The 60,948-nt window shown below is 45.2% G+C and overlaps 1 protein-coding gene across 2 annotated transcripts; it reads left to right on the top strand.

The window, feature by feature from the left end:
• The first annotated feature begins 23,188 nt into the window (after positions 1-23,188).
• Positions 23,189-60,282, top strand: FAM76A (family with sequence similarity 76 member A). Of its 2 annotated transcripts, none has more exons than XM_075553015.1 (9): positions 23,189-23,623; positions 34,594-34,658; positions 39,128-39,182; positions 41,178-41,330; positions 45,201-45,358; positions 50,439-50,525; positions 54,827-54,962; positions 57,267-57,368; positions 58,076-60,282. In XM_075553015.1, exons 1-9 carry the CDS (start codon positions 23,444-23,446, stop codon positions 58,160-58,162), a joined length of 1,023 nt encoding a protein of 340 aa, XP_075409130.1. In that variant the 5' UTR covers positions 23,189-23,443; the 3' UTR covers positions 58,163-60,282. The 2 variants fall into 2 exon arrangements, with proteins under 2 accessions (XP_075409130.1, XP_075409134.1); XM_075553019.1 differs by lacking the exon at positions 23,189-23,623 and adding an exon at positions 33,231-33,543.
• The last annotated feature ends 666 nt before the right edge of the window (positions 60,283-60,948 follow it).

The following is a 60,948-nucleotide window of genomic DNA, read 5'->3' on the forward strand; positions in this document are numbered from 1 at the left end:
ATGGAACATGCAGGGACTAATCAGCATCTCTCGCTCGCAGTGCAACATCTCCGCGTGGCTAGCTTATACTTCCTCACAGTGTGGTTGTCTCACAAGGGACTTTGATGTCTTCCATTCTGTTTCTTTCACAAGAGAGGAAATTTCCAGTCTTCTCAAAGACGACACCTGGAACTGGAATGGTGTCGCTTTTTCTGTTGTTAGAAAATGCACTCGATTTCCGGATGCGATGGGTCAGATGTCAGGTCAGGGCAGGAGGAAGTTCATGGTGACCACCTTTAGAAGCCACCACTCATGTCTCAGTTTGCATCCTGTGGGGGCTTGTTTGCTGCTGTGATGTTGGAAGTATACCACTGTTTCTTTCAAATACCGTCATGGTCACCCATGGGGACAGGTTTCAGTGGAGCTTCCAGACTAAGACAAACTAGGAAGGTGGGGTAAAGTGATCTGAAAAGCTGGCCAGGGCCGGCCATCAGCCAGCTGCTGGTGCCCCAGCCTGAGGAGTCTAGGGCCACAGGGTGTCTTCCTGGCAAGGCTTTGTCTACCAGTGTGACAATTTGCAAAGACCCCTGTTCTGATTCTCACTCACCATGTGACTCTCCTCTTACATGCACATTTGAACATAGATGCATTCTCCTGGCCTGGAATCCTGCACAGGCCAATTCCCCCTTTAGCAGCTCTGTCACACCATGATGCTTGCTCAGGGTCATTGACCTTTTACTTAAAAAAAAAAAATAAAGGTTTGCTTGAAAGTAAACAAGCGGCCATCTGGCTCAGAAGCAATAAAGCCCACATGGAAGAACACACCAGCCTGTGTGACCACGAGGAGCTGAAGGGATCAATTATCAGGCATAAAAAAACAAAAAAAAATCATATCATTTTGTGCTCACCTCCCTGATATGACCGCTGAAGACAAATGGGTGCATAAGCAAATGTGGTGACGAAAGCTGATGGTGCCCGGCTATCAAAAGATATGGCGTCTGGGATCTTAAAGGCTTGAAGGTAAGCAAGCGGCCATCTAGCTCAGAAGCAACAAAGCCCACATGGAAGAAGCACACCAGCCTGTGTGATCACAAGGTGTCAAGGGATCAGGCATTATCAGAACAAAAAATCTTACTATAGTGAATGAGCAGGGAGTACGGAGTAGAGACCCAAAGCCCATTTGTAGTCCACTGGACATCCCCCCTACAGAAGGGTCTTGGGGAGGATATGAGACCATCAGGGTGCAATGTAGCAACGATGAAAAATACAACTTTCCTCTAGTTCCTAAATGCTTCCCCCTCTCCCTCCCACTATCATGATCCGAATCCTACCTTGCAAGTCTGACTAGACCAGAGGATGTACACTGGTACAGATGGGAACTGGAAACACAGGGAAGCCAGGGTGGATGATCCCCTCAGGACCAGTGGTGAGAGTGGCGATACCGGGAGGGGATAGGGTGGGTGGGTTGGAAAGGGGGAACCTATTTCGAGGATCTATATGTGACCTCCTCCCTGGGAGACATACAACAGAAAAGTGGGGGAAGGGAGACATGGGACAGAGCAAGATATGACAAAATAATACTTTATAAATTATCAAGGGTTCATGAGGGAGGGGGTAGTGGAGAGGGAGGGGAAAAAAAGAGGACCTGATGCCAGGGGCTTGGGTGGAGAGCAAATGTTTTGAGAATGATGAGGGCAACAAATGTATAAATGTGCTTTACACAATTGATGTATTATGGATTGTGATAGGAGTTGTATGAGCCCCTAATAAAATGATTTTTTAAAAAGAAATAGAAATAAACATCTGTGGTAGTTACATAAAAACAGGAAATAAATTGGTTTATTCAATACAAAAAATAAGTTTTGTATAGAGAATAAGGAACATTGAACTTTTAATTTTGCAATCATGGACCAGATAAACACCAGGAAGGCTTTTCTTCCTCCAGTAGTGACCTTTGGTTATCCATGTACCTCGACATCTGGAAATTAGACTAAGTTTCTCTTGGAAACACACACACCAACTGGCCAGTGAAAACCCTATAGCTGGGAGGAGATGAGCCAGTCAAGGTGCGATGTAGCAACGATAAAAAATACAACTTTCCTCTAGTTCCTAAATGCTTCCCCCCACCCCCACCCCCCGCATCATTATCCAAATCCGAATTCTACCTTGCAAGTCTGACTAGACCAGAGGATGTACACTGGTACAGATAGGAACTGGAAACACAGGGAATCCAGGGCGGATGATCCCTCCAGGACCAGTGGTGTGAGTGGCGATACTGAGAGGGTGGGTTGGAAAGGGGGAACCGATTACAAGGATCTACATGTGACCTCCTCCCTGGGGGATGGACAGCAGAAAAGTGGGTGAAGGGAGATGAACAGGACAAGATATGACAAAATAATAATTTACAAATGATCAAGGGCCCATGAGGGAGGGGGGGAGCGAGGAGGGAGGGAAAAAGAAAAGGAGGACCTGATGCCAAGGGCTTACGTGGAGAGCAAGTGTTTTAAGAATGATGAGGGTAGTGAATGTACAGATGTGTTTTACACATTGATGTATGTATGGATTGTGATAAGAGTTGTATGAGCCCCTAATAAAACAATAAAAAAAGCCTATAGCTAGCAGTGGAACATTGTCTGATATAATGTCACAAGACGAACCCCTCAGATTGGAAGACACGCACAATACAGCTGGGGAAAAACTGCCTCTTCAAGGGAGACTCCACCCAATGAAACAGAATGGGCAAACCTTTCTGGGCCTTCATCTGCTGACGTGGCGTGACTCAAAATGAGAAGAGATAACTGCAGTCATTCATTAGTAATTGGGGCACAGAATGTACAAAGTATGAATCCAGGAGAATTAGAACTTGTCAAAAATGAAGTAGGATGCCTGAAGGTTGATATCCTAGTCAATCCAATCCTAAACCAAACCTACAATCTCAGTCAATTTCCAGTCAACCACTGACCCTGTAGCACAGTGTAAAACTACCCCATAGGGTTTCCAAGCCTGTAAATATTTTTTTCTTCTTCAAATGCATCATTTTAAAATTTATTTTTTATTTTAAGAATCATTTTATTGGGGGCTCTTACAGCTCTTATAACAATCTGCATATCAATTGTATCAAGCGCATTTGTACATATGTTGCCATCATTTTCTTTTTATTCCTTAAATCATCTTATTGGGGTCTCATACAACTCTTATCACAATCCACACATCCATCCATTGTGCCAAGCACATTTGTGTATTCGTTGCCATCATCATTTTCAAAATACTTCTTTCTACTTGAGCCCTTGGTATCAGCTCCTCTTTTTTCCCTCCCTCTCCACTCTCCCACCCTTGTGAACCCTTGATAATTTACAAATTATTATTTTCATATCTTACATCGTTCGTTGTCTCCCTTCACCCATTTTTCTGTTGTTCGTTATACATCAATCATTGTATTCAGTTCACCGTTTCTCCCTCAACTTTTCCCCTCCCCTCATGGTATTGCTACTTCCTGAGGGGTTTCTCTCTCCTGGGTTCTGTGTGTCCATAGTTCTTATCTCTACCAGTGTACATGCTCCGGAGTAGCCATGTTTGTAAGGTAGAACTAGGGTTGTGATGGGGTGGGGGAAGCACTAAAGAACAAGAGGAATGGTATTCTATTGCTCCCTGGCTGACTCGTTCCTTCCTTGTAACCCTTCTATGAGGGGATGTCCAATCGTCTCCACTCCAACACCCATCATTCACAATCCTATAATTGTTTGTTTTAGGTCTTAGGATGCCTCATCCTGTCTGACACCTGGTAATTACACAGACTAGTGTACTTCTTCCATGTGGACTTTGTTGCTTCCCTGCTAAATGGCCGCTTGCTTAACCTCAAGTCTTTAAGACCCCAGATGCCATATCTTCTAATAGCCGGGCACCATCAGCTTTCTTTACCACATTTGCTTATGCACCTTTTTGTTCAGTGATCATGCAGGTTGAGGAGGTGAGCATCACAGAATGCCAGCCTATTAGAACAAAGTGTTCTTGCGTTGTTAAGGGAATGTGGAGTGGAGAACCTATGCCATCTACTACCTTAATACTTAAATTTTACATATATGCACATAAACCTATATCCTTATAATTGTATATTAATATATTCAAAAATGAACCTGCCTATATTTATACCTTTATGTCTTTTGCCTCCTGGTTCTTCTATTTTCGTTTACTTTCCTCTGATCCATCATGTTCGACCATCATTCAGCCCTCAGTAATTCCTCAGTAATTCCTCACTGCACTCGATCAGACCCCACCTGGGCATTCTACACCCTCCTCACCATCAACTTTAGATCTCTTGTTCCTTTCTCCCTGGGTTTATTGGCTCCCCGCTCCCACACACACTCTCCCATGCCCCTCCACCCCGGAGTCTTCAGCCCATTGGTTTCTCCTTAGGATTGTTTATCCTGCCTATCTTATATGGCTAGACATGAGAAAGAAAAAAAGAAACCTATAATAGTTCCAGGTGTGTGTGCCGACCCTTATGTTTTCCAATCCGGTCTGGTAATTGCCAAGCCCTGCCCACCGAGTCCGCAGTCTATGTGGGGGATTCCTCGGGACTTCCTTGCTTTGCTCCCCATGCTGCTCTGTTGTGCTCACTTCGTGCTTTGCCCTCGTAAGCCTGTAAGTCCCATCCCCCGCTCCCACAGTCATCGTGTTTGTAGTTTATTTAATTTGGCGAGTTTCTGCATTATGGGAAATGGGCAGCCTGTGATTTCTTTGACTGATTTTTTGTTCGGCAGGGAGGCGTTTATTAGTTGTATTTAATCATTTTATTGGAGGAACCTGTAAATCTGTTTGGAAGTCAGCTGCCAGAGCATTCTCCTGCAGAGAGTTCCCCTGCTAGTGGATTTGAACTGCTGACCTTTTGGTCAACGGTAGACAATGAAGTCAAAGACCTGAACAGGAAATTTCAAAGGGCAGCTTTAGAAGATACAGTAAAGTAGTATAATGAAATGTACAAAGACCCAGAGTTTGAAAACTAAAAAGGAAGAACACAGCATATCTTAAACTGAAGAAAAAAAGTCAAGTTTTGAGGTATATTATTGAAATATTATATGGGCAAAATATTGAATGGTGCTGTTAGCATCAAAAGAATACACAGAGTCAGTGTACCAAAAAGAACTGGTCAACATATAATCATTCAAAAAGGTAACATATATCAGGGGCTCAAATGGGAAGAGAATGCTTTGAAAATGATGATGGCGGCATATGTGCAAATGTGCTTGACACAATGGATGCATGTATGGATTGTGCTAAGAGATGTAAGAGCCCCCAATAAAAGTATTTAGTAATAATAATAAAAAAGATAACATATGATCAAGAACCAATGGTAATGAAGGAAGGAGTCCAAGTAACATTGAAGGCGTTAGCCAACAACAAGGCTCCAGGGACTGAGGGTAAAGCCATTGACATGTTTCAACAAGCTGATGAAGCACTGGAAGCACTCGCTGATCTTTGGAAGCCAGCTGCCTGGGCAACAGACTGGAAGAGATCTGAATTTGTGCCCATTCCATAGAAAGGTGCCCCATAGAAGGTGGAACTAGAACAACATCATTGACATCACATGGAAGTCAAATTCAGATGCAGAGGCTCCAACGATGGTCGCAGCTGCGTATTGATAGGGAGCTGCTAGAAGTTCAGGTCGAATGCAGAAGAGAAATGAAACCAGGGAGATCAGTGGCTGGAAGCAGAGAATACCAGCAAGATGCTTGCTTCTGTTTCACTGACTATGCAGAGGAATTTGACTGTGTGGATCACAACAAACTACAGCCTTGAGAAGAATGGGAATCCCAGGACACTTGATTATGCTCATGTGGAACCAGTACGTGGATCAGAAGACAGTTGTGGGAACAGAACAAGGTTATGCTGCTGGGTTTAAAATCAGGAAAGGTGTGTGTACGGGTTGTATTCTTTCACCACACTTATTCAATTTATAATCAGAGAAGCTGGATTATATGGAGAATTCAGTACCAGAACAGGAGGAAGCCTTATTGTGGGAGACCAGCTTCCACGACGGATAGGGTCCTGTGGATAATTGAAAGGACTTAATAGACAGACAAAAGTTTAGGGATGTTCACCTCCTCCATGAAGTCAGGTCTGAGAGAGAGAATGCGTGCGAGAGAAAAATCTTCAACAGGTAAAGAGTCAATCACGGCTGTAACAAGGTGGGTGGTGTCTTACCTGGATATCCTGGGCTCAGTGGGGGAGGGAGATGGGGGTTGACTGTCCCCCGAGGGGGGTGAGAACAAAAGAAACTTGTCTGCCCCTAGAAAGTCCTCCAGTTGTGTGATAATCAGCCATGTGCTTGAAAAAGGTGTCATTAAGGTAGCACTGTGATGGAAGCATATTGTGGGGACGATTTTTAATTAGGAGAATGTGACTGGGGACTCCTCTCCAACTCACAAATGTGAAGGCCTCCCTCCACCAGAATCCTGGCCTCCCAGGCTTCTTAATTATAAGCCTAGAGAATTTGTCTGCATACACTCTTTTTCCGGTCCTCAGGCTCCCACAGCTTGTTAGCAACCTTCAATATGCAGTTGACACAATCTTGCTTTCTGAAAGGGAACAGGACTTGAAGCACTTGCCAATGAAGATTAAGGATTGCAGTCTTCCGTCTGGAAGACCCAAATCCTCACATCTGGACCAGTGGAGAAGAAATTGCCAAGGACTGTGTCTTGCTTGGCTCCACACTCAGTTCTCCCGGAAGCAGCAGATCAAATGACATGGAGTGAATCTGCCGCGCCGACCTCTTCAAAGCATTGACAAGCACGGGTGTCCCTTTGAGGACTAAGGCGCGCCTGACCCAAGCCATGGTCATTTCAATGGCCTCATGTGCATACGAAAGTTGGACAGTGAAGTCTAACCCCAAAATCGCACCTTGAAAATCTGTTTTCTGCTACTTCTTTTGGGAGTTCCAAAAGAAGCTTACATTCCTTAGAAAACAGAGCAGGGGTCAAAGGTGGCCTGGTGATGTTCTCTTGGAGGCTCCAGTTCCGAGGAAGCAAAAGTGAGGAGGGGAAAAGAAACCAAACAGAGAAGAAATGAGTATCAGGTGGTACATTTCCTTGTGGCGACCCCTGGCGGCAGAGTGGATCAGTTGAACGCACAAGAATCAAAGGCAGCTTCTCAGGCACACAGAATCTCTTTCAAAGAGGAGGAGCCATTTTGACTTGGAATAGTTTATAGTGAGAAAGGATAAGGGACTTTTCCGTCTGTCCTTTTTTATCACTGGTTGTTCACAAGGTCTTAAGAGTCTATACATTATAATATGAACCATAGGCATGAGGTGGTACCCCTACAGCATCCCCCAAAAATCCCAAATTGTGCTGGGTGGAGCAGAGCTTTTGCAGTACACATTTTCCCCCGCTAGGTGAGCATTGAGCAACTTGCTCTGCGTTAGTGCAACCAGTGGCATTACCTGGAAAGGTTCTCTCTGGTCACAGTGCATTTTTCTGTAAAAACAGTTTTGCTTGAACCTCATTTTGTGTGATGGCTGATGTAAGAGAACAGGGTGCAGCTGTGAAATGTTTCTTGCTCGAGAAAAATTCCACAGAAAGTGTTGTGATGTTGAACACAGCTTCCAGGGACTGCGCTATGGAAAAAACTAAAATGTACAGTGGTTTTCTTGTTTCAAAAAACGTGAAATGTCGGTTGATGACAAACCTCGTTCTGGACATCTGTCAACTTCCTGAACGGATGAAAATGTCGACGCGTGGTGCATTTGGAGTTTATAACACCAGGTCAGACTATTCATCAAGCTTTCTATGTAGACTCTAAATTTTACAGGTTCTGAAAAGATTGCGTAACAGTGTGCAACCAAAAAGGCCTGATTTGTGGCAGTCGGGGACTGGTTTTGACACCACAACAATGCACCTGCTCACACAGCCATCTCAGGGTGCCAGTTTTTGGCAAAAAACAACATGTCTCTCTTGCCCCATGCACCTGATTCACCTGCCCTCATTCCGTGGGACTTTTTTTTGTTTCTGTGTATAGCGGTGGACATAAAAGGACAGCGATTTGATGACATAGAAGAGGTGAAGAAAAAAAACAAGGGAGGTGCTTGTCAGCCATCCAAACAGATGAGTTTAAAATCTGTTTCCAAGAATGGAACCGCAGATTTGATAATGTATTAAGTATAATGGAGAGTACCTTGAAGGCGATAAGGTTGTTTTAGGGGGAAAAAATTAAATACATTGCTTTGGGGAAAAAAATCCACTTTGGGGGGGTACACCCTAGTGTACGAATGAATTTTGGGCTCACACATAATTCTAGCCCCAATCTAAGAACAATTACTGCTTATAACAAGATCCAGCTTGACATTCGCCCACATGAAGAGATCACTGAAGATATGGGTGCTATGGCAAAGTGTGGCGAAGAAACCAGATGGTGTCCAGCTGCCAGAAAGACCAGCAGCTGGGATCTTAAAGGCTTGTCTTCGAACAAGCAGCCATCTAAATGCAGCATCAACGGAGTCTACCTGGAACAAGCACTCCAGCCTGTGTGACCAAGGATGGTGAAGAATCAAATCCAAATCCAAGAGAGGGAATGATATCAGAGCGTAATTTATCATCACCTGGTCTGCAGAAGGCTGTGGATGACAAATCCACTTGCAGGGTCCACAGATGGATTAAGCCTCCGGGAAACCCTCTCTCATCCTAACTGAGGGCTGTGACTGGCCTTATTACTCATAGGTCACTAGCACTAGATAGGGATGAAGGGGGTTGTCTCCAAATGCCTGTCCCAGCAAAAATCGGCTGGCAGGGCCACAATAAAGAGGCCGCAGGGAAACCAAGCCCCCATTAGACCCCCGTGGGAAAATCCAACCAGAGCCCACACACAGTGCTGGGCACCAGCGACATGACGTCACACAGGTGTGCCTAAACGCAGCCCATGAGGTCAACCAATACCGTGAACCACGCCTCCCAGCCCGTGTGGGTGAGAGGGGATAAAAGCTCCCCGCTCTTCAGTTGTGCTCTTCCAGGTGGAGGGGCGGGTCTGCCGCATGCGGGTGCGCATGCACCTGTGTGCCCTCCAGCTGCCCGCTTGCTCTTGGGATCCCCGTTCTTGGCTCCACGTGCAGGCTCCTCGCTCCTGTTCCTGGCTTTCCTTCCGCGTGTTTTCCACGCTCCCTGAAACAGCCATCTTCAGTCATGAGCTCCCGCGCCGTCCTCACTTGACCTTGTCCACCTTCAGGAAACAGCGTGCACTTTGAGACCGTCATACCTGAAACTTCCCTCTCCCTCCTAAAAGTCACTTGGATTTACAAAAGGGCTTCTGCCGCGAGAACTCTTTGAGCTGGGCGAAGCAAGAAGCGAGGTCAACCACCCCCAGAAACCTACCATTATCAACCAGAAAGCATTGTAGGGTCAGTTATGGTGGATGTAGTTAGGTTAAAATGTTATGTCTTATTTGATCTCCCCTTTGACCCATTCTAAAGTTGTTTCAGTTTAAAAAAACACAAACAAAAGTCTTACTATCATGCAGAGTGCGTTGGGAAGTGGATCATTGCAAACGCAGTTAGGTTAAAATGTAACACCTTATCATTTTATCTCACCTTTGATCCATCATAAATTTGTTTTAGTTTTTAATATTTCCTGCTTTTAATTTTTCCCTGTGTATTGTTGTCTATGTATTGTTTTCTATGTATTGTCATTTATTATGTTTTTAAAATGTTTTTGTGCATGTGCAAATCCAGGATAGGTAAATCTGTAGAGACAGTAATTGAATTGATGATGGTTCTTGGGAATGTGGTAGGGGAGGTTAGGGGGAAACAGGGAGTTAATGAATACAACAAGGAAGCAAATATTCTAACACTGATTGTGGTGATGGCTGTACAACTCTTCTTAATATGATTAAACTATTGAATTGTATGATGTGTGAATTATATGACAATAAAACTTTTTTTTACAACCATATTCCATACATTAGGGTTGTGTGAACTGGGGTGGTGAACACCCTAGAAGAGTGTATGCGGACAAACTCAACATTCACATGTTAAGGAGGGGAGCTATCTGTAACAAGAAGCAGAATCTCTAGCAGCACAGAATTTTGTCACACAGAAATAAAATTTTGAGGGCAAAAAAAAAAAGGGGGGAGACCTTCACGTTTGTGGGTTGGAGATGCGTTCCAGTCACATTCTCCAAAGGAAAAGATTCCCCATGGTGTCCCCCTAAAAATGCCGTCAACTGCTTGAAGGCTATCTGCCAAAAGGTTATCTGCCGTCAAAACCAGTCAGACCGTCGAACCCAACTACTGCCCACTCCCTTCTGATGAGGAGGAAAGATTGTTCCCCTGGAGGAGAGCTCAAGACACCTAGGGTCAAGCCAACTCAGAGATGACCAAGGCTAGGCTGTCATCTTGACTCTAGAATCCACCTATCTTGTTACCTTCCTATCACATGTATGCCTCTGGTACCTGCCCTTCCTATTGTGTGTATACTCCTAGCTCGTCCACTCCTGTTCCATGTATGTCCTCCTGTTACTGATATGCTTGCCATGGCTTGAATGCCCAAGATCATATAAGCTCGTGAGAGAATCCACTATGGCCTCATTCTGGTTCTGGTCTCCATCAGAACAGGTGAGCCCTTGCATGCCTCATCTCATGTCTTTAATTCACCCCTCAATTACACAACCCTTGGGATCCATCCAGATGGGGGGCTGGGTCCCACAAACTGGTTTTACTGCGCAATTTCTGGAGAAGCCCCACCTTCCATAGGGGCAGTTGAGTCACACATGAGTGCTCTAGCTGTTCTGGCCCCTTGCAGCAGGCTTGATAGGGGCTGCCCTTGCTTCCAGTGAGACTGAGGAAGGCAGTCATCTGTGAAGATACCACAAGTAGGGTGGCTGCTGGAGACTTCTATGGGAGATCTCTAAATACAGGTGTTAAAAATCAGAGCAAAGACTTCGGCACTATTGGTGGTGATATAGCCCCATGAATATATATGGACTCGACAGAGGATATTTGTATATATGTATTTACCTGTCCTGCAAAAATATCCATGAACACAGTGAAACATATGGCGCAGTTATGAAAACATCTTAGATATAACCAAAGATATCGAAAGAATGGGCCACTGGGCTGGGGTATCAGGTCTTGGGGGACACTAAGGTCAATTGGTCCAACATAGTTCACAGAGATAATGTTCTATGTTCTACTTTGGTGTGTAGTGACTGGAATCTTAAAAAGCTCCTTACTTTGTCCTTACAAATTCCTTCTCCAGGGACTGGGCTCTCCTGATAACATGCCCAAAGTACATGAGATGAAGTCTCTCCATCCTTGCCTCTTTAAGTAGCATTCTAGCTATACTTCTTCCAAGACAGATTCGTTCGCCCTTTTGGCAGTCCATGACACTTTCAATATTCTTTGCCAGCACCATAATTCAAATGCATTGATTCTTCTTTGGGTTTTTTTTTAATTAAGAGAATGTGACTGGAACTCATCTCCAGTTCACAAATGTGCAGGCCTCCATCCACCCAGAATCTTGGCTTCCCAGGCTTCTGAATTATGAGAATAGAGAAATTGTCTGCACACACGCTCTCCCCGCTCCTCAGCTCCCCTCCACACAGGAAGGTGTTGAGTGCGTCTTTCTGTTCTAGGCCAGCGTGTTGTGTGATGCCTGGGCTCTTCAATGCTCTCGAGCAGCTGTTCCAGGCACAACCAGGTCTCTCTTGCCTGGGGAACAGAAGGAGGAGGCTAGTCCGCAGTGGCTGGAGGACATGAACGAACGGTTTGGCAAATACCTCCAAGAACAACCGCACCCTCTGCGAGGAGGCCAGAACTGCCATCACTGAACATTTTCATGAAGGTTCTATTGCAGGATCTGGACCAAGAGGTGGGAAACGTGCACAGGAGTCCGGGGGTTCATGGAATTCACAGTTTTACAGCCACGGAGGCGGATGAACGTTTCAAACTATTGCTCCAACGCAATCTTGCTTCCTTCCGTGTTGACACAATAGAACTGCTCTGGAGTGTTTTCTTTTTCCTTGTTAAGCTTTTTATTGCGATTTGGGTGAAAGCCTACAGAGCAAATTGGCTTTCCATCCCGTGATGCATCCTCATTTTGTTTTGTGATGTGGACTATGGTCCCCACAATGTAACCAGACTCTGCGCACGCCTCTGTTTCCCATCTCCGTTGTCTTGTTTCCCCACTCCGTCCTGTGTACAGGCTGCCCTTTGGATCCGTACCATCCGATTGTTTGGCTAGAGCCCTTGGTGGCCAGTGGCTTACACAAGTTGGCCTGTATGTTTGGCTGGGCTTTCTAGAGAAACAATACCAGTGACACTCATACAGGAAAGGAATTTATATCTAAAAATTAATTTATATCATAAAAACCACCCACACAGCTGAAGAGCGGCAGCCCAGTCCAGCTGAAGTCTGTGAGTCCTACGCTCTTCTTCCTGACTCATGCAGCTGCCAGCGCTGGAGGTGAAGGAGGAGGTGGGAGGACCGGGCTGGTGGAGGCAGTCCACTGGATCTGTTAGGTTGGAGCTCCTGGCCAGGAAGGGGTGGTTCACCTCGGTGGGTGGTACACCTGGATTGGCCCATCTAGGCCAGGTGAATTTGATTCAGCCAATGGGGTCGACCAGTATTGTCGACCACGCCCCCCAACAAGAGGTGGGGCAGGGTGTTGAAAAGTCAGAGGTTTGCTCTGGCTGACACACAGCCCAAAGTCGCTAAGCCCGTCCCCCAAACTATGCGGCGGACTCCGTCTGCCTTGTGTCTCATTGACCGAAACGCCTGAAAACTGCCCCTGACTTTCATAAAACTCACTTGGATCACAAACCAGGCTTCGGCGAGAATTCTTTCTCGCATGGAGCCAAGTACCGAGGTATAGCTCTCCCACGAGAGAGAAAGACACAGAGAGATCTGACAGATCGAAGCCAGGCTCCAGCCCAAGTCCCAGACACAGGATCCAGACCAGCAGGAGGAAGAAGAGAGAGGACACGTTTTCGGGTCTATTTGTAACGTGAAATAGGCCATACTTCCAAGGAAACAATGAAACTATGACCTACACTGCACTGCAGCGGGTCTCAACCTGTGGGTCGCGACCCCTCTGGGGATCGAAGGCCCCTTTCACAGGGGGCTCCCGCTTCATCACTGTAGCTTATGTGATGGCTGGGGGTCCCCACCACATGAGGAACTGTATTAAAGGGTCGCGGCCTGAGGAAGGCTGAGGACCACTGCCTGACTGCGGAGTCCTTACTGCCACCCACTGAGGAGCCTGGCCTAGCCAAGCTGAAAGAAACCGGTCCCAGGCGCTAACGACAGGTGCACAGTCCATGCCTGCCAGGGGCCCCATGGGAGAAAGCAGAGGCTTTCTGTTCATGGACAGATGGACGGACAGCCTTGAAAAGGCTAAGGGGCAGTTCTACTCTAGCTGACAGTCACCAGGGGTTGGTTCATCTACTTAATGGCAGTGAGAATTTTGCTTGACTCAAATTGAGCCTCAGGAGAGTGTGTGTGTGTGTGTGTGTGTGTTGTGCATGGTGTATGTTGTGTGGTGTTGGTTCAGTTCTAGGCTTGAAGAGTGGCTAAGGGCCAGGGTCTTGGGGCCCTCATTAGTCTCTATCAGACCAGAAGCCTCGCCTGTTTTATATTAAGTTTTGGTCCCCATTTTTCTCCCATGCTATCCGGGACTTTCTATTATGATCCTTTCAGAGAGGTTGGTCATGGTTACCGACGACCAGCTGGTTCTTCTGGTCTCAGGGTCATGGTTCTGATGGTCCATTTGTCCTTTAGATAGATTATTCCCATGGGTCTTCGATTTTCTTCACCCTCTTTTTCTCTGGATGGAAGAGATCAATAGTGTCCCTTAGATGGCCACTCACAAGCTTTGAAGCCCCCAAGCGCTACTCACTAAAATCCCATGTAGAACCTTGTTTCAGTGGGCTGTGTTATGCCAGTCAGCCGGCATGCCCCTCAGGATTCGTCCTGAGCAAGCAGGCCCAGCAACAACTTCTCTCTACGTATGTGGTCATGATCATGGCTAAGACATTTTCATAACATATACAGATGTTCTACTATATCTTTGGTTGTATTTTCATCTCATACAAATACATATGTCGAAATAGCCTATCAAACCTATAAAGTCATTCAAACCCATGTTCTGCAGGAGAAAGACTTAGTTTCGTCTCCCATAAAGATTTACAGGCATGGAAAGTCACAGGGGGCAATTCTAGTCTGTCCTATGGGGTCACTGTGAGTCAGAATTGGCTTGACGGCAGTGAGGTTTCGGCCTTCGTAGCCCCAGTGGCCTTCCCACCTGGGTGTCTCTTTCTGTAGCCACTTCTGTAGATGATTTATGACTGTTGGTGCAGGGTGATGTGGTAACAGAATTGACCTTTTTTGCCTTTAAGTGTTGGGCTTTTCCCAGCATCCAGCTTCCTTTGTCTTGATCACTTATGCTGACTTCTCCCTTATTGCTTATTGCCTTTCCCTTCACCTGTGTGAATTCATACTCACCCTCTGGTTAGTGGTTTACCCTCCCTTCCCTTGCTACCCCTAGTAACCTTCAAGGAATGTTTTTTTTCTTGACTTTTTATTTATTTTTTTGATGGAATTCAAAATTATTACTTACATTTTAATGTTTTATGCCAAATTTGAAAAAAGTTTCAAGCGTTGTCTTGATAAAGTAGATCTAAAAAATCTTACAGCTAGGGTCATGCTTAATAGTGAAAAAATAGACATTTTCTCTTTTGATTTATAACAGGGCAAGGATCTCTCTCTCTCTTTTGTTCTTTGACTCTTTATTTATTTTAGAATACTTTATTGGGGGCTCATGCAACTCTTATCACAATCCATGCATACATCCATTGTGTCAAGCACATTTGTACATTTGTTGCCATCATCATTCTTAAAACATTTGCTTTCTGCTTGAGCCCTTGGTATCACTCCTCATTTTTTCCCCTCCTTCCCCAACCCCCTGCCTTACAAATCCTCGATAATTTATAAATTATTATTAGTTTGTCATATCTCACACTGTCTGAGGTTTCCTTCCACCCACTTTTCTGTTGCCCATCCCCCAGGGAGGAGATTATATGTAGATCCTTGTCATTGGTTCCCCCTTTTCACCCTACCCTCCCTCCCCCTCCTGGTATCACCATTCTCACCACTGGTCCTGAGGGGTTCATCTGTCCTAGATTCCCTGTTTCTAGTTCCTGTCTGTACCAGTGTACATGCTCTGGTCTAGCCAGATTTGTAAGGTAGAATTGGGATCATGATAGTGGAGGGGGAGGGGAAGGAAGTATTTAGGAACTAGAGGAAAGTTATATGTTTCATCGTTGCTACATTGCACCCTGACTGGCTCATCTTCTCCCTGAGACCCTTCTTTAAGGGGATGTACAATTGCCTTGGGTCCCCAATCTGCACTCTCCCTCATTCACAATGATTTGACTTTTTTGTTCTTTAAGGCCTGATACCTGATCCCTTCAACACCTCGTGATCACAAAGGCTGGTGTACTTCTTCCATGTGAGCTTTGTTGCTTCTGAGCTGGATGGCTGCTTATTTACCTTCAAGCCTTTAAGAACCCCAGATGCTATATCTTTTGATAGCTGGGCATCATCAGCTTTCTTCACCACATTTGCTTATGCACCCGTTTGTCTTCAGTGATTGCGTCTGGAAGGTGAGCATCATGGAATGCCAGTTTAATAGAACAAAGTATTCTTGCATTGAGGGAGTACTTGAGTGGAGGCCCAATGTCCATCTGCTACCTTAATACTACACCTATAAATATATACATATAAATCTATTTCCCCATCCTCATATATAAATATATTTACATATGTACATGCCTTTATTTAGACCTTTACAAATGCCCTTTGCCTCCTAGTTCTGTTCTCTATTTCCTTTTACTTTCCTCTTATCCCACTATCATGCTCAGCCTTCATCTGGGTTTCAATAATTCCTCTGGGTTACATTACCCTTGATCAAGTCCTACCAGGCCTCCTACACCCTCCTCACCACCAATTTGGATCACTTGTTGTTCCCTTGTCCTTGGGTTTGTTAATGCCACTTCCTTTCGCCCATCTCTCCCTCTCCCAAGTACCCACCCTAACCATTGGTCCTGTTGTTTTCTCCTCCAGCCTATCTTATTTAGACAGATCAGTGGAGATAATAACATGAACATAAACAAGACAGAGCAAAACAAAGCAACAAAAGAAAACAAAACAACAACAAAAAGCCAATGACAAAAAAAAACAACAACCAACAAGAACAGCAACAAAAAAGAAAAGCCTGGAAAAAAAAAAAGCTTGTAGTTAGTTCAAGGACTGTTTGCTGGCCTTTAGGAGTGTTTTCTGGTTGAGTCTGATTTTTGGTATTCCCTGGGGACTTCATTGCTCTGTTCCCCTTGCTGTTCTGTTGCATGCCCTTAGTGCTTTGCCTCGGTGTGGTGGGATCAGATCGGGCATAATTCCCACACTGTGTCTCCAGTGTTGTCCCCTGCAGGGTTATGAGTCAGTGAGGGATTTCCTATCTCATAGTGGGGCCGGCCATGTGATCTCCTCTGTGGGTTGGCTGCTCTGAGCGTGAATCTTGTCCTCAAGGTGTGGCGGGCTTCTTGACTTTTTATAGTAGCAATGGGCTCTAAGATAATCTTCGAAACTTTCACTTTAATCCAAACATACTCCCTGAAGCCTTCTTAAAACCAAATCATCGTTTAACTTAACTAGTAAAGCCCCTCTGCCTCGAATGTGATGTTCTTTCTACATCTGTTCTATACGGGACCAAATGAACAGCACCGACTCAAACGATTCGATAGACACCTTAGGGGGCGATGAGTGTATGTTTCCAGTGGGAGAACAACTCAGAAAAGGAGGGTGAGAGTGGCGGCACAACTCAGAACCAAATCAATGTTACGGAATTGTTCACGGAAAACTTGGTTACTTGGTGCAAGCTCTCTGTGTGTAGTCTCAACAGCAACAATAAAATAAAATAAATCATGAAGATCATTTTCTGCCACGTAGTGTTTGAGATTCATGTCATTGCCAATATAAAGAATTGGTACACATTGTACATGCAGATCTATATGTACACATATGAATAATAGGACATTCAATTGTAAAACAAATTAGAATACCAATGGAAATGTTTTAATGAGCTAATAAAGCACTGGAAGCACTTACTTGTCTCTGCCAAGAAATTTGGAAGTCAGCTACTTGGCTGTGACTGGAGGAGATCCATATTTGTACCCATTCCAAAAGAAAGGTGACCCAACAGAATGCTCAAATTATAGAACAATATCATTGATGTCACATGCAAGTAAAATTGAAGCAGTCTATTGACAGGGAGCTGCCAGTAGTTCCGGTTAGATTCAGAAGATGGCATGGAACAAGGGGTATCATTGCCGATTCAGATGGATCTCGGCTCCAAGCAGAACGATGTTTACTGGTGTTTCACTGACAATGCCAAGGCATTTGACTGTGTGGATCTTAAGAATGGGACTCCTAGAACATTTCATTTTGCTCACTCAGAAGTTGTACATGGACCGAGAGGCAGTTGTGGGAATAGAACAAGGGAATAGAGCAAGGTGGGAATTCAGGAGAGGTGTGTGTCAAGGTTGTATTTTCTTTCCCTACTATGCAGAGTGAAGAATCAGATAGCTGGCTTATATGAAGAAGAATGTGGGATCAGGATTGGAAGAAGGCTTATTAACAACCTGTGATACGCAGATTGACACAGCCTTGCTCGCTGAAAGTCAGGAAGCTCTACAGCTCTTGCAGATGAAGAACAAGGACTGCAGCCTTCCGTGTGTGGTAACTCCATATAAAGACCACCCAAATCCTTAAAACTGGACCAATAGGTAACATCATGGTAAATGGAGAAAAGGTTGAAGTTGTCAAAGATTTTGTCTTGCTTGAAGCCACAATCAATGCTCATCAAAGCTGCAGTCAGGCCATCGAAAGATGGTTTGCATTGGGTAAATCTGTTAAGTAAGACCTCTTTAAAGTATTGAAAAGCAAGGATGTTACTTGAGGGTTAAGGCTTATATCAGTGGTTCTCAACCTTCCTAATGCTGCGATCTTTTAATACAGTTAGTTCCTCATGTTGTGGTGACCCTCGAGCCATAAAATTATTTTCTTTTTTTCCCCATGAAATTATTTTCGTTGCTATTTTATAGCTGTCATTTTGTTACTGCAATGAATCAGGAGACCCCTGTGAAAGGGTCATTCAACCCCCAAAGGGGTTGTGACCCACAGGTTGAGAACCACTGCCTATATATGTGTGAAAGTTGGACACTGAATGAATAAGGAAGACCAGAGAATTGATGCATTTGAATTATGTTGGTTGAGGAGAGTACTGAAAGCACCGTGAAGTGCTAAAAGGACAAACCCATCCGTGTTGAAGAAGTAAGGCCAGAGAGCTCCTTAGAGGCAAGGATGGCAAGACTTCATCTTACGTACTTTGGGCATGGTGTCAGGAGAGACCAGTCCTTGGGAAGGACATCTTGTTTGACAGCAGGGTATAGTGGGTACATGCGGGGCTGCTAACCACAAAGTCAGTAGTTTCTTGCCCTTTTTCTTTTTGAGTTGTTGAAGTTCTGTATAGATTTTTGAGACTGGTCCCTTGCTCAATTGATATGTCATTGCCCCCCCCCCCCTTTTCCTGTCTGTGGGTTCTCTTTTTACTTCTTTTCTGAAGTCTTTAAGGCACCTATCTCTAGGGGACCCAGTCATCTACTCTATCTTCGGCTGCGTGCATGTTTTTCATTGTGTTTGATAGTATATAACAGCCCCCCAAGTTTGTCCCTATTTCTTTATTGGTGATTTTTATCATCCTATGGCTTACATTTAGGTCTTTGATTCATCTGGAGTTCATTTTTATAGATGGAGAGAGGTACGGTCCTGGTTCATTCTTTTGCAGATGGAAATCCAATTTTGCCAGCCCCATTTGTTGAAGAGACCTCACTTACTGGTTTTTGATCCTTTTTCAAAAATTAATTGTGCGCAGGTGGTTGTATTTCTGGGTTCTCTATCCCGTTCCATTGGGTCCAGGTCTCTCTAGCGCGGGTACCAGACGGTGTTGACGACTGTAGCTAGGTAGTAGGTTCACGAGGCCTCCTTTGTTCTTCATTAGTGCTTTCCTTTTCCTGAGTCTCGTTCCTCCCATAGAAAGTTGTGATTAATGTCCCCATCTCTTTCAGGAACGATGCTGGGGTTTTGTGTGCTTTGCTGTTTTTGTTAGGTGCTGCGGAGTTGACTTTGATGCATAGCAACCCCAGGTGTTACAGAGTGAAACTGCCCCCCACAGGTTTCCTAGGAGAGGAGTCCTGATTATGCATTGGACTGCTAACTGCAAGGTCAGCAGTTCAAAACCACCGGCCACTCCAGGAGAGGAAAGGCGGGCTTTCGATGCCTCTCAAGAATTACAATCTCAGAAATTCACAGGGGCAGCTCTACCTTGTCCTATAGGGTTGCTATGAGTTGGCATCGACTCCATGGCAGTGAGTTGGGTTTTTTGGTTTAATCTTTACAGAGGAGCTTGGGTGCAGCTGTGTTAAAGTGCACAGCTCCCAACCAAAAGGTCCGAAGTGTGAAGCTGCCAGTCGCTCCTCGGGAGAGAGGCCTGGCAATCTGCTCTCGGAAAGATTACAGCCTAGAAACCCCCGGGGACCATTCTACTCTCTGGTTATAACGTTGCTGTGAGTTGGATTCTGGCGACACCGAATACCAATCGTTACAGGAGCCTCTGCGTAGGTTCAGATCGCCAGCCTTACAGTGACCAGGTTGCCTGCTGAGAATCAGCCAGTGCACTCCCAGGGCTCCCCGCCTCCCCCCTTAATGTAGGGTCCTTAAAACTTAGGGCTCAGGTCTAAGGATAATACTGGTATGAGAACTCCGAAACTGAAGGGCATTTCAAAAATATATGGTAACTCTTTAGGGGCTGGATTAGTGAGGGACACTTGGTATTTGATAACGGAGCCGATGTTACTTGCTGACAGTTTAGAGGGGGTATGAGAGAAAGAGAAGGCTCAAGGATCAGAACAAGATTTTTGACCCAAACAACTGTGTCGCGCGCTCAGTCTCGCCAGCAAGAAGGACGCGCCACAACAGGATTCTTCCACAGGCGTTTAATGCGGGTTCGATTTGCAGATGCGGAAAAAGACCCCGAAGCCCCAAACTACTGCTGCTTATATGCGCTCTATGGGGACGTGCTGTGCATTGATTGGTGCGTTCGCCAGAACCCTTATTAGCATACTCCAGGGTGGAGTCATGACTACGTCATCTAAGCAGTGCGCATGCTCTAAGTGGTTGTTTACCACTTAACTGGGCCACCGCCCTGACTGCCCGGCGCCATCTTGTAATGGCGGCGAGAGCTGCGGCTTCCCACACAACTGGAAGGATGGAAATGCTGTCAGCCGAAAGAGGGAGACTGACAGGAGGTGCTGGAACATTTGGGGACCACTATGCCATTGCTTCATAGCAATGCGCCAGAAGCGTCTCGGACATAACCATTTTGAGATGTCTATGCATCCTGAAGTGGGGATGTCAAGTTCAGGGGAGAGGCCAGAGTGGAGGCACATGTTTCAAAGTCACTCCAGTGAAAAGTCATGAACTGGGTGACATCACCTGGGATCGGTGGAGAGAGAGGATGGTGGTCCAAGGACATGTTACCTTTCTCCCCAGTTCAACCAAAGAGGAACTATCCTCAACCTCACGCTCAGGGACAAGGCCTTAGGGAATGGTGGAGTAACTTGCTTGGGGGATTTGGGTGCCTGGATGACAATAAGGAAAACAGCTAACAGCTAACCCAGAAAGCTAGCCCTGAGAGCAGTGGTTCTCAACCTGTGGGTCCCAACCCATTTGGGGGTCAAATGACCCTTTCATGGGGGTCGCCTAACAGAAAACATATACGATATTTCTGATGGCCTTAGGAACTGAGACACCACTCCTTTATCCGTCTCCAGGCAGGTCCACCCACATGCAGAGATGCCCACATTCGGGTACCCGGCGTGAAGACCCATGCTGCACATGATACAATTTCATATTTGTCATTACAAATAAATATTTCACAATATAGAACGACACATTGTTTTTGTGATTCGTCACTATGCTTTCATTATGTTCAATATGTAACAATGAAAATACATCCTATCAGATTTTTACATGATGGACGATTGATTCATAATAGTAGAAAAATGACAGTGATGAAGTAGCAACAGAAATAATTTTATGGTTGGGAGGTCACCACATCACGAGGAACTTTATGAAAGGGTCGTGGCATTAGGAAGGCTGAGAACCACTGCCTTATACTATTATAGAAGAGCCAGATTAACTTCTATCTTGTGGAAGACATTGAGTAATTGTTTATTCTTGGTTGCAGCAGCCTGGCCTTACCACAGGCGACCAAATCCCTGGAGATCCCTGAGAAAAACCCTCGGGCGACATTCCTTTTCCTGTTACTCTTTGCCTGGTGTGTTACTGTTTATCACCCTGCTATCATCCACGTCTTCCTGCCTGTGCATCCTGGTCACATCAGCATTCCTTTAACCCCACAGCCCACTCACTCCGCTCAGATCAAGTTGTTGCAGTTTAAACATCAGACTATGTGCCAAGCCCAGACCCGAGAACCCCTGGAAAGGGACACATGATTTGACCCACCATCCTTCCCAGGCCCCTGTTGGAAGTGAGGGTGCCTCTAGGAAACATGCAGGAAAACATGACGTAACAGGCAGCTCTCTACTATGGACAGAGGCAGGGGAAGGGCAGGGAGGGGTGAGGAGGAGTTGGAATCCCTGTTAAAAGACAAGGTACCCCCAATTTGGGGATTCCATGGTCTTTTGGTGATGAGATTCCAGGCTGCTTCTTGTGTGGATGTGGAATAAAGCCCCCTTTTTTCTCTTACGTTTAGTGTCTGCTCCATTTCAATTGGCTGGTACAGCAGGAAACGGACCTACTGAACCAAACTGAAAACTCGATGGAATCGACGGCCATTGAGTCACTTCCAACTCACAGTGACCGTTAAGGTCAGGGTAGAACAGCCCTGGAGGTTTCTGAGACTGTAACTCGTTACTGGAGTAGATAACTTGTCTTTCACCCACAGTGCGGCTGGTGGTTTTGAACTGCGGACCTGCGGTTAACCACCCAGCCCGTAACCACTATGCCACAGCGTCCCCCACACCCCCACGCCAAACAGAGCGGTTGAAGGAATGGTTGAAGAGGTGGCGGCATTTGTATACCCCATGCTTTTCTCACTCTCTGATGCCACACGCTTCCTCGTATTCTCCAGCTTCCCTGATGATTTGCTCAGCATAGAGGTTCCACAGTATGGTTAGATGATACGACCCCGGCATGAACCTTTCCCACAGGCTTGAACCATGAAGCATTCCCCTGTTCTCTTAGCTGAACCGCCTTTTCTGCACGAGCACAATGAAATTATATTACGTAGTTATTTGTTGACCTGTATATCACTGGTCTCCCCAACTCCTAGAAATAAAACTACATGACGGTAGGAATTTGGTCATATTCGTGGCTGTAGATTCTGATACTTGCTAGACATTAAGTTCATGTTTGTCGACTACAGTAGAAGTTGATTAATAAATAATGTAGACATTAATTAATTTTTGAAGTTTAACTTCTGAGTTTCTGACCGGAGGAATTCCACCTCGCAACTCACGTTGGTTACAATTTTTACTCTCGCTCTTCCGATATGGACCTACTTATGCTACCCTGCTTATTGGAGACTGAATCAAGAAGCAAGTTTATAAAATACCATTTTAGAGGAGTGGACCCAGGTAACTCTAGGTGTTCCCTCTGCGGGATTCTGTGATGCCTGTGAGCAGCCTAATTTTTAAACTCTATTATTCTGCCAAGGGACAATTTACCCACTGGCCCCCGTCACCGTTTTCTTTTTTTTGTTTTGTTTTGTTTTTTTTCCCACCGTTTTCTTTATAAACAACACTGCTGTCAATATTCTGTTCTTCCACCGCTGTCTTAAGAGTACCCCACGGCTACAGCCAGAGACACACGGAGGAAGACGGTAAGAAAGGACATGTCTCCGCATCGTAGACAGTCCGCAAACACGGGTGTTGGTTCAGGTCAGCTGAGGACCATCAGATACTGTCTCCATTTTTGTTTCCTAGCAACTGATGACACTGTTGGCTCTTCTTTCCTGCTCAGAGCATTTTTCTCTCCTGAAATCACCGTCCTCTCCGCCCTCTCACTCAGGGGCTCCTTCACAGACACGTCCTTCTTGGCCGAACTCTGACTGTGGGTTGAGCTGAGTTTCTCTGCGTTTGTGTCCTCTTTCTAGACTTCCAAGGGAATAGCGATCTATCATCCAGCCTCAGGCCCTGCAACATCACACGCATGCTGATCATCTCTCCATGCCTCTTTCATGCCAGAGCGCTCTCCTAGAGAGGCATTGCCGGGCGGCGAGCTGAGTAACATGGCTCTCCTAGTTTCTGTAACTCCCACCAAACTACCTTTCGCCGATTGGCCTGGGTTATGGCAGCGGAGAAGATGCTGATGGGATTCAGTTGTGAGTGCTTGTTAACAGGCTTCGTTGTGATCGCCATCGTGCTGCATATAAAGGAAGCCTTCACAGACCTGACAGGGGATCTCACTACCAGCAAGAGCCAGGAGCACACGGCATCCTTTGGATCCTGCATCTCGTTTGCCTTTCTTGTGAGTTCTTGGAGCGTTTTTGTTTATTTGACTGCACTGTGGGTACTGAATGTCTTTTCCCCAACAGGTATTGTAAATAAGCCAATATGTGTGAAACGAATACATGATTATTATGATTACAAAGGGCTTACAAGCCCACCTTTAGCCTGTCTTTGATTGTTTGTTAAAAGGGAAGGTAGACATTGCCTAGAAGAAATGGCTTTTTGTGTGACGGCAAGGCAGAGTAAGGGGCCTAGAAAGAAAACCCTAACCTCAGCCAGACTGCTGAGAGAACAAGGGATTTCTACTGGAAGGGAAGATCTGTAGGGAAAAGTTTGACTTCGTAAAAAGTTTGACTGTTTGACTTCTTACACTTTGAGCAAGCAGTTTTCCACTGGATGCATCAATGCAAGCAAGTCAGTGCCCATCAGAGAAGGCCCCCTTCTAGGACTAAAAGTTAAGGGGAGCCGGGGGTGAGCCTGATATGCTGGTTGTGGTAACTGCCTCGGTTCACTTGCTGAGGGGAAGTAGGGAGATGCAGTAGTGGACATACGTCATTGGCACTCTTCCACCTGGTCCACAGAGGCTCAGGATGAGAAAGAAGTGGAGAGACTGGCTGGTCTGGAGTGTGGAATTCTGTGGATACTGAGCCTGTGCGCATGACCTAGCCCTAAGGGGTTAGGGCTGAATGGAGTGAGGATAGACCTGGTAGGCTGAGATGTAGGAAAGCAGGTGTCGGCTAGTACCCAACTGACCTCGTGTCTACGGCTGAGATGACCAAATGATGTTTGACCCTATGGTCTGGGGTACATGGCTGCAGTTTTGATGGTCTGCTCTAGACTGAACTAAGCTTCTGGATGCTGATGGCCAAGTTCCAATTAGAAATAAAGGTTCTCCAGATCAAGAAACACACTTGTTTCCTCAGGGTACTGGGTTGATTTGGGATGGCAATTTGAAGATTGGCTATCTAAAATAAAGACATTAGGGCATAAAGTGGCTGGCTTCTAAGCTTTTGAGTGTGTTCACAGTAGAACGATTAAAGGGGTAGTGGTTCATCTTTCTTGGATGGAAGGAGCAGTGGCTAGAAGAGCCAGAGGGTGGCCTGCAGGGCGATTCCATTGCTTAATGCAGTTCTTCCAGCCAGTGTCTCTAAAACTCCCACCAAACCACCTTTTCCTGATGGGGAAGATCCTGATAGGATTCAGTTGTGCCTGTTAACAGGCTTCCTTGTGATTGCCACCCTGCTGCAAATAAAAGAAACCTGCTAGGGGCAAGGGCATTCCTTCACATCCTGCCTCTGGTTTGCCTTTCTCTGCTGAACCTCCCAGTTCTTGCTATTTGAATTGAAATTTATCCCCTAATCTAATCTCAGCAGCTTCTACAGCTGGAGGTAAGGAGGTAAGGAACATCCTGCAGATGGAATCCTGACTTTTGGATTTGGGACTTGCCATCATCCAAAGACATGAGGCATTTTCCTTTATTTTGTGCGTTCTGAGTGGCCATTACAGAACCCGGGGGCAGAATGGAGTGTAGGAAAGGGGAGATGGTGGTTGGTCAGAGGGATGCAGCAGTACAGCAGTTTGGAAAGGTGGGATGGGATATATTTCACCTCCACCTTCTTGGAACTCGTGTACATTTTCATGAAATAAATTATTGCTTCAGGTAGAGAGAGATATAAACTAGAGCCCTCTGCCTACACTCTTCCCCTGGATGTCCCACAGGCATCTTGAGCCTAACAGGTTGAAATGAAACTCTTGGTTGCTTCTGAAATTTGTCCTGCTAGTTTTGCCACTGGAAATGATGCCTCCGTCCAGAATAGTTCGTATGTTGACCATCATTTCTTCCTTCCCCTCGTCATCTCCCGAAGTCAGTCCATTTCAAAATCTTATTGACTCAACATCCAAAGTATATTTCGAACCAGTCCACTTCCCTCCATCACGACTTTCTAAGTCCAGGCCACCGTAATGTCTTGCCTTTACCACCAGTTGCTATGGGGTCAGTACCAACTCACCACGCGACTCCACGTGCATCACGGAGTTTTCACTGGCTGATTTTGTTTTTGAAAGTGTTTTCGTCAGAGGTCCCTCAGGGCAGACTTGAGTCTTAAACCTTTCAGTTAGCACCGGAGCCTGTTAAACATTTGCACTATCCAAGGACTCTACCATTGCCTTAAAAACAAAACCCCAAAACGACTGCGGTCGGATTGATTCCAATTCATAGCAACCCTATAGAAAAGAGTAGAAGTCTTTGTTAGGGTTTCAAGGCTACAAATCTTTATAAAAGCCGACTAAGTACTGGGCAGCTAACCAAAAAGTCCGAGGTTCGAACCCACCAGCATCTCAGTGGGGGACAAACGAGACTGTCTGTTTTCTTTTTTTTTTTTTAAACAATTTATTAGGGGCTCATACAACTCTTATCACAGTCCATATATATACATACATCAATTGTATAAAGCACATCTGTACAGTCTTTGCCCTAATCATTTTCTTTTTTTTCTCCTCTTTTCTTTTTTTACATTTTATTAGGGGCTCATACAACTCTTATCACAATCCATACATATACATACATCAATTGTATAAAGCACATCCATACATTCCCTGCCCCAATCATTCTCAAAGCATTTGCTCTCCACTTAAGCCCTTTGCATCAGGTCCTCTTTTTATTTCCCCCTCCCTCCCCGTTCCCCCCTCCCTCATGTGCCCTTGGTAATTTATACATCGTTTTTTTGTCATATCTTGCCCTATCCGGAGTCTCCCTTGCCCCCCTTCTCTGCCGTCTCTCCCCCAGGGAGGAGGTCACATGTGGATCCTTGTAATTAGTTCCCCCTTTCCAACCCGCTCACCCTCCACTCTCCCAGCATCGCCCCTCACACCCTTGGTCCTGAAGGTATCATCCACCCTGGATTCCCTGTGCCTCCAGCCCTCATATGTACCAGTGTGCAATCTCTGCCCTATCCAGCCCGGCAAGGTAGAATTTGGATCATGGTAGTTGGGGGGAGGAAGCATCCAGGATCTGGGGGAAAGCTGTGTTCTTCATCGGTACTACCTTGCACCCTAATTAACCCATCTCCTCCCTTAAACCCCTCTATGAGGGGTCTCCATTGGCCGACACTTGGGCCTTGGGTCTCCACTCTGCACTTCCCCCTTCATTCACTATGGTATATAAATATATATATATATATAAACATACATACATACATAAACATACATATACACACATATATCTTTTCTTTTTTTTTTTTGCATGATGCTTTATACCTGGTCCCTTTGGCACCTCGTGATCGCACTGGCCAGTGTGCTTCTTCCATGTGGACTTTTTTGCTTCTGAGTTAGATGGCCGCTTGTTCACCTTCAAGCCTTTAAGACCCCCGACACAATCTCTTTTGATAGCCGAGCACCGTCAGCTTTCTTCACCACATTTGCTTATGCACCCATTTGTCTTCAGCGATCCTATCATGGAGGTGTGCAGTCAATGATATGATTTTTTGTTCTTTGATGCCTGGTAGCTGATCCCTTCGGGACCACTCGATCACACCGGCTGGTGTGTTCTTCCATGTGGACTTTGTTGCTTCTGAGCTAGATGGCTGCTTGTTTATCTTCAAGCCTTTAAGACCCCAGTCACTATCTCTTTTGGTACCATCAGCTTTCTTCACCACATTTATTTGTTCACCCACTTTGGCTTCAGCCGTTGTGTCAGGAGAGTGAGCATCACAGAGTTCCAATTTAATAAAAGAAAGTATTCATGCATTGAGGGAGTGTTTGAGTAGAGGCCCAAGGTCCTTCCGCCACCTTAATACTTAACCTATAAATATTGACACATAGATCTATTTCCCTATCCTCCTATATATATTTGCATATACATGTGTTTGTCTAGACCTCCATAAATGCCCTTTGACTCCTAGCTCTTTCCTCCATCTCCCTTGCCTTTCCTCCTGCCCTACTACCATGCTCCATCCCCACCTGGGCTAGAGTATACCTCTTCTCTAAGCAACCTTACCCTTGATCATTTCCCAGCAGGCCTGCCACTCCCCCCTCTCTACCATTTTGGGTCCCATGTTGTTCCCTTGTCCCTGTGTTTGTTAACACCACTTCCTTACTCCCCCCACCCCAAGTCCCCCCGGAACTGTCGGTCCCATTGTTTTTCCTCCAGAGACCGTCTCTTTTCATAAAGGTTCCAGCCTCTTGCTGTAGGAGACTTCAAAAGGTCTCCTCACTGGTCTCTGATTTTTTTGTTTTTAAGTTTTCATAACCATGTGCCCATATACTCTACCACATTTATGGATTTGGTTTCTCTGTTTTCTGTTTTTGACTCTGACCCCCTGTAGTCTATTCTCATAGCAACGAGACAGATCTTTTAGAAATATGCTTCCAATCAAGTTACTGGCTTAAAAACGGCCAGTGGTGTCTCTCTCACTGAACACTAGCAGTGTATTCTGGGGAAAAACCCTGACATCATCTCAGGGGTGCAGGTTCTATTTCTCTGATCTCTGCTAGCCCGTGCCAACCCCTGCTGCTCTGTCCATTGGTCCTCTAGCCCAGGGAGCTCCAGCCATGGGGTCTCCTCTGAGGTTCTTACACATGCTAAATTCTAGCCCACCTCGAGATAGTCACCTTTCCCCTTGACCAGACATTTTTGTTTTTTTGGTTTCCTCTTTAATATTTACCAGACATCCCAACACAAAACTAGCCTTTTTTCCCAAAAGTGTCTCCAGCATACAAATTTAATTCATGTTTGTCAAGAAATAAAGCAATAGAAAAGAACAGAACCGGCATCTGTTCTCATTATGTAATCTTCTAAGGAGACCCAAGCGAAAAGGTTATGAGACCCAAAACGCACTGCCACCAAGGTGATTCTGACACATAGTGACCTTATAGAAGAGGATAGAACCCCGTGGGATTCTGAGACTAATATTTTTTTAAGTTGGAAAAATTTTTTTAATTTTATTGGGGGCTCATACAACTCTTATCACAATCCATACATCCATTGTGTCAAGCACATTTGTACATTTATTGCCATCATAATTTTCTCTTAAAACATTATATTGGGGGCTCGTACAATTCTTATCACAATCTATACTTAAATTCATTGTATCAAGCACATTTGTACATTTGTTGCCCTCATCATTCTCAAAATATTTGCTTTCTACTTGAGCCCTTAATATCAGCTTCTCATTTCCCCTTCCTCCCAGCTCTCCCCTCCCTCATGAACACTTGATAATTTATAAATTATTATTTTGTCATATCTTGTACTGTCTGATGTCTACCTTCACCCACTTTTCTGTTGTCCATCCCCCACGGAGGAGGTTATATGTAGCTCTTTATAATTGGTTCCCCCTTTCTACCTCACCTTCCCTCCACCCTCCTGGTATCACCACTCTCAGCACTGGTCCTGAAAGTATCACCTGTCCTAGATTCCCTGTGTTTCCAGTTCCTATCTGTACCAGTGTACATCACATGGTCTAGCCAGATTTGTAAGGTAGAATTGGGATCATGATAGTGGGGGGAGTTGGGGGAGGAAACATTAAAGAACTAGAGTAAAGTTGTATGTTTCATCAGTGCTATACTGCACCCTGAGTGTCTCATCTCCTCCCTGTGACCCTTCTGTAAGGGGATGTCCAGTTGCCTACAGATGGGTCTTGGGTCCCCAATCTGCACTCCCCCTCATTCACAATGATTTGATTTTTTGTTCTTTGATGCCTGATACCTGATCCCTTCGATACCTCATGATTACACAGGCTGGTGTGCTTCTTCTATGTAGGCTTTGTTGCTTCTCAGCTAGATGGCCACTTGTTTATCCTTCAAGCCTTTACGACTACAGATGCTATATCTTTTGATAGCCTGGCACCATCAGCTTTTTTCACATTTGCTTATGCATTTTCTTTGTCTTCAGTGATCGTGTAGGGAAGGTGAGCATTATGAATGCCAGTTTAATAGAACAAAGTGTTCTTGCATTGAAGGAGTACTTGAATGGAGGCTCAATGTCCATCTGCTACCTTAATATTAAACCTATAAATATCTGTGCATATATCTATTTCCACATCATCATATATTTACATATGTACATGCCTTTATTTCGACCTTTATAAATGCCCTTTGCCTCCTAGCTCTTTCCTCTATTTCTTTTTACTTTCCTCTTGTCCTACTATCATGCTCAGCCTTAACTTGGGTTTCAGTAATTTCTCTGGGTTACATTACCCTTGATCAAGTCCTACCAGGCCTCCTACACCCTCCTCACCACCGATCTGGATCACTTGTTATTCCCTTGTCCCTGGGTTTGTTAACACCACTTCCTTTCCCCCTAATTCTCCCTCTCCCATGTCCTGTTGTTTTCTCCTCCAGACTGTTCATCTAGCCTACTTAGACAGACCTGCAGAGATAATAATATGCACAAAAACAAGACAAAGTAAAAGAAAGCAACAACAAAAAAACAATCACACACACACACAAAGCCTGTAGTTAGTTCAAGGTTGGCCTCTAGGAGTGTTTTCCAGTTGAGTCTGATGGGGTGCCAAGCTCTGGCCCCAAAGTCTATTTTTGGTATTCCCTGGGGACATCATTGCTCTGTTCCCCTTGCTGTTCTGTTGCACACCCTTAGTGTTTTGCCTCGATGTGGTGGGGTCAGAACTCCCACATTGTGTCTCCAGTGTTGTCCCTGTAGGGCTATGGGTCAGTGAGGGATGTTGTGTCTCATAGTGGGGTCGGCGGATTGGCGGGGATATCATCCTCTAGGCTTGGTTGGCGAGGATGTGCTCCACTCTCTCTTCCTCTCCCCTTCATTTGCTCTCCTGTGCTCTGATCAAGACATGTCCCTTTCCTGAGCTGCAGCTTCAGTGCTGTCCTCTAAAATAAATTCTTCTGCGGGGAGGGCCAAGGGTCCACGTAGTTGAGATTGGAACCGGCCCCTCAGACCTCTCCACTGGTTCCCTGCTCCATGCTGGTATGTTACGTTCACATCTTGGAACACCATGTTGAAGTCTGGTCCCTCTTTCCCTGTGGAGATATAAACAATCCCCTTCCCTTGGGTGGGTTGGTGCCCTTGTTCCCCTGCTACCCATTTCTTTCTTTCTTTCTTTTTATTTTCTTCATTTTCCTTCACCTCCTTTTTAGTTGGCTACAATATGCATCCTGGTTTGGTCTGGCCCCTGACCAAATTATGTGACACATCTAAGTCCTTCTTGACCTTTAGGTCTTGTACCATCTCAAAGTGGCTTTTCTCTGATCTTCCTTATATCCTTCCTTCTAGAACTGTTCTCTATTAGTCCTGAGGTGACTCTTAATGCATAATCCTTGTTTTATGGCTGTCTTTTCAACTATACTGTTGACTTTAGAAAGGCAAGGAGCATATCTGTTTGACGCACCAATGTATTCCCACTGCCCACGCCAGAGCCTGGCACAGGAAACTCAACCAAAATTTGTTAAAGTAGCCCTGCACTGAGTGCAGGGGATGCAGAGATGCTCCAGACAAGGTTCTTCCCTTGTCTACTGCCACACTGTCCAAAGGATTGGAAAAAAGCAGACAAGCCATTTCAAAATTGGTTAAGTACAACAGTGGAGATCAAGAGTAAGCACAAAGTGACTGTGTGTGTGTGCGTGCGCGCACACACTCACATGACCCAGGACCAGCAACACCCTAGAAGAAATTGTGTGTGTGTGTGTGTGTGTGTGTGTGTGAGTGCTCACATGACCCAGGACAAGCAACACCTTTGAAGAAATTAACAGACTCCAGATAAGGTTTTTGACCCTCATAATGACCCAGTGGTGTAACTGAATAAAGTGAGGTTCTAAGAAGTTCCGTGATGGTGGTCGTTTTAATGTTGGCTCCAACTCCTGATGCCCTATGTGGGCAGAGTAGGGATTCAAGGACAGAACCTCCTTTGCACAACAGATTGTAAGACCTTTCTTCTGAGTGGCCTTTCAGTGGGATACATCTGCCACTTTTGGAGGGCTAGCAATCCAGCACTTCATCATTTATGCCCCGCAAGGCCTCCTCCATCATTGTTGTTGTTAAAGGCGCTGTCAAGTCGGTTCAATGCACGACAGAGCAAAACACTGCCCAGTTCGTTCCGTGGCCTCCTCACAGTCATTAGGTTTGAGCAGTTATTGATGCAGCCACTGCGTGTCCGTCTGGGAAATGTTGTAGAGTCAGTTCTGACTCATGGTGCCCTTAAAGGACAGACTACACCTGTCCCCTGAGTTTCAGAGGCTGTAACTCTTTCTGTAAGCAGAAAACCTCATCTTTCTATTGCACTGCAATTGGTGCTTTCAAATTGCAGACTTTGTGGTTAACAGCCCCATGTCCACCCAATGGACCACCAGGGCTCCAAGGTTGCACATCCAGTAGATGTGTAGCAGTGATTTGAATCTTGATTTACACTTGTGATGAATACACTTTGTTGCGTGGAGACACCCTCACAGAGGAGACAGTAAACGTTGTTGAGGCAGAGAACAAAAAGCCAGAGGTGTTTCCTCAGTTGCAGAAACATCTTCACGTTGTGGTAAAGCACATTTGGTACCTTACAGGTGACTGGCCCAGCAGCAGCACACCGCTCAGTGTGAACCAAGGATTATAAATGATAAAATCCAAACACGAAGGAGCGAATGATATCAGAACTTAAATATTTTTTTCAAAAGACAATAGATGGCAATAGGAACCCAAAATTAATTCTCAGCGTCCACACATGGATTAGGCCTCCAGTGAATTCCCTCCGACCATAGACCGGGGATGTGAACAGCCTAGCTCGTGTTGATTGCAGTCTTTTCTGATTTTCTGTACTTTTCACCAGCTTTTCTGTGTATGAAATTCAGGATGGGTCTAAGACTGCACTGGCGGGTTCTTGCGGGGGGCGTGTCAGGGAAGGTTGGGGCGAAATGGGGAACTGCTAACCATGAACAAAAGGAAAAAGTAAGATTGATTGTGGAGATGTTCTGTGAACTGTAGACCAATACAACGGGTTTCAAAAGGGCAATCTAAGTCCAAGAGCAGCTACAGGGCAGGCCCCTGCAAAGTCCAGCACTTCAGGATGGTTGGCCCAAACCCCAACAACTAGAAGTCCATAATGCCCTGGGCGGACCGTACACTTCAGCCCAGGGAGGAGGCACAGAAGAGCCAGGAGGGTGTGGCTTGCTGGGCGGTTCCCGATGGTGGTTTGGCGAGGGAAGCTGGGGTGTAACCAGAGTATACTAGGCCGGAAGCAGGTCTCAGGCCAACTGAAGTCTCTCATTTCTGGGAGACTCAACTCTCTGGGATCCTTTTTCCGCAGCTGGGGCTCCCCCTTTTCTTCCGGAGATCATCAGCCCTCGAATTCCTCATTCCTGTAAAGATCTGGGGGAGAGAGCCTCTAAGTCACCCCTCTTCAGATGAGCTCCAGTTCCGCCAAACGCCGTACTCGCTCCTACTGGCCCCGCCCACTCTGCTCCCAGAGGGCAACTCCATGGAAACCGAGGCCTCGCGTGGCCTCGCGTCGGGTGATCTCGCGATAGCCGAGGACAGGAGGCGCGCAGGCGGGACTGCGGAGCTAAGTGGGAGGAGCCTGCTGGTTTCCGAGGCCTCCGTCCCTGAGGCCACGCCTCCGGGTGGCGCCCCGCCCCCCGCCCCGCGTGACTGCTTTACATAATCGCGGCCGCCCGCGTCATTCGTGGCGTACTGGAACCCAGACCGAATCGGGATGCTCCGAAGCTCGGGGTGCCGCCCTCTTTCTGCTCGATCAACTTCGAAATGACCCCGTGAGCCAACAGCCACCGTCGCCGCGCCCACCCTGGTCCGCCGGGGCCTTGCCCCCGTCGCCGCCAGACTGTGCTTCAGGCTGTGGGATCGAGCGGCGGCCGGCCGGCGGGCCGCCCCGGAGCCACCCCGCGCCGGACATGGCGGCGCTCTACGCCTGCACCAAGTGCCACCAGCGCTTCCCCTTCGAGGCGCTGTCTCAGGGGCAGCAGCTGTGCAAGGTGCGCGGGCTGGGGCGGCGGCCGGGAGCGGGGGGAGCTGGCCGGCTCCCTGGGCTGCCCGCGGGTCCCGCGCTCGGCGTGGGAGGGCCGGCGGGGCTTGTGGGGAAGTCCCCGCCCTGCCCGAACCCCTCGGCCGGGGCGTCCCGGTGCTTAGCAACCCCCGGAGGCGGCGGGTTCCCTGCCTCTCTCGGACCAAGCTGTCCCGCGCATCCTTTTTGACTTGCTCCCTGTGGTCGCCCTCCCCTGCCTGGCCGCGACCTGGGAGGACCGGCACGAACGTGTCGAAGGCGGCAAGGCTGGCTTGGAAAAGTCCCCGGGTGCAGCCCGTGAAGCGGATGGGTGCTTGTTCAATTTCTGCCGCGGGCCCCTCGCTTCTCACCGGAATCAGCTGCTTGTCATTTGTGATCCCCAAGGTCCAAGTGCTCATTTTGCATGCGGTCGCTGTAGTCGACTTTATGTCTAAGTGAATGGATGCTGTGAGGGGATCATTCAGCGTCACCAAGCCAGCTGGTTTGTGTCTCTGACATGGATACTGCATAAGTGAATGGCCCAGATGGCCAGTGGGGACCTGTGGCCACTGTTTTTTAACTGGACAGGAGAGAACTCAAGCACTTGAGTCCTTTCTGTTTGACCTTAAAAATATCTATATAAAGCTATACACACTTAGGTGAATATGTCATTTAAAGTCCATTTTACTTGCATAAACAGTGTTTAGTTCACTTTTCCCTTCCAAGTTGACTTGCTCAAAATCGCTGTGGCCTAAAACAGGGACTAGCCCCCAAGGTTGCTCATTCCCTGCCTAGGGCTTTTTCAAACACAAGTTTGCTTTTCAGTTCATGAGTTGTTCTTGGTAAAGGCTCGCTTGACGCCCACATGAATACTGCACAATGGGGAGGGCGGTGTCACTATTACCGTGGTGAAAATAAGGCCCAGAACTGCTTCAGTGACTCACTCACAGCACAGTGGCTCTGCTCAAACTGTACCCGGGTCTTCTGCCACCTACTGAAGGCTATTTCGGTTTGAAACCTCCTTTTAACATTCTCGTTTCAGGAATGCCGGATTGCACACCCTGTTGTGAAGTGCACCTACTGCAGGACTGAGTACCAGCAGGAAAGGTACAGGTTGTGTTGACCGGGAAAGATGTTAATAGGCCTTTCTCTAGAAAATCATAATCCCCTGCTTTTTCCTGCTTCTTCTCAGTTGCCATGGAGTTTTTCTGACTCACAGTGACCTCACATGTAACAGAACAAGACATTTCATCATCTTTGCTCAGTTTGAGCCCGCTTGTGTAGCCATTACGTCCATTTTGATATTCAGCTCTATAATTAAACTGAATGTCATTATTATAAAGATCTGTGACCAGTTATATTGTATTAGACAGTTCTGTAATCAGTTCCATTATAATATACAGAGTTTTGTAATTTCTTATAATCCATTGAAAGACGTACCTGTACAATTATGCACGTTTTACTCCTGAATTATTGTCTTTGCTTAAATTTTTTGTTACTTTTCAGATTGTTGATCATTTTATATTAGCCTTACGGTCTTCGTGACATTAAAAAATAAAAGTCAATCCCACAGCAGCAAAATAATAAGCTTTATGTGCTGGCATATTTTATACACCAAGCTTGAAGAATTTATAAGCCCAAAGATTCTTTTAGAAAGGTGACAGTCCTGGTAAAAAGTCCAGCTTCCGTGGAATGACAGTTGTTGTTGAGCATCCTTAGAGCAGGGTGGAGTCTGTATGTTAGTTCACACATGATCCTAGGTTCTAGGACCTGGAAGCTTCATTTTAATCAGCTTCATTTTCCTCATTATCTGTGGATATTTTCAAATGTTAAAAAGGTTGACAGAATTGGACAGTGAGCATCCATATACCCACCATTGAGATTCTAGAGTTTACATTTTCCTCCCCATCCAGGCACCTAGCCAGCCTATTTTTGATTCATTTGAAGGTTGCAGGCATTAGACACTTCCCAACAAAGCACTTCAACATGTATGTCGCTAGCTAGAGTTCTTTATTTGTTGACATGTCTTCATTATTTCAGAGGTGAAATTTGCATGTTACAGATTCTTGTATCTGGATCTTCAGTACATCACTTGATGAGTTTTACCAAACAGGACACATCTGTGTAACTCCCACCAAGAACCAGAGGCTTGACATTGCCTCAGCAAGCCGTCTGGCGGTCTACCCCAGGCACACACGCCCAGTACCTCTTAGCTCCCCCATGGAACCCACTGCCCTGTTTTTTGTTTCTATCGTACATTAATTTCATCTGCTTTGGAACTTTAGATCAATGAAATCATAAGGATTATCTCTAGGAGCTCTATGCAATAGCTTTTTCATTTAGTTCTAAGATCCATCTTGAATGTGTGTGTGTGTGTTCACATGTAATAAATGGCAACTGAGGTGGATACATCTAACCTCTGATTTCTCTCTTGCCGTGAGGCATGAGTCCGATATCTTCAGCATCCATCCTTTGTAACCTATTCTGATAGCCATTGCCCCTCCAAGGCCTCTGCACCTCGCGTCTATGCCAGGTGGAATCATTGTGGCGATAATGATAATGCCAACAAATGTACCAAAGTGTGTGACACCATACATGGATGGATGGATGGTGATAAGAACTGTTTGAGCCCCCAATAAAATGATTTAAAAAATAATAATTAAAAAAAATCTTTTTATTGGGGCTCATAAGGCTCTTATCACAGTCTGTACGTACATCAATTGAGCAAAGCACCCTGAAAAATAATAATTTGTGGCAATGGCCACCCAGACTCTCAAACAATCCTCAAATTAAGGATGCTTATTTGGGAAATCAATAGGTTACCACATGTCAGGATCAGGAAACAGGATGCAGTCACTGATCTCGAACTGAAGCCCCGAGTCTCTGGCTCTAAAGCACGTGGTAGCCAAATCTCTCTGTGGTTTTCAGTCTCTCAGCCACTTAGTTCCTCGCCTCCTTTGGCCAGGAAGCCAGCCTATCTGTTGTTCCACAGTTCCATAGTTTCAGGCCGGATGAGGACAAGGTGCCCTATAGTCTCGGCAGCTTCTGCCACTTCAGAGACCTTGGATGTGCTTATCTAAGGTTCTCTCTGCGCCTGCTTCACAGAGTTCTCTCTGCTTCAAAAGTTGCCCATCCTTATAACCAGGGACGTAGTAATGAAAACTGACCCTCTCGTTACACATGCCCTGTTTGCATAATCCCACCCAGTCATTTGGTGGAAGTTACAGAGACTTGGATAGAAAAACTGAAATTAACCACAGGATGAGTTTAAATTTTTTATTTAAAGAAATTTTAATAGCTTGATTGGCATATAATTCCTGTATGATACAGTTAATTGCTTTAAATATATTAAAAAGTTGTACAGTTATCGCCACCATCAATTTTAGAGCATTTCCTTCATTCTTGTGCCCATTATTACTAGATTCCTATTTCTCTAGTTTAAAGAACTACTAATCTAGTTACTGTCTATAAGTTTATCAGTCCTGGATTTCATAAAAAGAAAATCATAGCAGCAGCAGATGTCAAGGGCTCACGTAGAAGGCAAATGTTTTGAGAATGATGATGGCAACAAATGTACAAGTGTGCTTGACACAATGGATGGATGGATGGATTGTGATAACAGCTGTACAAGCCCCCAATAAAATGATTTTTTAAAAATCATATAAAAAACCCAATGACAAAATAAAACAAAAACTTCAAGATAAAGTAGAAAATAGAAAATGAGTCAATATGGAAAACAAGTGATATGTTAAAGGTTAGCCTAACTATGTCTGCATTAGTTCACTTCCAATTGTATCTGTCTGAGGGCAAGCCTATTGTATCCCTGGTAAACGGTCAGAGGGAATTCAGTGGGGGCTTAGTCCGTGTGAGTACTCCACACTCCTTCATTGTCATCCACAGCCTTCTTCAAACCAGGTGCTAAGAATTTAAGCTCTAAGACAATTCCCTCTTCTCATCTGATTTTGTATCTTACAATCCTTGGATCACATGGCTGGTGTGCTCCTGTGGATTGACTGATACTTGAATTTTTGTGTGTGGCATGAGTTATGAAATTCAAGATTTACTTTATACCATACATACAAATTAATTCAACATGGATCATAAAATACATTTTCTTTGCATATTTAAGATGTGAGGATCATTTGTACAAATAGATGTATACCCCAGTTCTTCAATAATAAATCTGTGTGTAAACCAAAATGCTGTTAAATATCACAGAATGACTGATGATAATTCTCTTTCCAGAGTACAGCTGTTTGTTCCCCCCCCCCCCCCCCGAAGTACTTTACTTTTTGTTTTGCCTTTTAAATTACCCTGGAAAAAAATATATATATATTGCCTGTGTGTCTCATTTTAATTTCAGAGTTCCCTCTGTTGAGGTTTTTGTTGGTCTTTTTAAACTTTGTGCTTATTTTCATAGAGATTATGTGGGAGAAATAATCATAAAGCACAGAATAGACTTTTTAGCTTTAGAGTTTTGTTTAAGCTACTCTTGTACATAAGTATGTCACCTTGTACCTCCCTGTGTGAAGGATTAGACTTTATTTGGAAATATTTTTCCTCCAAGACAGATTTATTTGTTCAGACATTTAGGTAAGATTCTGGCCTCTCGACCTTTTCAGTGCAGTAAATGTTATTTTAGTCTATTCTTTGAGAAATTGAGAGTATTGACAGAATATTTGGTCATCACTTCTGTTTCTCCACATCTGGAATGAAGGAACAAACAAACATGCTCAACTGCTAACCAAAAGGTCAGAAGGTCAAGTCCACCCAGAAGAAAGGCTTGGCGATGTACTTGAGGAAAATCTGTTAGTGAAACTGTATGGAACACAGTTCTGTGGCACATAGGGCGTCTCCATGAGTTGGAATTAACTTGACAATAGTTAGATTACTTAACGATCCCCCCCCCCCAACAAACAAATAAACTCACTGCTGTTGAGCTGATTCTGACTCATAATGACCCTATAGGACAGGGTAGAGCTGCTCATGTGGGTTTCTGAGACTATAACTCTATGGGAGTAGAAAAATCTCCCACCATGCGGCTCACCTTGAGGTTAGCAGCCCAGTGTGTAACACATGGATATACTACATATTACTAAGACCAAGATGGATAGACTCTCTGAGTTGGTCTTCTAAACACAGACTTTTTTCCTCATAAAAAATTTTCAGTTCTTCATATGAATTGAGGATTGTTTGTTTTCCCTACTAATCGATTTCAGTCTAACACGTATGAGAGGGTCCTCTCCATATGTGACAATTTAGTGATACTTGGAGATACTATAATCAGAAATAACTCACTCTCCATTTTAATCAGAGCCTTATTTAAAAGCCCCATTTTCTCTTAGACAGTAAAGTTAGTATCCCCATATTCTGTAGCAATATGAAGAAGAGAGTTATTGCCCAGATATTAAAACTTCAGTTGGCCTGACCATATCTTACCGTAGTACACACAAGAGGGTTTCTGTTATATTTTAGTACCATTTTTACATGATCTTAAGGAAGAATCCATTTTCAGACGTCCTAAGTAAAACAACTTTTTTCTTAAGAAAACCTTATGCATCTTCCTTTTTTCGCAGTAAAACCAACACAATATGCAAGAAGTGTGCTCAGAACGTGCAGTTGTATGGAACGGTAAGTGGGGTTTATCTGTACTTTCTATGATGACTATGTGGATCTCTGGGGAACATATGTTCTGTGGGATATCCGTGTCACAGGAAGAAGCCTGGTGGTGCAGAAAGTTAGCAGTTTGAGCCTAGCAGCCACACCACAGGAGAAAGATGAGGCATTCGGCTGCGATAAAGATTTCTATCCGTGGAAACCCTATGAGGCAGTTCTACTCTGTCTGACAGGGCTGACATCAGTGGTTTAGATTTTTTATTCCTAATTGATGTAATGATAATACTTTTATTAGAATAAATTACATATAAAAACTTTCTCAGCGGGGGAAGGGAGGGGAAAAAGAGGACATCCAAGGGCTCAACTAGAAAGATAATGTTTTGAAAATGATGATGGAAGTTCGCTAGATATAATTGATTGATGAATGGTTAAAATATTGTAAGAGCCCCCAATAAAATGATTTAATATTTTTTTAATGTCCTAGTTACACCCCCAACCCCAACAAAAATATTTTCTTAGTGTTGTTTCAGTTTAGCACTTAGCTGATAGTTGATGCTAAAGAGTTGCCTGTTAACCGTCCGTCTGTTAGAACTATGATCCTAATTTTCCGTGAGAGGCTTTAGGGATCAGTATGGAAAGAAACGGGGAAAGAGGAATCCCTGCCATGGCCACTTTGCTTGCTAACAGTTGACTATTCCTTTGGAGAATGCTTTCTTCCTTCTGTGTTGGCATTCAGTGTACTGTGACCCAGAAGGAATTCTCCCAGCATGCATACTCACTGATAATGGCCAAGAGGGTTTTTCAGAAGTTTGGAAGTACTTGTGGGCTTCTCAAAAGAGCTGGTTCTGCTGAATTTCTCATAAAAGACCCAGCATACACACTGATGGGATTTTGCTGTTTGGTCATTTATTAACAAAAAAAATAAATCAATAGTCCTGTGCAGAAAAACAGTACAGTGGTTCTCAACCTTCCTAATGCCATGACCGTTTAATACAGTTCCTCATGTTGTGGGTGACCCCCCTCCCCGTTGCTACTTCATAACTGTAATTTTGTTACTGTTATGAATTGGGGGACCTCTGTGAATGGTATTCGACCCCAAGGGCTCACAACCCACAGGTGAGAATTGCCGACTTAGTACTATGTTAAGAACCAAACTTAATTTGCTCAGTGTCAAAGTTCAGAGTGCATTTGTACTGTGTGTGATGAACTGCTTGAGAGTCCATCCTAAAGTATTGTTACTAGGGTTCCAGGTCACGAATGTGTGGGTTTATCCCGTGTCTCTGATGAGCGATGGCTGCAGACACGTTCTCTCCATGTTCCGCTTGTCTGTGTCTCACTCGGGTGCCTTCCAAGGAGGATCCAGTCAGAACAGCGGTTTCAGAGGGGATCTGCGGGATCAGCTCCATTCAAGGCCAAGAGGTCAGCCCAAACGGCAACGATGGCTGATATTTGGATTCCAAAGGAATAATCATGATAGAGGTTCTAGAAAAAACACAGAACAATTGATGGAGCTGATTATGAAGACTAAGAAAATCGAAAACCACATTGATGAGGCCAGCAAACGTGTGCTGAGGAACATTTTCTATCAGGGCACTGCACTTGTGCATTTGGATGGTATCAAGGGCTGACCTTGGAGGAAGCCTTCCCCCATCCATTCAGTAGCCATAACTTGCCCCTTCAACTTCTTTTTGTTCCCCAAATTCCCAGATCTAAAGGAACACAATTTCAGGTCCTTGAGGGTACCCAGACTGCGGTTTCGGCACTGTCAGTTGGAGTGTGTAGAATTCATCAGAGAGGGTTAGGGAAGATGGAAACATCACCCTCAGACATGTATAGAGATGTTGATGGAGGTTATGTTGGGAAATAATAGCTTTATATTCTGAGATTTTTGTTTAATAAAGATTTCTGTGGTTTTGCAGCAAAACTCTTTAACTTAACCTCACATAATCATTGCTTTGAAAGATCCACTAGCATTTTTTAATATGCTTTTTATGCTTATTTGACTTTCAGCCCAAACCTTGTCAGTACTGCAACATAATTGCTGCATTCATTGGCAATAAATGTCAGCGCTGTACAAATTCAGAGAAAAAGTATGGACCACCCTATTCTTGTGAACAGTGCAAGCAGCAGTGTGCATTCGACAGGAAGGATGATAGAAAGAAGGTAAATCCCTATAATTTTCTTGATATAGATATTTGTTTCCTTCTGTGAAATTAAGGTAGACCATTTATTTGTGTTAAAAAGACATAATTTAAATGTATTACTACCGTTTTAAGATGAATGAATACTTTAAAGATTTCAAAACAAAAACAAACAGATGATTGAGAAAGACTTCTCAGTGCCTCCTCTAGTTCTGTTACTGGCTTTGGAGAGTGGTTTCAGCCTTTGTTTTTCTCATTTGTCAATAGTAGGACATTACATTCTAGTGTTTTTTTTGCTTAGCATTTCACCAGAACTTGAATGACTTATCAATATCCCGTATATAAATAGATTCATACTGGTAGAATTCTGTGCAGCCCTGTAAAGGAGAGATGGTGACTTCAACAAGGTATTATATCTAGTATTTTCCTATTGACTCTGAATGCTTTTATCTCTTGGCATGAAAGTCCATAAGAAGGTGCTGTAGGAGGAGAGTCTGGCCGTGTAATTCTCCTGCTTGAAACCTTCCAGTGGCTTCCAGATACACATAGAATAAACTCAAACTTCCCCTGTGGCCTGCAAGACCGGTGCTGCCTCTCACTCGTACGGTCCATGATATTTCACTGTGCTGGTCTTCTCTCCGTCTGCAGACGTGGCAGGCTCCTCCTGCACTTGCCGCTGGCCATCCTCCTCCCGGGTGCGCTTTTCCCCAGACTTTCACAGTCGACAGCTCGTGTCAGATCTCAGCTCACAGCCATCTTCTTTGAGTAATCCCCCTCCGGAACACTATCACCTTCTTTTCTTTTCTTCGCAGCACACGATGCTGTGAGAAATGATTTGTTTACATGTTTGTTCACCACACAAGGCTGTGAGCTTTTTGTTCACGCGGTCTCTGCTGTCTTTCTTTCTTTTTTTTCTCTCTCTGCTGTCTTTCTAATGGTTAGTAGTAGGTGGATAAAAAATATTTATTGAATGAAAAAATGCAGTTCAGAAACTTGCAAAAGAAGCTGGCAGAGCTTCGGCTCTTAAGAACTGACTCCTAACCAAATCCATTACTTCACAATGGAAGGCAATAACTTTTCAGTGACCAAAAGACTCCTACTTACCAACCAGGGCCCCTTTCTCCTGAACCAAGATACTGGAGAAGCTGAATTAGTCAGTCATCAGGTAGCATATAATAGGACCACAAACTTTACAGTCTCACAAATCTGGATCCCCGCCCACTCCTGAGACTAGCTGGATGATGTCGGGCAAGTTACTTACATTTGTTGTGTGTCAGTTTCCTCGCCTTTCCAATGGCAATAATAGTGACTACTTCACAAGGACAGGGGATATTTAACTGAGGTAAGTATATAAAACACTTCATTTTGAGCTCGGCAAATAACCACATAAAGGATATAAATATACATGTCAAATGTATATCTACGTTCTTGTTCCCTGAAATAGTGAATTCTGGTTCCACTAGAATTCAATTTCTGTTTTTTCTGTTAACCATTCTGTTTTAAGGGTTTGAATAAATGAGAATGCTTTTAAAAGTTCATGGAAAAATAGAAACATGATATAATTTTTCCATGAATTTTTGAAGCCCACTCCTATTTATATAACCTAAATCAGAGGTCCTCAAACTACGACCCGCGAGCCACATAAGGCCCACCGAGGACATTTATCTGGCTCTCTGGGTGTCTTTGCCCTGTTTTGTTTTTACTTCAAAATAAGATATGTGCAGCGTACATAGGAATTTGTTCATAGTTTTTTTATATACTATAGTCTGGTCCTCTAATGGGTCTGAGGGACAGTGAACTGGCCCCCTGTTTATAAAGTTTGAGGACCCCCTGACCTAAATCATTGTCAATCCAATGTTCATGAGTTTTAGGAAAGGTTGAAATCAACTCTGTCACTTACTCTCCGGGTGACTTCAGGCAAGTAAGTCTTGGAGTGCCTCACTTTCCTCATCTGAAAATGGGGACGAGCAGGTTAGGAAAGTCGGGTGATCGTGTGTACAGCCCTCAGAGTAGAATCTGTGACATGGTAAGTACTCAGCAGTGCCAGCTGCTGTGTTCTCGAGAGTCTTATTATTTTTAAAGACTAGGTCTTGATGGATGAGGTTTGGAGGAGACCAACAGCGACACTACGAGGCTCCTCTGCAGGTTTTGGATGATGCTCCTTCTGAGCGGATAGCTTGCTTTCAAACTCTTCTTCAGGGACGGCCCTTTCTTGGGCAAGGCCTTCTGTAGTGTGTGAAAACCAAGCCTTCAGGCTGTATTTGATCACCGTGCAATGAACCGGAATGAAAGCCGGGCTCACAGTCCATTTCTGTGTCTATTAACAACGGATACCTACTTGGAACCAGGCGCTGTTCTAGGGGTTACGCTCCCGAGCCAACCGAACAAGATTATGGGAGCCACAGCTGCTTTCTGAGCTCTGCACCCTGGTCTGCTTCTGCCCAAAGAAATGGACTCTTTCAGCCAAGTGCCACCGCATGCCACCACTAGGTCTGGGTCCCTGGAAGCTTGGTCTTTTTCTGGAACATTCTTCCATCTGAGAAAAAGTACCCACCTACCATTTGGTGACTCGCCTAGCAGGTATAGAAACTGAAGTGGGGATTTTACATTGTCCAGCTCCTTTGTTCCTGCGGAGTTTTCCTTAATGAGTACCATTTGGGATGTTTGTGTCTTTCATCGTTCTTATGGGAACTTTGCTCTGGGCTTTGTTGGCAAAATCAGGGAACACATAACTAAAAGATCCATTAAATTAGCAGCTGATCATTACTGAGCAACTTTTGTGTGCCCCAAGTCTGTGCCGACTGCCTCACCGACGTTATATCATGAAAGCCTTGTGGTAGCCCTTGCTCGCAGATAGACACCATTAAAGTTTTATGGTCATACAATCCGCATATATAACTCAATATTTGAATCATGAGAGTTGTGCAGCCATGACCACAGTCCATTTTAGAACGTTTTCTTCTCATACTCACTGTTATTAGCCCCCAACCTCCGCTGCCCTACCCCCAAGAAATCATTCATCTGGTTAGTCTCTATAGCTCGATCTGCCCTGCATTTCATATACAGAAAAACACACAAAAGCAGACAGACAACGCCAACAACAACAAAGTGAAGCATGGCATCCTCAATGGAAAGGCAAGCAGAAGTAAGTAGGGTAAATAGTCAGAAAGGAGATGAGTGTCCGACGGCAGGGCTGTTGGCCTCCCTCCCGGTGGTCAGAGGGCACTCACTGGAGGCTTCCTCCACGGACACGGATGGGGGCCTCCTTGTCATCCAGAGCCTTCTAACACCAGGTATCCATGTAAGCTCTGATACCATGCCCTCCTTTGGGTTTGGGTCTTAACATTTACAGCCCTGGGATCACAAAAGCTGGCATAGTTCTGTGTGGGTTTAGTTGGCACTCGTTTAGATGGCGACTTTCTTGATGTTGTTTTGACAGCCCGAGGCACTGTTCTTTGATATCCCGGCATCAGCTAGTGTCTGTCTTCGCCACCTTTGCTATACCCCCATGTCGTCAGTGACCTCTGCATGAAAGCAAGCAGCAAGCAGGGTTGTGTCATAGAAGTGATTGTTCTTAGTTTGGGACTAGAATTAAGTGCCCGCTCCCAGTCCATTTACCTAGCTATGATTTATGCATGTCTCTGATTCACCTTGGAGACGTCATGGTCATTTTACATTAGAGAACATTAACGACATTATTATTAATCATTCCCCTTGGGAGACACTGCTTTTATGCCTGATTTTACAGACGAGAAAGTTCAGCCTACGAGGGTGTAAATGACGTACCCAGGGTGGCACATGCAGGTGGTTCTCAGTCAGGAGCCCTCACTCCCACCCGTCTCATTTCCAGTCACTTTCTTCCTCCTTCTTCATCCTTCCCTCCGTCTTTCAGGTCGATGGGAAATTGCTGTGTTGGCTCTGCACGCTTTCTTACAAACGGGTCCTCCAGAAGACCAAAGAGCAGAGGAAGCACCTGAGCAGCTCTTCCCGTGCTGGCCACCAGGAGAAGGAGCAGTACAGTCGACTGAGTGGCGGTGGCCTTTACAACAGGTAACCTCGAGATGCATCGGACAAGACGAGAGGTGCTGACAGGTCACGCTCACAGTCAGGCATGGAGAGTGCCCTTTTGTATCACTTTCTGTTCCCTCCTCTTTAGTTACTAGCCTAGAGGGCAGATTTGCCATATTTTATCATTTTTCTATTTTTGAAGAGCCATAGAGACTCTTGATTTTGTTTTGTGTCTGAAAGACTTAAGGAACTCATTCTACGTCCCTCACCCAAAGTGGCTTATCTCCTTAGAAGATCGGATCTTCTAAGGCACCAGGTGTTTTTATGCTTATTTGGCCAGAGAGGTTCATAGACACACTAAGTTTGTCCTTGTGGGAACCCATCAAAAAGCTATCTTTTTACATCGCCTTACAGAGGGTCTGCACTATTATGAAGCTAGCTGGCTCTTAATTGAAACCTGTCTCTGGCGAATTCTTTGGGTGGCTTCGTGGACAATTTTTGTCATCTGTAAAATGGGGCTTGTTAAGGTAAATTACTTAGGACAGCCTTGCACTGCACAGCATCCATCCAGGCAACATCTGGTCATTTAATTCATCGGTGGCCGCATCAGGTTAGAATAATGGAACACAACATACACAGCAGCTTCTCCCGCACAATACATGTATCTCTTGTCTCTTATGTACCAAGTGAATGCGCTGTGTCGGGCATAAAATGGTATAGTCCCTTGAGATTATGTAATACATATGTCTTGATAGTCATAATACACACCTATATTCCTGGCTGCGTCTGTACCATATGCTTACCTAAGACTGTGTATACAGTTCTCTCTGTGACCTAGCAGTCTGTCTATCCTCTAACGGTGTATACTTAGCGGCAGTGCCAGCAAGTGCATGTATCATGCAGCTCCCGAGCATGTGGCAGTGTCTGCTTAATCGTCTTTCCCAGATGACCGTGGCGTGCACCAGGGACCCCAAAGGCAGCAAACCCAGGGCTGGAGACAGCAGCAGCAAGGGACAGCGTGAAGTCAAAGGCTATGATAAACAACAGGGAGATGGAAAGCTAGTGAAAGCTGTTGTTGTCAATTTAGACATGTCTCACGTCACACTCATGAGGAGCTGCGAAAACACAGAAAACATCCTCCACGAGTTAGAGCTACAGGGCTGGAGCTACAAGGCTGATGAAATTGCCTGAGGGCCCGTTCCGGATATGGAGTTGTTGCTAACAGAGTGTTAAACAAACACTACCGTGAGCCCTCAGCACGCTGACCATTGCTGCTCAGGCACGAAGCGTGCTCGTGTTGCTAAAGGACAAGCACAACCAGACTATGATACAGGGTTCACACCGAGTCCAAATCACCCAGCATCCTGTTGCACAGCGCACACGGCGGACATGAAATGGTGCATGACGGTACCACTTCACACACACACACACACACACACACCAGCTATACCCTAGGAAGCATTCCGTGCATTTTAATCTTTTTTAGTTGGTTTTATGATTGTATTCATTCTAGAAGCGTAGCTGAGTACCCTCCCCTGTCCAGGCACTCTATCAGGAATGAATAGATGAGTAAAACAGCCAGGAGCATAAAATCTAGTGGGGAAGACAGACTTGCCATCCTTGTCAGTCATCGCCTTGTATTTCAGTGAGCACCCCAGTGGAAATAGGTCAAGGTCAAGGCATGGGAGACAGCAGTAATTAACTGCCATGAGGAGCTAGGCGAGGAGAAGCAGAGCCGGCTCTTTGAGAGGAGCCAGAATCATCAGCTCAGGAACAGGCCACACGAGCCCACACACAGCCTTGGAGAACTGGATATCCTTTTGTGATGGGTGGGAGCTGGGGAATGGCAGGAAATGGCATCCTGCAGACCAAGCGAGGAGGGAAGCTACTGAGAGGACATATGCAGAAGGACCAAATCTTTGTTAAGAGTTCATCAATGCGAGACTTTCTACTCCTGTAAACAGTCTCGGGAACTGACGGGCTAAGAGTGCACATCGACTCAATGGCAGTAAGTTTGGTTGGTTTTGGAGTGTGGAGAATACATTGGAGGGAGCGGGATGGGGCTAAGTAAAAGCTTTTGTAAGAGTCTAGTTAAGACACGAAAACTTCAACTGAGGCAGTGATGATGATGAGAAGAGACAGATTCAGGAATATATTTTCGAGGGAGGATTCTGGGAAACATGTCATTTGGTGGGCAGATAGATAGGCCGGATTTGGGTGAATGAAGGGAAATTCCCTGGATTTTTTCTTGGATAAATAGATAGATTCATAACTAAGGTTGCGTTTACAGCCCCAGGAAGAATTGTCCAGTCGGGAGTTAGCCTAGGAGAGAATTGTGCTGGAGCAAGAGAATGGGTGACGGCATCAGAAACATGGACCGTCGATGGCGTGTAAGATTCGCTGGAAGTAGCTGTTATTTTAAAATCGAGCTGCCTGAGTCCCCAGCTCAAATTTAGTTTAGTACCATCTAGGGTAGAATGTTGGGATCCATGGTCGCATAGTGGTTACATGTTGGGCTGGGATCTGCATGGTCGACCGTTCAAAACCACCAGCCGCTCCACAGGAGAAAGACCTTTCTACTCGTGTCAACAGTTGCCGTCTTGGAAACTCACGGGCAGTTCTACTCTGTCCTCTAGGGGTGCTGTGCGTCAGCATCAACACAGTAGCAATGCGTTCTGAGGGAGAGTCAGGATAGACTGTTGAAGAGTCAGGATGTCACTTTGAGGACGTACGTGCACCTGACCCAAGCCAGGGTATTTTCAATCACTGGATATGACTGCGAAAAGTGGGCATTAAGGAGAACCACACAGGAGTCAATGCGTTTGAACTACGGTGTTGATAAAGAATATTGCATGTGCCACCGACAATCATCTCTCGGAAGAAATCCAGTCAGAATGCTCCTTTGAAGCCAGGATGATGAGACTTCGTCACACACACTTTGGGTATGCTATCAGGATAGAGCAGTCCCTGGAGAAGCGACATCGTTTTTGGTCGAGGGGCAGCACAAAAGAGGAAGACCCTTGACAAGGTGGATTGACACAGTGGCTGCAGCAGTGGGCTCACACTTAAGAACCGTTGAGGCACAGGGCCAGGGAGTGTCTAGGTCTGTTGTGCATAGGGTCACTGTAAGTTGGAACCAGCTTGTTGACATCTAACAGCAGTAGGTTAGGGTTCAGGAATTTGCCTTGTGTACACATCCTAGATGATTTGATGCAGGTGATCCAGGTCACACCATTTCCTACCACTGATAGGTTGTTGTTAAAACTATGCTCTTGGATGATAGACCTTAGCCAGAGGCTTGAGAAAACTCAGAATGCACTCATTACTTTAAGGTGATGGACAGAGTCTACGAAGCAGTAACCTCTCGAGTAAGAGGATGACTGTGTGAGTCCAGGTAGACTAGAGAAACAAATCCATAGACACTCATATGCATATAGGAAAGAGGTTTATATACAAGAACAATTGAATATTGGGAAAACGTGCCAGCTCAGTCCACATCAAGTTCAGAAGCCCAGTGTTAGCCCATATGTCTGATACCAATCTATAAAGTCCTCTTCAGACTTAACAAAACACATGCACTGATGCCGAATGCAGGAACATCACAGACCAGTGGGTTGGAAGTCTTGTGGATCCAGTGGCTTTCTAAGCGCTGACTGGGTCTCTATATGGCTTCTCCAGCTCCAGAGGTTTGGTTGCATCAGGGTAGGTCCATACAGCTTCTCCAGCACCCAGGGCATAGTGCCATGTCTTGTCAGTAGAGCATCTCCAAGGGAGTGAGCTAAGAGAGAGAGGGAGTCAGAGTCTCCCAAGTCCAAGGAGGAAATTACAGGAGTTCCCAGAATTCTCTGGAGAAGGCCATGCCCACACAGAGGCATCATTGACTATGACCTGATTGACAGAGTAGACTCCACCCCCTCACTCTTAATCCTCTCAAGTCCCAAATTGACACCATATTATGTAACCACCACAATGACCAAGGAGAAAGTTTCAAGAAGGATGCTATGGTCAGTGGTATCAATACTGAAGAGAGATCTAACAAGAAAAGTATCCTTTGGGTTTGGCGATTGTCTAAAGCAGTGGTTCTCAACCTGTGGGTCGTGACCCACAGGGGTCACCTAAGACCATCGGAAAACATATTTCCGATGGTCTTAGGAACCAAGACACTGCTCCTCTATCCGTCTCCAGGCAGGTCTGCCCACATGCAGATAGGCTGATCTAGTGAGAAAGAAGCTATCTCAATTTTGCCACTGATGTTGGCTTTTTATGCATACTATCGCAAAATGTAGCAATGTAGCTTACTGTTGTTATATTAAGACTGCTACCCATGCTAGACCACGCTTCATGAGAAAATTTCATTTATTTGTAATTAGAAATAAATATTTTACAATATATAATTACATATTGCTTTTGTGATTAATCAGTATGCTTTACTTATGTTCAGTTTGTAACAATGAAACTATATCCTGAGTATCAGATATTTATATTACAATTCATAACAGTAGCAAATGACAGTTATGAAGTAGCAACAAAACTAATTTTATGGTTGAGGGTCACCACACCATGAGAAACTATGAAAGGGTCGTGGCAATAGGAAGGCTGAGAGCCACTGGTCTAAAACATCCTCTGGGGTTGACAATTGAACAACCATCAAAATTGGGGTGGCAGCCCACTCGTAGACTTTCAGCTTTTGTTTCTGGATCAGTTTTTTGGTGAATTTATTGGGGATGGAAGCTGATTCAAAAATTTTGTGGACTCAGATTACCAGCAGGTTGACAAAACAATGAGCTGAATTAGGTTAAACTACGTTGGCCTGATTTCTCGTTCAAGCCTCACTACTCACCAGCTATATATCCTTGGTAGGCCAGTTTACCTTGAGGAGCCTCAGGTTGTTTTGAAAGTAGACATACACCTACAGGATGACAAGATGCATATGAGACTGAGTGTAAAAGTGCTTTTTAAACTGTAAAGCATTTTAATTCTTACTGGATTGACTCAGTTCTCATGGTTACTAGGACGTGATGGGTGTGAGTGATCGGAACTACTGTTGCATTAGACCGACTTCCATCGGGGCATTTGAGTCTCTGGTTTCTCATGGGTGCCCTTCTCTTTTTGCTTTTCAAAGCCAGAAAACACTGTCTACATCATCGATCCAAAATGAAATCCCAAAGAAGAAGTCCAAGTTTGAGTCAGTCACAACCAATGGAGACAGGTAAGCCAGGTTAGAGGGAGGGAGAGTGAGTGAGTGAATTGTCAGTCTGGGTGCATTGGAACGAGTATGTGACTGTCAGCAAACCCCAGGGTGCTTATACCAGCTATTTGATATCTAATAAGTATTACTAATTTTTGTTTACATGTCTCCTGTCATTGCTAAAAGGCAGTAACATAACTGGATTTCGTAGCAATTGAATTCTGTAGTTCATGAAGTAACTCACTCACACTAGTGTTAAGAAGTCAACAACTGGATGCTTTTCGCTGTGACCTGTTTGTGGCCTGCTCCAGGTGGGAACAGGGGTCAGTCTCAGGAAGCAGGCAGAGCCTAGTGGGAAGGCAGACAGTGTGAACTCAGTCTGTGGGGGCTAACCCACGTTTCCCTCGCATTTTCTCAGAAAGACAAAACAGTGTAGATGCCGGATCAGAAAAGAACAAGATGCATTTAAATATTTTTATTTCATTGTAAGCTTGTCTAAATGCACATTTTTATTCCTCGCTCTCCTCTCTCCTTCTCAGCGATGCTTCCTCTTACGAGCTGCTTTGTCCTAATATGCAGAGAGCCCCGTCCGAGTTGGTGCAGTGGGCTGCTTCCCAACAGAGTCTTGGGGCCCACCATTTTCCTGTTCCATCAGGCCCAGCCATGCTGAAGTGAGACCACCTGACATACTCTTCCCCAAAGTCCTTGGAATCGTCTCCAGTCTGGAAGCTCCTTCATGATTCTCCCTCCCAGCCATTGGTGGCTATGGGAGCGGACCCGCACATAGACTTTCAGGGCTGGCTCTGTTGATTTAGAGAAGTACAAAATGTCTGTGAAGTGTGTGCCTCTTTGCCCTCGCCTTCTTCGTTAGTTTGGTGTCCAATCTACGAGGTGCCTCCTTGGCGGCTGCTTTACCGATTTTAAACTCCTTGAACTGGGAAAGGAGCTATCTTTCTGGTCAATGTTACTGCTCTCTGGGCAGTTAGCTGGCCAGTCTGGAAGAAGTCGATGGGGCACAAGCAAGCCCATCACCACTTCCAGCTGTGTGAGCCTTTCTGGTGCCCTCCTTGAAATGCCTTGGCTAAGATTTGGGGCCTTAAAGCGTCATCATTTCAGGTTTGTGGTTCTGTATGCCTGAGTACTGCTTGAACCACCTGCAAAACGCTCCTTCATAGCACTTAGGTGATTGCCCAATCCTTCAAGGTCCCTTCTACTGGCCTATTTCATTCTTGAGATAGCACTACTGGCCTTGCTTCCCAGCTGCAGATCTCCTAAGCTAAAGCGCAGGCTCTGGTCAGACTGCTTGGTAGCATCTGGTCACCAGCAGTGACTCCTGTGCTCACGTAGGACACGGATTCTTGGTGACTCAGCCATACGGTCTGTCATGCTGTCCTCTGAAAGAGATGCGATGACAGCATCATTTTCTGGAAATGTACATGCTGTTTCTCAAAAGTTAACTTACTCTTTTGATTTGGAAAGTGTTTGCCACTGCCACAGAAATGAGTTTCTTACGCATAAAAGTCAAGTGCCATGAATTTTTCCTGCAGTTCTAACAGTCCAGGCCACGTGTTTGCATTTCTTCTTATGAATCGCCATGGTGTGCAAACATTCTGACAATTTGTGGTTGTTGGATAACCATTTTTTGTATGTGCCCTGCACATCAGAAAAAAAATGTTACTGAATGTTGTATTTGACTTCTGTATAAAGTCAAAGTCTTAGTCTTGTTTCCAGGATACCTTTAGTTGTGGCTGCCTCACAGTTTTGGTTTTTTTTTGTTTTTGTTTTTAATTTTCTTTTTCTCTTTACTTTTTCTTGCGGATTGCATGAAGACATGCTGAGAAGATTAGTGTTCATTCAAAAATTCATACACTGTTGGGTTTCATTTCATTGACTGCAATACACACTAACTCCTGTTACAATTACTTTTTTTCTTTTTTTTTAAATTTTAACAATTTATTAGGGGCTCATACAATTCTTATCACAGTTCATACATATACATACATCATTTGTATAAAGCACATCTCTACTGTCTTTGCCCTAATCATTTTTTTCTCCTCTTTTCTTTTTTTACATTTTATTAGGGACTCATACAACTCTTATCACCATCCATACATATACATACATCAATTGTATAAAGCACATCCATACATTCCCTGCCCCAATCATTCTCAAGGCATTTGCTCTCCACTTAAGCCCCTTGCATCAGGTCCTCTTTTTTTTCCCCTCCCTCCCCTTTCCCCCCTCCCTCATGTGCCCTTGGTAATTTATACTTCGTTATTTTGTCATATCTTGCCCTATCCGGAGTCTCCCTTCCCCCCTTCTCTGCTGTCCCTCTCCCAGGGAAGAGGTCACATGTGGATCCTTGTAATCAGTTCCCCCTTTCCAACCCACTCACCCTCCATTCTCCCAGCATCGTCCCTCACACCCTTGGTCCTGAAGGTATCATCCACCCTGGATTCCCTGTACCTCCAGCCCTCAAATGTACCAGTGTACAGCCTCTGTCCTATCCAGGTCTGCAAGGTAGAATTCGGATCATGGTAGTTGGGGGGAGGAAGCATCCAGGATCTGGGGGAAAGCTGTGTTCTTCTCGGTACTACCTCGCACCCTAATTAACCCATCTCCTCTCCTAAACGCCTCTATGAGGGAATGCCTCACAGTTTTTAATTAGTCAAATAATTTGCTTTCCAGGCCTTGGAAAATATTGATATATTTTTTCATTTATATTTTTACTGAAATTGTTATTCCTTCATGTTTCTGCAAATTCCTTCTAGTATTTTCCCACTTACCTTGCTATATTACCCATTCTCCTCTCGCACTTATTTCTGTTTTTGGGGCCACAGGATGCCCATTGGATGGCATGTAGTGGGGGGTTCAAATTGAATGCTAATGAAGAAAGCATTTTTAGAGGACCACTCTGTGCAGGCATTGTTCGATGGCCTCTACAAGTTCTCTGTCACTTAATCCTCACAATAACCCTATCTCTCACTGATTTCTTAATATTGAGGCCTATCTGATGATTTTTCTATCTCCTCTTTATTTGCTAGCCTTCCCTGACATAGAGTTAGAACACATTATTTTAGCTTTCTCTAATGCTGGGATCCACAATCAGTGATCATGGAAGCAGCAGCAGTCAAGAGGTCAAGAGATGCGTAGATCAGAAGACGGGTATATCTGTGGCACAAAACCTCTGTGAAGTGGTGAAAAGCAGCGCTGTGACTTTGAGGACTAAGGTTCACTTCGCCCAGTGGTTCTCAGCCTTCCTAAGGCCGCGACTCTTTCATGTGGTGGTGACCCCCAGCCGTAAAATTATTTTCGTTGCTACTTCATCACTGTCATTTTGCTACTGTTATGAATCAGGCAACCCCTGTAGAAGGGTCATTTGACCCCCAAAGGGGTTGCAACCCACAGGTTGAGACCTGTTGGCTTAGCCTCATATGCATGTGCCCGTTGGACACTGAGTAAGAAAGACTGACAAAGCTTCCCTGTGTTTGAATTGCGCTGGAGAACACTGAAAATACCATGAGGTGCTAAAGGGCAACATCTGTCTTGGAGGAAGGACAGAGTGCTCCTTAGAGGCAAGGATGGCGATACTTTGAAGGGAAGGGCAGAGTTGGACCTTTGGGGTCTAAGACACCCCTGAGCAGCCAGTGAAAGCTAAGAGTCCTTACCCACAGAAAACACACGGTTCACAGATTTCCTGGTCCCAGTTGAGACGTTCATAGCTGGAGTGCTGCTCACCACCCCCCGGGGAGTCTGTTACAAGCCAGGTGGTGAGGTGAATTGGAGTTTGCCAACTCTTTATTCCTTTCTGAACTATAGGGAGTTTTATATAGAGAATGACAGACAACAGGCAAACTCTAGTGTGGGACAGAAGGCTTCCTTTGGGCCTCATCGATTTGTAAGCAGGCTCCTCCTGGGTGCAGTGCAGCGACTTCTCAGCAGCTGCACCAGATGTGCAGAGAACACACAGAGCCGAAGGACCAGTTCTCTTTGGTAGCTGTGAGGAGAAATGTACAGGCTGCACATTTATAATTCATCAGAAGTTAAGGAAGTCGTCTACTCAAAAGTGATGGTCATTCCATCGGTAAATCATGAACCTGGTAACAGAACGTCATCGACTCGTCTGGTGCGATGGTGTGACTGGACTGTCGGAATGTACCTGGGTTGTGGTTTGGGTTAGGCTTACCTACCTGACGAACCGCTTTACCAGTGCAGTCAGCGCAGTCGTGGTGCTGGGGGTTCTTGCAGTCAAGTGACCGAGGTGCGTCCTCAGGTAAAAATGGACCCATCCATGCTATGATCCCCTCTGTTTCTTCCACCAGCTTCTCCCCAGACCTGGCTCTGGATTCACCAGGCACTGACCATTTTGTCATCATTGCCCAGCTGAAGGAAGAAGTGGCCACGCTGAAGAAGATGCTGCATCAGAAGGATCAGATGATTTTGGAGAAAGAGAAGAAGGTAGGGTTTGTTGGCGCACAGGAGGCCAGCGTGATGCGAGGAGATGTGTGGTGTGGGGCACAGCGGGTATCTTTCTTCACTGAAACTTGGCGGGGACCTACCGTTAGTATTTGCGCAGGGAGGTAGGTCCCATGACCACTGGGGGGAGGCTCTAGCTGTCTGCTAAGATGACTCATGGGCTGTCATTCCCTTGATTAATCCTTTTCAATCACGTTCATAAAGCGAGTCTTCCTGAGCATTGGGAAGGATCTTCCCCATCTCAGGGGATTCGTGTTGACCAAGCGTATGCAGCCAGAGTAGGGAGACGTAACCATACTAATCCCAGTGTGGACTGCCTCGGAAACCAGCTTGTAACCGGAAGGTAGCTGACTGAGCACGGAGTTCTGGATAAGGAGTTATGTAACAGGAATGTCCAGCGCTCTCTGACTAGGAAAAGCTGATGTCTCCATACCTACCACTGGGATGGCTGCGTCCGAGGGACAGTACTATTGAAAGTACATAGACCAGCTCAGGTGGGCCCTCCTCCATGACTCTCTGTCACGGGGCTTTTATTACGGACAGTTCCTTTCCTTTGTAAGCATGTGCATCAGTACGTCAGTACCGTTGTATTCTTGTCTGAGAAACATTCTCTTTACGGAACTTTTTATATTTTTGTTCTGATTCATGGCTAGGGGTTACCATATATACGCGAGTATAAGTCAACCCGAATATTAGCCGAGGCACCTAATTTTACCACAAAAGCTGCATTAAAAATGTGCTGGAAAACTCGGCTTATACACGAGTATATACAGTCTCTTGTTTGCAGGCTCTTGGAGAATATCTCGTTTTTGCCTTCGTATATTAGTTTCATTAATAATCAGTGAACTTTCATTAGACATTCACTTCTTGCTTGGCCCTATTCAAAGTTCTTTGTTCATATTAACAAATTTATTCTTACAACAGCCCTTTGAGGCAGGAATTGTGATCACCATGTCATGCATAGTTAAGAATTCAAAAAAGAATGCCCCCAATAATTTTTCTACTAGAGTTTCAATTCCCTCCCCGGCTTCTCCCCTCCCTGCCCCCCCACAGATGTATGTTCACTTGTACCAAGGTTGGAATGCTAAAATTCATTCTGGATGTTAGAAAGCTTAAAATGCATTTCTTCTCCCCACTCCCCCAATATACTTTTGCCTTATTTTACAAGTAACGAAACGGGCTAAATAAGGCATCCAGTTCACACTGCTCTAAATGGCAGAACCAAGGAATGAAGCCACCTCTTGGCTTCTGCCCTTGTTTCTATTGTGCTGGGCTTCCCCCTGCCAGTGAGGTGGAGCATCTCCGGGCAGAGGCCCATGTTCTGTTCCCTGTCCTCCAGGACTCTCAGGGCCCCCAGTCTGCTCTCTTCCTGGACTGGATGAGAATGCGCATCAAAGAAAGTCTGCAAAAGAGAGCGAGCACTTGTGTTTGCAAAGCTGCGGCTTTAAAAGCAGCCAGAGCAAATAGGTGGTTTCCCTTAGCTTCCCGGGTCAAGGCCTTCGAACCTTTCTGTGGGACACAGGTTCTCCCACCCCAGGCCTGCCTCTCCTGCCTCGTCGTCCGCCTCCACACTCGTCAAACGGTCTCTGCCCGCACGCTCCTCTTGCTTCGTGGGGCCAGTGGCTACTTGGACCTCAGAACGCCACTCACGCATCAGCCCTCTGATTTCGATGTCCTCCCCTGTGCTCCTTTAAAAGCACCGTCGGCAGGAGATGGCCTGGCTGACCTCCAGCTCCACCACTTGCTAATGCTGTGTGTGATGTTAGCCCAGTACTTAGGGCCCTCTCAGCTCAGTCTTCTCATCTATCGATGGGGAAGACAGGTATTACCCCCAGGGGTACCGTAAGCATTGGATGAAATATATAATCCAAGCTGTTTGTCTGGAAGGTGGGAAATTCTGTAAGGAGCACCAGCCCTCACGCAGTGGCGTCTCGCGCACACAGACCGCTAGCCTGCTGACGGGTTCAGAGGGAGTGCAGGTTACAAGGAGTCGGGACTGACTGGCCTTTGAGTTCTGCGTTATAACAGGGTCTCGCTGCCATCTATTACGTACGTGACGGCTTTACAAACTTGCTAATGGCCGTTGAAGACTAGAAATGCTGCATGAGGATTTTGGGTACTCTTCAGGAAACCTCTAGACAGAGGTGCAGTACTTCTGGCTTTGCTCTAGTGATGGAGAAGAGAAGCTTGGGTTTCCTTCATCTGGGGAAGGGGCATTTAGCACTGAAATTGCAAAGCCTTCTCGTTGCACAGGCATTTCTCTGGTCCCTCTCTTCGGTTCCTCAGATTACAGAGTTGAAGGCTGACTTCCAGTACCAGGAGTCTCAGATGAGAGCCAAGATGAACCAGATGGAGAAGACCCACAAAGAGGTTACAGAACAGTTACAGGTGACTGTTTATTCCTATGTGCTAACTCTTCGGACCTTAACTGATTGCATTGTTAATGGCTAGCTTGTAGATTGTTGCCCTCTCCCCCCAAGTATTGCCAGACCATATCAATCTGAAGTATTAAAAACACACTCACTGCCTTGGAGTCAATGCTGACTCATAGCAGAACCCTGTAGGACAGGGCAGAACTGCCCCTTCGAGTTTCCAAGACTGTCACTGTGGATGGGGCTAGAAACCTTGTCCTTCTGCAGACCAGCCTGTGGTTGAAACTGCTGGCTTTTGGATCGCAGCCAAATGTGTGACCCTGATGCCACCAGGGCTCCTCCTCCTAGATTACTTTAATTGGTTCACTTTCGGATGTTTTCTGATAAATAGCATATGTTCTTTGATTGTTGTGTAAACCCGATGTGAGCCCAGCTGTCTGCGAGTTACACATTCTGTTATCCAGCACACTATGGCATCCTATGCCCGCTGGTGCCACAGAAAGCATCCTTTTGTCATTTTGGGTCCCAAGAGATTGACAAATACTGACTGACTTCCAGGAAACATTTTTTTGTCCTTTTCTTGAAACAAACAAGTGGCGCTGCCTTCTAGAAATGTGCCCATCCCGTCCTAAACTTCTGCAGGGTCTGCTCTAGCGTCTGCACTTGTTCTGCATGAAAACTTTGTCCAGTGCTCTTCAAACCTCCTTCCTGCATTGATTGTAGGCCAAAAACCGAGACCTTCTGAAGCAGGCCGCTGCCTTGTCCAAGAGCAAGAAGTCTGAGAAATTGGGAGCTATAACTTCTCCGTGAGAGACCACCAGGTGGCTCTCCATCAGCAGGAGCAGCAGCAGACGGTGTGCTGGGTTCCCAGTGGGCAAGCCCACTGGTGTCTGGGAATTGCAAGCTGACACCAGGTGGCTCTCCAGCAGCAGGAGCAGCAGCAGACGGTGTGCTGGGTTCCCGGTGGGCAAACCCACTGGTGTCTGGGAATTGCAAGCTTTCTTAAGAAATCTCTATTTTTTTACTGCGTCTTTGTGTGATTGCGGCGGATGGGCTGAGTGGAAACGCCTGGTGTGTGGTCGCGTGTGAGGGATGTAAGGCTCTCCTCTCTCTTCCCCTCTCTTGGGTACTGCTCTTTGTTTGTTTGTTTTTGTGGTGATCACTGCTCAGTGTTATGTGCAGAATAATTTCCCCATCATTGTATCCTGCCATACCTGTGAGCAAATATTTTGGCATTCATTACCTATCACTGCCACCCTCTGAACTTCTGAAACTGCCAATTGAAGACTTGGTAAAGTGGAAGAGGCCTGGCCTCTCCATTAAACCTTTTGCTTCAGGGTATACTCTTGGTTTTCTACCCCAGGTCTATTATGTATGAACTTTGTACTATGTGTAGCAGAGTTTTATTTATTTTTTAAACAAGGAAACTTTTTCTTGATAAGGAATAATGGTAGGCTAGCTAACTCTTCTCGTAAAAGCGACGCCTCTTGAAGAAACAGTCCTACTCGCCAGCTCGCCATGAGAATCAGGTCTTTTCCTTCTTGTAACCTTGGAGTCTTAAAAGCGGATTGCTAAGGTGGGACAATTCCCTGCTTACGTCGGAGTTCAGTGCCTTGTGGAGGCTCTTCTGGAAGAGCGCTGAAGGAGGTATCTCAGGGACAGTCTGCAGAAAGGAAGGCTGTCCAGTTGCACTGGACACTCCCCAGCCCTTTCCTGGTCATTGTATACGAGTGATGTTAAATTCTCCCACTGCCACGGTCCTCACAACAAAGACTTGCTGATAGTGCTTATTGTACTGGACGATTGACAGAGAACTGTTTGTTTTGGTTTTTTTTAAATCTGAGCAGATTATTTGAACTGTAGAGCATTTCTGGGGTCAAGATGAGCTGCTCAGTGTGGACTCTTGAGTAAGTCTGATGCAGAAAACTGCCAACACTTCATCTTCTCCCCGTGCCTCCCCCTTCGCCCCCCCCCCCCAAGCCTGCACACTCCCTGCTTTTCATGGAAAGGTACTGACAACAGGGGCTTCTCAGGAACAGGTTGGCCTCGGCCAGGATGATGTGTGCCCCATCTTTCCTTCTTGCCTATTGTTAACAAGGCCGTGAATTTGCTTTTCCAGAAGAGAGAAAAGGTTTGCATTTCTAGGCCAACCCTTGGGTCCTCAGTGGGAGGTTGGTGAAAGATTTGACTCAACAAACCCGCAAAATCAACTGCCCTGGAATCAGTAACTGGGGTGCTGGGGGTACGTGAGTTGAAAGTAGTCATGGAGGCAGATAACTTGTGCCTCGGCCTACCAAACTGGAGCAGTAAGTTTAACTTGCTCAGCACTTCCTAGAACCAGCCTCTCTGATACCATCTTAACGAGTTGGAAACCATGGCGGCGATGTGGACATGGATGGCTTCCTTTCAATCGGAGGAACAGTGGACCATGTTGCTTTTCTATCACCCTAGTAAGGAAAGTCAAGTTACCTCCCAAGCTAGGGAAACGGCAGTGCTAAATCGTTTTGTAACCTTTTGAATGAGAAGCTTTTAAGTAACGATAAACTGTCAGATAATATTTTCCAGATGTGCTTTTGAGTCTGGGAAAAAGATTTTGAAAAATGATCATCGTGTCTTTTGTTTTTAATTTTAAAGCCTGAGAAATTCTGTTACATGGAATATGACAATATATACATACTTAGTTTTCTAATTTGTGGTTTTTACCATTTGGTCATTCAATATAAAGAAAATTCATACATAAGAGCCCTTAGTCTTGAAATTTTGGGTTCTAAAAATTATGACACTGTTTTATCATGAAACTGAGTGTAACTTTTGGTAACACCTTTTGTTTCTTTGTATGTTTGTAATAACATTTTAAAATGCAGGAATGTTTTGCTCTGTACAGACTTTGACAAATAAATGTGTGTTAATAAAAATTCTTATTGGCTCAAGTGTGACTGTTAGACTTATTTTTCATTCTTCTTTGCTTGTTTACCAGTAAGCATATCCTCTTATTCTCTTCACCTTAGAAAATAGTTTGTCTTATCTGTAGACTTAAAAAAAATCTGAGAGGCTAACAGTGCTAGTGTAGAGAGTTTTCATATTCAGACAAGAATACATGTTCAGAAAAGAGTCCCTAATTGACTCTTAAGTGTTTGCTCTGTGATAGGGATTGTGCTTCGTATTGGGCTAAAAATTGGGATGGTGAGACTTCCTCTTGCTTAATTTGGACTTGTCACTCGAGAATTTGTTTCCACTGAGTCAATTCTGACTCATATCAAGCTTGTAGAACCAGGTAGAACTGCCCCTGGGGATTTTTGAGACTGTAAAGCTGTATAGAACCAGAAAGCTTTTTATCTTTTCCCCTGAAGTAGCTGGAACGTTCAAACTGCTGACCTTACAATGAGCTGTCCAACTTGAAACCCATTACCTATCAGGCCACCTTAATGGGGATAGGGGAAGGGACAAAATGCACAAAGCCAGGCTTCAAACCCGTTCCTTTTGGCTTGGTCCCCTGCTCGGAACTGCCCTTCCCACTCTAGATAAACTGGATCAGAATCTGCATTTTAACAAGCTCCCTGGAAATGATATCTAAGAATCACCTGGGCATCCGAGAC

This window comes from Tenrec ecaudatus, chromosome 1, assembly GCF_050624435.1.
Source record: "Tenrec ecaudatus isolate mTenEca1 chromosome 1, mTenEca1.hap1, whole genome shotgun sequence".
Lineage (NCBI taxonomy): Eukaryota > Metazoa > Chordata > Mammalia > Afrosoricida > Tenrecidae > Tenrec > Tenrec ecaudatus.

Bases quoted from the DNA above. Each gene is read 5' to 3' on its own strand.
- FAM76A (XM_075553015.1), top strand. From the start codon at position 23,444: ATGGCAGCGGAGAAGATGCTGATGGGATTCAGTTGTGAGTGCTTGTTA. The intron at 41,331-45,200 runs GTAAATCCCTAT...TCCGTCTTTCAG, and splicing joins GGAAGGATGATAGAAAGAAG to GTCGATGGGAAATTGCTGTG. The intron at 54,963-57,266 runs GTAGGGTTTGTT...TCGGTTCCTCAG, and splicing joins TTTTGGAGAAAGAGAAGAAG to ATTACAGAGTTGAAGGCTGA.